This window comes from Drosophila grimshawi, unplaced genomic scaffold, assembly GCF_018153295.1.
Source record: "Drosophila grimshawi isolate 15287-2541.00 unplaced genomic scaffold, ASM1815329v1 contig_78, whole genome shotgun sequence".
In the NCBI taxonomy this organism is placed as follows: domain Eukaryota; kingdom Metazoa; phylum Arthropoda; class Insecta; order Diptera; family Drosophilidae; genus Drosophila; species Drosophila grimshawi.
The window spans coordinates 300577-362719 of record NW_025063616.1 but is presented as its reverse complement, the minus strand read 5'-3'; the positions used below and the strand labels follow the sequence as shown (position 1 = coordinate 362719).

At 35.5% G+C, this 62143-nt stretch overlaps 7 protein-coding genes across 8 annotated transcripts; 6 read left to right on the top strand and 1 right to left on the bottom strand.

Moving 5' to 3' along the window:
* The first annotated feature begins 14871 nt into the window (after positions 1-14871).
* On the top strand, positions 14872-15954 carry LOC6558335 (trypsin 3A1). The gene is made up of 4 exons (XM_001985628.1): positions 14872-14941; positions 15012-15359; positions 15430-15728; positions 15799-15954. Exons 1-4 carry the CDS (start codon positions 14872-14874, stop codon positions 15952-15954), a joined length of 873 nt encoding a protein of 290 aa, XP_001985664.1.
* A 1121-nt stretch (positions 15955-17075) lies between these two features.
* On the top strand, positions 17076-18351 carry LOC6557937. The gene is made up of 2 exons (XM_001985627.3): positions 17076-17116; positions 17181-18351. The coding sequence occupies exons 1-2, from the start codon at positions 17094-17096 to the stop codon at positions 18205-18207; spliced, it is 1050 nt and encodes a 349-aa protein (XP_001985663.2). The 5' UTR covers positions 17076-17093; the 3' UTR covers positions 18208-18351.
* A 630-nt stretch (positions 18352-18981) lies between these two features.
* Positions 18982-20189, top strand: LOC6558238 (dysbindin protein homolog). Its single transcript, XM_001985626.3, has 2 exons — positions 18982-19870; positions 19937-20189. The coding sequence occupies exons 1-2, from the start codon at positions 19084-19086 to the stop codon at positions 20035-20037; spliced, it is 888 nt and encodes a 295-aa protein (XP_001985662.1). The 5' UTR covers positions 18982-19083; the 3' UTR covers positions 20038-20189.
* Positions 20190-21084: 895 nt separating this feature from the next.
* Positions 21085-29777, top strand: LOC6558318 (DCN1-like protein 4). Of its 2 annotated transcripts, XM_001985624.3 has the most exons (7): positions 21085-21117; positions 22064-22103; positions 22166-22368; positions 28622-28713; positions 28800-29053; positions 29124-29331; positions 29389-29777. In XM_001985624.3, the coding sequence occupies exons 3-7, from the start codon at positions 22262-22264 to the stop codon at positions 29466-29468; spliced, it is 741 nt and encodes a 246-aa protein (XP_001985660.1). In that variant the 5' UTR covers positions 21085-21117; positions 22064-22103; positions 22166-22261; the 3' UTR covers positions 29469-29777. The 2 variants fall into 2 exon arrangements, with proteins under 2 accessions (XP_001985660.1, XP_032596206.1); XM_032740315.2 differs by lacking the exons at positions 21085-21117; positions 22064-22103; positions 22166-22368 and adding an exon at positions 28529-28551.
* On the bottom strand, positions 24348-26691 carry LOC6558888 (lysosome-associated membrane glycoprotein 5). Its single transcript, XM_001985625.2, has 5 exons — positions 26493-26691; positions 26253-26335; positions 25928-26176; positions 25401-25810; positions 24348-25179 (listed from the first exon to the last, which is right to left on the bottom strand). Exons 1-5 carry the CDS (start codon positions 26581-26583, stop codon positions 25137-25139), a joined length of 876 nt encoding a protein of 291 aa, XP_001985661.1. The 5' UTR covers positions 26584-26691; the 3' UTR covers positions 24348-25136.
* A 1651-nt stretch (positions 29778-31428) lies between the features above and the next one.
* On the top strand, positions 31429-34244 carry LOC6558478 (serine/threonine-protein kinase polo). The gene is made up of 5 exons (XM_001985623.2): positions 31429-31774; positions 32194-32418; positions 32537-33316; positions 33374-33802; positions 33869-34244. The coding sequence occupies exons 1-5, from the start codon at positions 31676-31678 to the stop codon at positions 34061-34063; spliced, it is 1728 nt and encodes a 575-aa protein (XP_001985659.1). The 5' UTR covers positions 31429-31675; the 3' UTR covers positions 34064-34244.
* A 459-nt stretch (positions 34245-34703) lies between these two features.
* Positions 34704-37093, top strand: LOC6558106 (alpha-soluble NSF attachment protein). The gene is made up of 5 exons (XM_001985622.2): positions 34704-34802; positions 34933-35122; positions 35754-36069; positions 36134-36454; positions 36512-37093. The coding sequence occupies exons 2-5, from the start codon at positions 35031-35033 to the stop codon at positions 36659-36661; spliced, it is 879 nt and encodes a 292-aa protein (XP_001985658.1). The 5' UTR covers positions 34704-34802; positions 34933-35030; the 3' UTR covers positions 36662-37093.
* Positions 37094-62143: the final 25050 nt, after the last annotated feature.

Genomic DNA, 62143 nt, shown 5'->3' with positions numbered 1-62143 from the left:
CATGCCGACCTTTTTTTAGTCGCTTCGCAATACGTGTGCTTTTGTGCTTTTTTAAGGCCCGATGTAAAATCATTCATAAAAATGATTAACAGTGGGAAGTGACGTAACATGATGTGAGGTATTTTGTCGACGTGTGGGTTGGGCGATTTTGTGATAGGTGTAAATATTTTTCGCACACAAAGCGGCAAGTGGGAGAATACCATTTGTATGAGACTCGAAACTTTACAATATTATTATTAGTAATAATATTTTTTCTAAATATTTTTCTAAGATGTTGATTAAATTTGGTAGTTGACCAATGCAGTAAAACAACATATTATTTAATAATTTCTTAATTTTAAGTCATATTGCCAAATGAGAATGCAATTTCAATTTGTCTCATTTAAAAATACTCCAATTGTTTCAAAATTCGCTAATTTCTAGTTAGTCGTATTTTATTGTGATCCGATAATAGCGTCTCCACTTTATATAAAGTTATTTATAAATAAATATGTATGTCACATTTCACGAAATCAGGTTTTAATCTTTGAATAGTTTACATAAGAGCAGCGTACAGACAAGATTGCCATTTCAAAATACATTTGTACATACATATACACATACATGTATTTTTTACGGGGTCGCAAATGTCAAATTTGGTGCCTTATTCGCAGTTCGCTACAAAATGTGCTCATTGGATTTGAGCAGAAATTTAACAATGTCGGACTACCGTGTACAATAGTTGTATAACAAAGATAAGATATCTATGATATCACAACTCCGTTCATTATTGTTATACTGCGTTCAGTTTTTTTTTTTCAGTTAGCTCTCCGTCAAGTCTATAGTGGCATCCTATGTGTTTCAAGCGCTCATTTAAATAATTTTTCCACACTGTACTATGCTTCGTTGAGTTGATTTTTTTCACGAACCCATAACAACTTTGTTACTCAATCAGCTATAGTCAAGTTTATAATGGCGCCCTCTATGTTTCGTATACTTGGTTCTGTTTTCCAGACTGTAGATGGGGTAAGCTCAAGTTGTATGATTAAAATATTGTCATAAAATAAACTAATGCTAACATCTAAATGTCTATAATTCAACATAAGAAATTGATAAATTAGATTTACCGTTGTAGTGAGACTTTTATTAGAGATATTTGCCAAAAATAATTTGAAAAAAAGCCAAAAAGGCAAATCAATTTTGTTTTGTGTTGGCAATTAGAATACGTATTCAAAAATTAGCAATACACCTTAGTTGAAATTTTCACATTTGTTGTTTTTTTGAATTAAATTAATTGCAAATTAAAATTACTCTCTGCGACTTTGCTTATCTGATTTGAAGATGATCTTAAATATGAGAAGCTTGTTCCTTAGTTTCAGCTTAGATTAGATTAGACGCTGTTGGAGAGGACTTTTCCGGCAATGTTTCACCAGAGAGCTACTCGCCGAAAACTTCAATATGTTCTTCCATCACTTTTGAGGCATCGTTGGGGCATCTGGAGATGGCAAGGAAATTATTTCATCCTCATAAACTGTAGCATAAAGGGATTCTTTATCTATCAGTGTGTGTACAGAGTATAACAAATTAACCCTAGTACACTACCTGAGGAACTCCAGCCAAATCGGAGTGTTCATCGCCACATCGACCATAGAAAATTCACGTTTCCAGGTATAAAATGATCTCAATACTAACTTGCATAAGAATCTTGGATTGGAAATTCAATTTTGAAACGCGCATCGCGGAAATACCTTTCCTGTTTCGGGTTTAATGTTATTACCACTTTCTGCAATGTCATTATCATCATCATCATTTCATGATCACGAACAATAACGTTGCCGTTAACATCCATTCCAGTTTTGTATACCTAAGCTGAAGAGAGTATGATAAAGTCCTGCAAATGTGACCAACAGGCGACAGAGGGAAATATTTCGATTAAGCCATGTCTCCATCTGTGTCGATCTCAAAGATTATAAAAGCTAGTGTAACTAAATTGAGAACCCAGAACGAGACTAGATGAATTTATTGTTTGTTTGCAGTTCGCTGTTCCACTTAGGCTTATGTGGTTTAATGATAGAGCGTATCTACTAGTCGAGCGCTCTCGACTATCTGTTTTGTAGAAACTCGCAAGCCAGAATTCAACCCTACAAACAAATAATAAAAAACCGCTGCAGTTGCGCGCTGCTGTCGGGCGACGACGATGATGATGATGATGATGATGCAAGAGTAGAGAGAGAGAAGCGGAGCAGCCTGCGCGACTGCCTCATTGTTCTGAAAAGCTGACGCTTCGTCGATTGGGCAAGGAGGATAACGAACTCTCGGCCAGGAGCAGTCAGTCAACCCATTCCATTTCCCCCGATTTCCATTCCCTTTCGCATTCGCATTCGCATTCCATTCATTCAGGGCATGCAATCAGTCGCAGTTGCAGTCGCAGTCGCAGTCGACTTCATCGTCGACCTCTTCGCCGCCTCGTCTATCCTTTTCACGGCATTGAATTTCCCCCTTTTTCGATATTGCGCTTTGTTTTTGTTTCGCCCGCCTCACTCAATGCAGGGATTTTGCAGCGTTCAGCTTTACCCTAAACGCATGTACCAATAGGGTATGTTCGACTAGAGCGAGAGTCAGAAACAAGTATTCTTATATTCAAATTGCATAAATATAAAAAAGCATACTCTATTAAAATCATGTTTTCAGTCTGAAAAGTTCTCGATGTCGTCTGAATCAAAGTGTTCATTTTTGCGTAAATTTCTATGCGGAAATTTGTTTACAGGATACCCTAAAGTCGAATCATAACTTGAATATATTACATTTGCTTTGTTTGATGTTTTTTGACGTACAGCTGCTTTGGTTTTACGCATTGTCGTGATTTCTGTTCTTGTAAGTTGATCGCCTCTTGATGATGCAGGCAAATCCTTTTAAGATTCTAAAATCCTTTAAATCGAAGGTTTGGTATAGGTGTTGATTGGTTCTTCGGTAGCTCTTCTGCGGGCAAGTCAAAAATCAAAAGTACGTAAATAGCTATCTACAGTTTCAGTTTCAATTTCAGATATTCAGCTCTGCTACTATCTGATGGTTGTACGCTTGTCCTGAGCTGTTTTCGCACATCGATCCGAGTCTGGAAATGTGCACAAGCCGTAAGTAATTGCTGGGATATGCGTGCAAACATTTTAGGTTTTTGCCCAAAAAATCGTAACCTTTTTTTGTGATTGCTATTGTTGCTGTGCTCATCGAACTTACCCCTCGTGTTTGTAATTAAAAAAATTTCGGGTTCAATGTGCAAAGGGATAGCCCTTCTAGATGAGGAGCGTGATTCCTCATATTCCTGTTGATGTGTATACGCCAAGAGAAATTTTAATATATTTGCTTGTGTTCACAAGTGTTAGTAGAAATTCTGATAATATATTATGTTGGGTGTTGTTATATTATTTCGAAGATCGAACAACATTGCGAACTTAGAATATTTATTCTATTAGTGGTTGTTATTTCACTCTTGAGATACTTCTATTGTCGACTCTAAGTTGACAATAAGGGAGAACAAAGTTGCCCCTATTTCCTTTTAGATTCATGTAAACAATGCGCAAAGGACTTTTTTCTTTTCCTTGATATCTTACCTGGCTTGAGTATCTCATACAACAGTTCATTCACCTTAGAAAATGACAATAATAATAATAAGATGTCAAAGCGATGTTAATACGAATCTGAATTGTAATATGAAGGAAATTTAATGAGCTCAAAATTAGTTTACTCTTATAATCAAATGGAAATAATATTGAAGTTAAAACAACAATATTCTAAGGATTAATAATTTACAAAGAGAACATGTTTTGTTAACCTCCCGGCTGTCAAAAGGTAAGCTTTCTTATCTTCTTCCTAATAATATAACATAATATAATTTTTATTCATTTCAATATAAGCTATAGTTAATTTCTAATTCATTCTAGTATATTTATACAATCTTATTGGATTGGATTGTAATTAAAAAAAAATTAATACACATTAAAAAAAGCCAAGAGTTTTATTTCAGAAACTTCAATAGCAGATATGCAAAAAAAAGAATTGAAAAAGAATAAAAACCGGAATGAAGTAAAACAGAAACATCAGCCAAATGCGCGCCAAATAAAAAACTCAGAAGGAAACAAAAGGCGCAGACGACGAAGAGATGGAAAGAACAGAGCGGATTAATCTGCAAGATTCTCTAGGACTCCCAAGGAAATTCGAGTGTGTGTGCGAGTGTGTGTCTGTGTGTTTGTGGAAATGAGTCAAAAGGTGTGTCAATAAGGCGTCACGAAGAGAATCTCAGTCACAGGCTGGCGGATTATTGTGCAAGGACAACATCATGATCATTATGGGTTGATAATAATGACGATATCTCATTGTATACTATTCGCGTGTGTGTGCGTTTGTGTGTGTGTGTGTGCAATTTGCAGGCGCGCAAACACACACAATAGGGAGAGCAGGCCAAATTCGAAAACCTCGGAGAAGAAACGTCGCGCTGGGCTGACAACCCGTTTTTTAAGGTTCCCAAAGGGGATGATGTTCCTTTTTTTCCATAGTATAAAGCGAAATTCGTTTCACCCCTTTGTACAAATAAAAAAGAGGCGAGAGGCGATCGCTTCAAACTTTTATTTTTAGCGCGCGAGTTGCAGCATCGCATTTTTAAAAAAAAAATTCAAAGCATTCAGCGATTTTAGTCGTCAAAAGTGCGTGGCAGGACGAACACCGGGCTCCCAAGAAAAGTTAAAATGTTTTTAAAATGTGGAAAAGGCAACGTCCCTAACAAAACTTTATCTAACATTGACAATCAGCAAAAAATAAATAAATTACTGAATAAAAAATATAATAATACTATAAACAACTCCGTGGGTGTGCGCATATTTTTGGATTTTGCGCACTTCAAACTTTAAAGTCTAAAATGCCAAAGAGAGCGAGAGTAAAGTGTGAGCGAAAAATGTGAAAAAATGCCGACAAAAGCAAAATAACGCTGACAAAAAACGCATGAGCAAAAAAAAACATCTTAAACGCATTATTGTGTTTAAACATTAAAAATGTCGAACTTGCTTTAAAACATTAATTAAACATGAACTTAACTAAAGTTTACCAAACCATTCAAAAAAATAAAGCACCAAAATTTTAATTCTTTCAACAATTGGCGAGACACAAACATAACAAAATTGATGTGGTAAGCTTTGGTAAGCTTTTAGCAAACGGAAAACAAAAACATATTCTTAACAATTATCAAACACAATGAAATCAGCATAATTTCATTTTAAATAATTTGTAATTTTCTTTAGGTAAATGCGCAACATTTATCGTGAACATGTGTGTGTGTTTGTGACTTTTTAAAAATGGCCGCTGTATGTGTATGCATATGTATGTGTGTGGAGGACGGCAACGTGCTTTGTTGTCGTATTTGTTAAAAAGTTAACAGTTAATATAGCCATTCATTAATACCATTAAAAATATATGTATATATTAGTATGCATCAGATTTATTAAGCTTACGTGGGTTGTGGAACAATTTGATAGCAATGTGTTATAATCTGATAACCATTCAATTATAGCGACAGATTGAACGATTGACGAACTTAATGCAAAAACAAATAGCTACTTATCTGAATGGAAAAAAATATTAAATAAATATAATTTCGTACATTGAAGCTTTTGAGTGTGTAATAAGATGATCCCAGTCAAAATTATGCTCAATAGCGAAGAGGGGCTTTAAATGCTAATTGATCGCTTTTAATATAACTCAATTACTAACTGATCACTTTAATGGCAGCTGCACACTTAAATATCTTGTTTTCATTTGAATATTTTGAATAACATAATGCGATTTAGAATTCATTGAAGTCAGTCACATAAGCAAATAACATCCGTTTCAGTCAGTTAAAATTAATTAATTGATAATAAACTCTGTTAGTATATTTCTATCTATTTTTTTTAACACAAAAATAGCAAAAATGTCGAATCATATTTTACCAATTTTTTAATTAAAGGTTAGTATACTAAGGTTTAACCCTAAGTTTACTATTACACCTGGATTTCCACATCTATGTACAACATATTTTTACAGTCGGACGAACCGAATCGGCTATTGATGCTGCTCAAGAATATATATGTTAATGGAGTCGGATATGTTTTCTACTGCCTATTGCATACATGCATTTGAAATAATTCATTTTTGTCCATTTTGGGTAAGGATATTATAATCCTAAGAATATTAAGCCAAACAACAATCATCGTCATTCCAAAGTTAATTTTGTATAAAAACTTCCATGTAAATCTTGAAAATGTATTTCTCTCTTTACGGACATTTCTTGTGTACGTAATGAAAATACTTATACAATAAAATATTGTGATCAATTTATTTAAATTTGAATTGAGAGCATTCCATTATATTATATGTAGACCGTAATATATATATATATATATATATATATATATATATATATATATAGATTTGCGTACTATACCGATATTAATATTACTTATTATATCATATTATTCAGATATGAAATTAATACTCGCATATCGGTTACATATGTGATTTACTTGTTAAATCGGCCAACAATATAGTCAAGGTTTTATTAATATTTGCATAGACACATAGAGAGAGAGAGAGAGAGAGAGAGAGAGAGAGAGAGAGAGAGAGAGAGAGAGAGAGAGAGAGAGAGAGAGAGAGAAGGAAACTAATGAACAGACGTAGGTATAGCCATGTTGGCTATATTGACTGCGATATTGAGACTGATCAAAAATATATTTACATACTGTGCGAAATTGGAGATGTTTCCAATGCGTTACAGATCACATAATAAAATATTTTATATTATGAAATTTGTCTCCGGCAAAGCCAACAAAATTTCGATAATCTTTAAAAAAGAAAATAACACTGATTTTGACGAAGAAAAATAATTTTTCATTTGTACATGAGTATATATTTCGAGAATCTATTTTTTTAACAATCTTCACAAAAATGAATAAAATAAACATCAGTTAAAATAGACCCTTTATAATTCTGATAAATCTTCTACATTTTCTACGCATTATATACGCCATTTTAAAGCACAGTCACAGTTAGAGTAAAAAACTCGAACCACCCCTCGCTGGCAATATGATCACAGTAACAACTGACAACTGACCATATCATACCAACTAGCAACCCCTAACTCTAACAGGAAGGACTCGTGCCACCACCACTCACACGAAAAGGTCGAATGGTCAAGCGAAGTTTTTTCTTATGCAACGAACAGAGAGTAAATATAGCAATAACAATTTCCATGGATATAGCGCAGAGGGAGGCAGTGAGGGAGAGAGAAGAGTGAGAGAGGTCTAGAGCAGTACAGCAGGAATCGGGCATTGCAGGCCTTGTGCTGGTCAGTAAAGTGACCAATGGTTGGACTGTCAATTCCAAAATGGCAAATGGCAGGTAAGGCACTAGCAAAATGGTTTTCCTTAAGGACTCGATAACTAAATACCCTTGCAGATTAACAGATGAACAATATGCTAATTAATTGTTCTGTAATATAGCCTTTTCTGGGGTTTAAGCAATTGATTATGATTATGAGCAAGACGGTTTTCATCATCCAAATCAAATTGTTGAATAGATTCTGTTTTTATTGTATTTATCTGTATTTTATCCAATCGTTATTAATCTTTTTAGATGTGATAATAACTGCATAATTGTAACCAGAATCAAATAGTGATGTGGTTATATTCAAACCTCAGTTGATGTTGATATAAAATATGTTTGCTACAATTAATAATTTAAGGAAGCACCATCAATATTTACTTAATGGAAATGTATATGTATTTTTTTATAATATTTTCTTAATCCAATTCCTTTTTGATTTACCTTGAAATAGAAATAGTGTCAACTGTATGCATAAACATATTTTTACCTATTGAATTACCTATTTTTGTATCAAATACAGTGATTACAAATACATCGAAATTAATAATCAACAATACTCGCACAAGTTCAGAAATTAGTTTTGTATATATCATTGTGCCAATGCAAGTTAAACAGTTTTCTGATATCCTTTTTTTGTTCCCTTGCAGATGTCATATGATTTTAAACAAGATCAATTTACTATATTAGATTATCAGAAAGTGTTAAGCAGCTTGCACTGGAATAAATATCATACATCACTTTCATAGATTCTTTTAGTTTTTATCATATGATCGCCTTACGACCTACTTTTTGGAACAGCCAGTTAAGTGCTCCTGGGCATATGTGTCGTAAGTCTACTTATAAATTGCAAACTGTTAACGATATATTTTCAGAAATTAAAATCAAAGCCTCATACCAATGATTGAAGGGGAGGTACTCGGCACTCGGTCCACACGTGAACTTTTGACGCTGTGCCTAACAAACCCCTCAGCAACAAAGCATCAGCTGCAAAGCGTGGAAATGCATTTTCCATGTTAGCTGCTATTCAAATTGCTTAATTGCGTATTAAATATGCAGAAAAGTAGACAAAAAATGAGAAAAAGATACGAAAGCAGGCTTTTGTCGGATAACCAACCGTTGACCAAATTGTATCAAGTATATATGAAAATATATATAAATATATATGTCTGAGAGTGAGTGTGTGTGTGTGTGCCTATGAATATCAACAAGCTTTACCTGGCTTGACAGTTTCCTGGCAGCGGGCAGCCTCCAACTCTGCCACAGAGCACTCTACCCTTCAAAGTGACATCTGATTTGCCACACACGAATGCCTTAACGTTCCGATCCAAAAAACCAAAAGGTTAAATGTCAACAACAGGAAACAGTAAAATCTGTAGGCTGTCTCTTATTGTTTCTTTCTATGTTTACCCTGTAGTTATTTGTATCTTATGTAATCCAAGAGTAGGCACAATAACATTAATATTTTGTTGCAGATTAATTACGCAATATCTTTCTTTGTGTTAGCAAACGAAAAAATTAAATATTCTTGAATTTTGATCTAAGTTCAACACTGAAGTATGACAAAACACAAAGCACATTCAAATTAACATTAATATGAAAGTCGGATACTTTAGACTACAGTAAAGGGTATCTTGTAGTCATGCTACTCTTGAGTGGATCACTCATTTTTGTTTTAATTGACGAGCCGTGTTCAGGCTGTCAAAAGTGGTGAGGCAAGTATCACGTTAATAGAATTTCCATTTATGTCCATTAGCCACTGCAGTCCTCAATCGACATACCTATTTGCGGATGTCCTGAAATGAACCATGAAATGACATCATTTACATGATTTATTATTTCTTAAATAATTTTCAGAAAATTCAAAGGAAGCTTACACAAATGCATAAGACAACCCGAAAACCTGAAGCACACTTAACAAGTTGTATGCAACGTGTGCTGCACAATAGAAAACTTAGCACATAAAAAAGATAACAGAAATACTTCGTTGCAAATCAATTAGAAAATTTCCAAAGTTTTTCGCTAAATGTTCAAATGTTCAAATTGCAGTCGAAGTAGTGAAATTCAACCCACCGCAGGGCCAAACAAACATTACTAATGTCTGGGAGGTAACTGACTGACTGACTGGCTGTCAGTTGTATTGTGCTGTGACTTTTTAACCTAATGAATAATAAATTGGACCAATTGTCACGCAAAAACAACGCGCATGGATGCCGGCAAATTGAGGATAGAGCTGCGGGTAAAGTGTAAGGATAAGAGTTTTCCCAGCCAGCTCAATTCCTTACCTTTTTGGATTTGTTTGACTGCCAGGCAGCATATCCAAATTGTAGACACATTTTCAGACCTTTCTTGTACATTACTCTTGTTTTTCGCTGTATTGTATACCCTGTACACATTAAATTTGTGGAAAGGTACCATAAAACTCAACACATTAATGTAACACCTTGATTGGACGTTTAAACATAACCGAATAATATTCGAGAGATTTCGAGTCTATTTCAACTTTGCTGTTTTGAATCAAAAATGTTTTGGTACACACAAAAAAAATATCAAAACCTGATGCTATAATTAATGTGCTTTCATTGTAAATGTATTAAATTGAATACAGGGTTTCTTCGTGTCTATCACCTTCTACTTGTGGATTCCCTTTTTGTTTTGTTTTATTGCAAATGTCGCCTTCGATACATTTCGGCATTTGTTAAGTTGTGCCACGTCACTAGGGAAATTGCAGGCAAATGCTGTTACGGCAACATCATTAGCACTAGGTGCCACTAGCAGTTATTGTTATATATTGTTATTTCTGTGCATCCATAACATAAGTAATTAGCATATTGAAATGTAGTTTGGCACTCATCAATAATTTAAATATTTCACGCTTTACTTAGTCAGGTTGCATGTTGTGTAGTTTTTACACAATGTACTTCCTCCATTTATATCTATAAGTTTAATTATAAACTTCTTAAGCCGCGATGGGATTAAACTGAATCGCAGGCGGAGGAAACTTCTTAGTAGCGTGTCAACAGATTGTCAATCACAATTTGGCAAATAAAATGTTAATGTCAATCAAACATTTGGCTTGCATTTGATTGAAGTCTTGGGGACTGCGAGGTGAGTAGGTGAGGGGTTTAAGAAGCAAAAGCCGCTGTGAATGTCATCAAACTTAAAATACTTTATTAAGGATGGGTTTATAGGGTTTAAGTGTGACAATATTACAGTAACACAAATCGAATATTGATTTCATAAACTGGATTCGCATCTGGTGAACATATAATTTAAGAACAATATACAAATAAAACCGAGATATAGCTATTCCAGTTTGAAACTAGTCTTTCAGTATTAGAGCTGTCTGTCTATATTAAAGTTTAGGGATCGAGTTCAGCTAATATAATTGGACCTAAAGTAATTCTCTCCACAGTTCAACTGCTGCATCCGTATCAAATCACTTGATTATTTATCAATATATGTCGGTCAAATTTTGCTTACGGCTATCAGCTCAAGAAGACCATTAATATGTCAATTGGAATCATTAAAGCAATTAAAGAACTTTATAAATGCATTCAGGTAGATATATCACACTTTTGGGGGCGTTACAGACCTTAAAATAAAAATGAAAAATTACTCGACGCATTATACAAAACTTACATAATTTACGCCTGCGCAACTTTATCCAACTATCTCAAGCTGTGCAACATAAATGTTCGACGCTCATTGGTCGGTTTTTCTAGCCGCCAGCAGTCGAACAGCAGGCAGCAGCCGAGTCCACTAATATTACGTATACGCCGCAAGGGCAACGAAGTCAAAGCCAACGGCAGAGGGTTGTTGTTGCTGCTACGGTGTTGCCGAGCTGGCATTCGTATTGTAGTTGGGGCTCGTTCGCTGTGACAAGGACATTATGTGTTCTCACATTAGAAGGATCGGAGGACAACAGGATACAACGTTACAGCATTCGCATCACAAGTGCAGTTCGAGTGCAGCACTCACACCGTGCAGACGTTTGCTTTGCCAACAGAAACTCAGCAAACAGTTGCAAAAAGAAATATAATACAATGAACAATCAAGAGTTCAAGTGCTATAATTTATGGTTACTAGTGTGTTCTCCTGATGCCTGAAACAGCCAACTACTATGGACGCTCATATAATTTTGATTGTTGCTCAGAAAGCCTTTCACTTGACACTTGGCTTTCGAGTAATAATCGAAACCAAATAAGCGATCCTAACTACAATTACTCAAACATTAACCCACATGCTCAAGTAAGTAGCGGATAAATTGGTTTTAAACTCAATCCATCATTAATGTGGCACATTTCTGCACTATTTTGATTTTTAATTTAAGCTTTCACATTTATTTAGATAATATTCTGAAACCGAGATTATTTTCCAGAAGCAGCAATAATCCCTAAAACATTAGCTATATAGTCTACCATTTAATTAAAAATATAAATAAAATCTTTTTTAAGCTTTTTAAAGATTAAGAAGATTACATAATCTTGCAGATACGAGTCTTATTACTTAGTTCTTATTTTAATTAATTTAATAAGATAAACTAATGGATTTTTTGTTTTTGGGGGCGACAAGCTGTACCCAAGATGTAACGGTTAGTTTGTAATGCTAGGTGTCTGTCTAGCCAAATTCGTCCGTCACTATATCGATAACTTCCTCCGATTCCATAATATGAATAAGAATAAACAAAATACAAATTTAAATGTTTTTCAAAGAAGACTTCCATAAGACGAGTTAGGTTTTCGGATCAGCATTCAATCAAATTTGATAATTTGATATTAGACGTGGTTAAAATATCTAAAAAAAAAAATAGAGCTTATATTATATAAATTCTATTCAAATGTATTATATTTAATCTGAGAACATGCTTTCCATTGCATATCTGCTGCAAGCAAATTTTAAGTTTTATTTTAACGCTTGGTAAAAAATTGAGTGATTTTATATTTAATATCTAAGATCTCCAAGAATACTTGCTCATAAATATGACAAATACAATTATATTATGTCAAGGTGTATTAATAACCAATAGCTTAATCGGTAATCGACTATGAGCTATAATTTGTACAGTGTATAGGATATAAAATTATAATAATAATAACTATGCAAACTAGAGAAAGGATTTAGACAGGAATTTTGAGAGCCTCACAAAAAAAATAGGCAAAATTCCAGAGGAACCGAAAATTTACTACGATGTTCCGAAAATTACACCGAGTATCCAAAAATCTGCGATAAAATCCGTTTAAGAGGTTGCCTGATTTCCATTTTTAATTCATGAGCAAAATTTAAAAACTGCCTTTTCGTACACGTAAAAATAGTACCCGCAAACCACCCGCATCACGAACAGCTCCACAGACTTCCTCTAATGGAATTACTCACCGAAAACCTGTCGATGAACTTATTGCCGCAAAACAAAAGTGATTAAAAAATAAACGCGTCAAAGTCGTAAGGCAACCTTCACATTGAATGCGTCTAAGTGCCAAAATAAAGCTAAGGACAAAAAAAAAATTGAATGTTGCTGGCGGGTGTCAATGCACCCAAACTCGTTTGTGAGGGAACTTTTCAGGTTTTGTTATTGTCATTGTTACGTATTATTCATTTATTTGGGTTCGGCTGTCAATAGAGTAGAATATGAATTAGCATACGACGAGACAACAATACATAGAAACTGCCCCGATCAATGAACTTATATTACCGGATGGACTCATTTCTGGGTTTCATATTTATTTTCGTTTTCGTTTTCACTTGAACTGATTCTAAGATAGGTATCTCAATTTGCACGTTTGTCTAACCGGTTGAAATTAATTCGTGTTCGATTAATTTTATTCGTTAATATAATTACGTTTATCATTGAACTATAATTCAATTCCTGAATATATAATTATTCCGCGAATTATAAATGTATAATATTTTACAATTACAACATCTTATCGAATTGTTGCCAATGAGCTTCCCCACCTGCATTTATGATAGCACCTGTCATTGACTGGAGTCGACTTTGTAAGCATCAAAATAGTTTAATTTTAAGGTCAATGTTAATGTCAGAGTGTTCATCATTTCCACCATTACATTGGTAGCATTGTGTGGGGCCAACATTCAAATTTAATTATGTACGCACTCTGACTCTTCATTGTGAATAGCTGCATTCAAAATTTGCATAATATGGATGATTAGGCCAAGTCAAATATTTGATGGGAAATGACACTTAAGGTTATTTAATTCATTTAATTTTTGCATTTTAGTTCTAACTTAAAAATCACAAATTGTACAAATAATTGAAATTTCGTAATAGGAAGTTGACAAATCTCATATTTCTCTTTCGAAAGAATTATAAAACTCAGACACCAAAATAATGTATAGCTATGATATTTCAATCTAGTTGGTCATGGATTTTTTTAAATTTAAACAACAATTTCTTGTTCAAAAAATACTTAATTATTATTACAGAGTTTAATAATGCATAATGAATGCACATGCAACGCACTTGGTAAAAAAGTCTTGTTGATTCCATCAGATCCTTGCCTAGAGGAAAAGTTATGAATTGAAATTGAAAATGATTGCCTAAAAATTCAACTTTGCCTTATAGCTAAATGCAATAAGAGTTATTTTTTCAATTCAATATCAAATGACATTTATTTATTTAAAAATAAATGAAAAATGCTGAGGCGATACATATGCAAATAAATATAAATACACATTATAGGTCAGGGATGTCTCCTTGTTCAATGTTAAAGCAATAACTGATTTTTATTATATATGTGTCATAAGAAAAATGAAAATAAAATACATACATAAATATTTCATTGAATCTTTATTGAAAATGGGTACAGGGTACATAAACGCTAGTACGTGCTAATAATTATGGGCAATAAAATAAAATGATGAATAAGGATAATGAGCTGGATGCACCCATACGGCTGAAAGTAAATACAAATGATCATCTACAATATTAGCAAAACAAATTGTCAACAATTCAATGTCATGAACTTCAGGGGGCATAAAAAACGCAACACACACAAAAACATTTTGTTATTTGCTTTTGTTTACGTTTCCATTTCAGTTTCTGTTTCAGTTTCAGTTTCGGGGCATAGCAGTAGCTTTATTATGTACAGGAAGTGAAAGAGGGAGACGAACACAAACAGACGCGCCAATTGAAATGCCAAAAGCGAGTGCGCTATGGTCGTCTTACACACATTCACACATAAAACAAGCAAATACACACGGAGGTGCAGTGTCGTTGCCAGAAAGCTCGAAGCTTGGCAAGAACAGCCAACAACAGGTGTTAGCTGAGACTTCCGTTTGTTATCAAAAAGCTTTCGGAGCGATTTCCAATCCACATAGAACAGCAGCAGCAACAATTATGTCAGTGGCTCGGCGGCAGTCGCTGCGACCCATATATAAATTTATTGGCACACAGAATATTTGTGACAGTTCGTCGAATAGTTTCGCAACGGCAAACGCTTAACGGTTAATTGTTGTGACAATAACAAAATGTTGAGACTTCTTAGCAACGTTTTCACAGTTTTTCTCGCTTTGCAAAATGCGCAGGCGCAAATTGCTTGTAAGTGCTTCAAAAAATAATTAATTCGAATGCTTTTGCAATTATTCAAAATGATTTGTGTTCTATATAGTCACCGATCTGCCCTGCACGGCACGCCAGCCAAAGGTCGTTGGTGGCAGCGAGGCGGCACGCAATGAGTTGCCTCATATGGTGAGTCTAATGCGTCGAGGTGGACACTTTTGTGGCGGTACCATTATACATGAACGCTGGATACTCACCGCTGGTCACTGCACGTGCAATGGACTGCAAAAGTTCATGAAACCCGCCCAGATTCAAGGAGTTGTCGGCATGCATAGCATTAAGGAATACCAGGCTGGTCAAAATAGTCTTGCCGAGGGGCAGGACACCTTACGAGTGGATTTCAAGAGCATTGTGCCACATCCACAATATGACTGCCACAATGTGAAGCATGACATTGGTTAGTCTACCAAAATATATACACATATATCTATGTACAATTGTGTAATTGCAATTAATATCAACACCAGCGCTGCTGGAAGTGTTGCAGCCGATTGGCTTCACGGCGCACATTCAACCCAGCTGTGTCAGCTCGGAGAGAGAAGAAAGTCGTTCCTTGGAGCTGGAATATGGCACGGTCTTCGGCTGGGGCTGGACACAGGAGAATCAGTCAGAAGGCGATCGCTCCGATGTCCTGCGCAAGGCTACCATTCAAATATGGAACAACGATGAATGTGAGCGATCTTATCGAGCGCAGGGCAAGTCCAACACCATCGGTGACACCCAGCTGTGCGCCGGCTATGAGAATGGCCAAATTGACGCATGTTGGGTGAGCATGCAACAATTTGAAATGAGCACAACGGAGAGTTACTTTAATTCTCATTTTATGCTATTCACAGGCTGATTCCGGTGGCCCCCTGATGTCCAAGAAGCACTATCTACTGGGCGTCGTCTCCACGGGCATTGGCTGCGCTCGTCCAGGACTGCCAGGCATTTATACGCGGGTCAGCAAATACGTTAAATGGATCCAAAATGTATTAAGCAACAACAAGTAAAAGTCAATATTCCCTCAATGTGATCAAATGGTGATTAATCTGTGATATTAGAAATGTAAGCATACTTATGTATATAAGCTAAGCAACACATTATCCTGTTATTAATTTGCTACCAATGGTCGAGTGAATAAGTCATTACTCGCCATAATAATATGTAATATACAATTTGAAATCCGAATATACAGATTGTTATGCACAGCAGCAAGAGTATGTTTCTTGGAAGAGTGTTCTCAGAATGCAATATATATAATATACCTATATATTTAATATAAACAATACAATTTTAATGTTACTACATTACGCAAATATTTACATCATATAGACACTATTGCAACAGTTGGTATAGTTAAATTTATTGCATTTAAGAAATGATTTATTTAAATGCATTACTTATTTAAAAGGTATTTGAAAAAAGGATAATTAAGTTTAAATATCATCTGAAATTGTGATTGTGGGCAAGCATTAACAACATGACTAAGAGTTTTGGTTACCAGTTTAGTTCAGTCTTAATTTAAAATTATTTCAAAATTAAAATTAAGCGTTCACTCATAAGCTATTCAGTATTTTCCAATATTGAGACCTAAAAGCCAATGTCCTATTCGAACAAGTAATTGATTCAACAAAAAAAATTTTAATTTATTCCGATTGTGAAAAATAACGTTTTTTTTTATCATTTTCCATCCTATCGAATTCGTTATTATTTTTTAATTTTAAGTAGAATTAAAAAAATTATTTTTTCTCTTTTTTTGTATAAATAAATATAAATATTTACTTAAAATAATGACCTATTACTATCTAGATTTTTTTTACAAGTGGTGCGTCAAGCGGTAACGAAAATAAAGATTCGTCAAGAAGTGTTGTTATGACGTTACGAAAACAGCTACTTATTAACGAGTAATAGACATGCGCAATCGGACTTCTCTTAGTTATGATTTATGACATGTACAGCTAACTAAAGAAGATCCAAGTCCTTATCAATGAGAACGGTTACGAACAATTACTAACAGTGTTGGGAAACAGCAGACAAATCAGATCCGATACACAGACGTTGTACGATAGGGTCCCAGCATTGATAAAATTTAATTATCGATAGCACGTCCGATACTTTCTAATCTATAATGGCGTAAACAAAATGAAGTATGGACGAATCCGCACTTACAAGGTAAAAACAATATTAAATATTTGTTATTCATGAATTTAAAAATGTCGCTTACAATTGGGAGCAGCCAGGCAATTGCAGAGCTCATGCGTGAGCTACCAGGTCAAAACGGCATTGTTTCCTATGAACCACTTGAACGCAAAATAAATCCCTTAGGCAAACCAAATAAAAAGTTTCTTGGCCGAACAATAAACAGCGCACTTCGCCACAATAAACGGGAAATTGAGCGGACGCAGGCGAGTTGCAAGCAAAAGCTGCGGGAATTGGATGATCGGTACGAGAGGCGCAAGAGAAATGCTTTCTACACCCACAATGCGAGAAACAACGAATCAGCCAAAAGAAGAGGACACGCTAATCGCCGCTCCATAAAGCAATCGAAAAAGCAACACAGGAGCAGAAGCAGAAGTTCCAGCATCGAATCCCGAAGTCGTAGTCCAAGTCGATGTCGGACTCACAAACCAAAGCACAAGAAGAATAAACACAAAAGGAAAATTAAACGCCAATGCAAAAGTAGAAGCACCTGTAGCAGTGAGGAGGAGGATGTGAGATCCCCGCTAACAGTCGGGGATGAGTCAAAAGTGCCAACTTCTGCTTACTACATGCATTCAAATAATCTGGCGCTAGCCGTGGCCATGGCCTATGGGCAAGTGCTCCGTTCACATCAATCTCAAGTAAAGGAACCAACGTCACCCGCTTCGCCGTCAAGTGATATAATCAGGGAACTGATGTCAGACGATGAGACCAAGAAAGACCAAAACGACCTTCCAGAAACGCTATCCATTGCATCGTCATCAGGTGATGAGGTTCGCGACATTGTCACAATAGATCTCAGTTCCCAGGAGGAGCAATCTGTCGGCTGCTCCGAAACTGACTCGGAAACTAAAAGCAATGCGGCCAGCTGCATATCTCTGAAGGATAGCGTAAAAGATGATGACTTGGCATCCAACAGCGGTAGTGATATTGAACTAGTTGAGCAGGAATCAGATCAGCCAATAAAACAGCAGATACAGATTCGAGACCTGAGAGAGGAACTGGTGGATATTGCAGGGTCTAGCTCCGATTTTGTAAACACCGTGGATTTGACTGAGGATTAGCATATTTATTCTAAGCGAAAAGCGTCTATCGATGGTACAAAAATGTTGTGAACATAATTTATATTGTTGAATGCTAAACAGCTTATCTTAATAAAAAAAAAAATATATATTTAATATATTAAAGACAATATCTGCATTAACCAGGTAAAATGCATGCAGTATTTTCTAGCTCACCATTAACATCAAATTCGATAGCCATTCCCTCGTCGTCATGAGAGATTCTATATCATAGAATAAACAGATAAATAAATATGGGGTTTTAAGAATTTTGAGGTCAGAAGTAGGCAAGGCAGAATAAAAATGTTGGAAAAAGTTCCTAGTTCAAGTTTAGGAACTTAAGCTCTAAAATTGCGAAAGATTTTCGGCTTTTAAGATTTAAGGGCCAGAGACTTCAAGTTTGGATATAATTTTGTTAAACCCATTCACAAATCAAGCTTATTTAATTTTATCTGTAGCTCTGCCCGTTTCCACAACATACGCATATTGTCAAGATTACAAATATAATTTGTATTTCCCACCCTCCCAACATTTTTACAATTTTAAATTAAATTATTAAGAAGAACCACAACCATTAATTTAAGGCGCACAAGTTCGCTTAACTGCTTTTATTTTCTTTCTGTAATTGAATTAAATATATTATGAATTGATAGCAAAAACGAAGCACATTATAAAGTCTTGTAATCTTAAGTGAGGAAGAGTATAGAAATGATAAAAAGTCTCTTCTCTCTCGCTCTCATCAGCAAGCTGTCAAATATCAGCTGCCATTTTGAGACCAGCTGATTTTCTATTTACAACAGCAGAATTTCATACGAACAGCATTCAATTAGCAGCTTTTTTTTAAATCGTCGAAGAATATAATATTATTATAGGTGTATAATGCTTGGTAGTCTAAAGAAGAAGCTGAGCAATGCGATACAGGAGGGCATGGTTATCTCGGAGAGCTTGCAGCAACAGTATCGCCAACGTGTCAGTAGCAGCAGACGCGGTAGTAGCAGCCAAACAAGCAACGCAACAACACCAACTACTCCAATTGGGACACAGGATGCGTCTCGCTTGGGCTTGAATGAGAACTTTTCCTCGAGCCGGAGCAGTTCACATTTCCTTGGTGGCCAGTTGGCTGATGGCGTGCCCACACAGCTGAATGTGGCTGCTGGCTGCAATCTGCTGTCCAAATACGAGGATGACTGGCAGCAAATTCATGCCGCCAACAAGGCGAATGCGGAGCATGCCTCATCTGTGGCCGAACAAATCACAGCCGTGCTGCAGCGTGCCGGCGATCAGCGTGGTACAATCAATGAGGTCAATGCGTGTCTTGCAGGCCTGCCTGCATTGGTGACCAAGCTGAAAGAGAGCGTGGAAACTGTTCGATCTTTGGAGCAAATGGGCTCTCAGCTGGAATTGGAATTGGAGAAGCTGGAGAATCTGTGCGAGGAATGCGAGCTACAGGAATTTGTACTGGAGCAGCAGTTTCAGCTGTCCAGGCACAAACAAAAGAAGCTCGACGAACTGGAGCAATATCGGCAGCAGATTGCCGAGCAACATCAGCAAATGATTCGAGTCCATGAGCAGCAGTTGCGGCAGCTCCAAAAGGAACGACAAGCCGTATTTGATGATGCATTCCGTGGCGATCTCGAGGAGTACAAGCAACGCGGGCAACTAACAAGTATATCAATCTATTATCAATTAAACAAATCCAAAATTGTAATACTTATTATGTCCCCCTTTACAGAAATACTTACAAAAACAAACAACTTGGCTTTGGAAGAAGTCGTTTTGGAGCAGAACGATTCGGAGGCAAAAGACGCCCTGGAACAATTTCTGAATGGTTAGTGATAACATAGATCTTGAACATTGCCATTTGTGCCTTTTATTGCATTTGTGCAAAGATATTTACAAAATGAAATGTGCCTTTTGTTCAAAATTAGCCCAATATGTATTTTATTTTTTGATAAGACGTTAATAAATTTTACGAAACTGCGAAATTCATATTTTTTCGATTTACGCAGTATGAAATATGTACGTATGTATATACAATGTTTCTTGATTTCCTGGCAATCAGATAGCGAAGCGAAATCTTTATACCTAAAAAAGCAAGTAAGAACGCCAATCCGATGATTTTATATTCTTGAGGACCGGAGTCAAACGGTCGACTCCTAAATTTATGTACAGAGTTATATTATTATATCTTGGACATACATATGTATGTTGTTACCAATTTCTAGTCCTTCTGCTTACTCAATATACAGTGTCTCGCAGTTCAACTGGAACAGCGCCTAGCAAAAAATTTAATTGCCTGCCATAAGCTAATTATTCAATATTTTTCAAAAATTCCAAAGAACTATGGCAGGTACATATATTAACCACCTAACTGATTATATGACCACATCAGTAAGGTATATCTACTTTATATATTGTCATTTATGTCTACGCCTATGTCCATCCCACAACTTAAAACTCATCGCTTATGGGGTAGGTATGAGTTAAGGGGTACTGTGGTCCGATCTGGATGAACACACACAGATGGCTGTAGCGACTTGCGATATGTTTTATGACGTCGGAGACAAAATTATAATGTCATCAAAGAGGGTATAAATTACTTTAAAGTTTTCGATTGACAACAAATCTAAGTTTTAAGTCCTTTTAAAACTGAAACATGATGTTCAGTGAGCTGCAAATTATAATTGTCTGCCTATTTGATATTTTATTTTAATACCGAAAATTCATTTAAATTTAGTAATTTTACGATTAATTTCCTATCGAAAACCGCTGTGTCATATAGTTGTCAGACCAGGGCTACCAACACTAGAATGACGATGACAAACAGCGAAAACATCGCTGCATCAAAATATCGATAGCATTGACGCCAAGACCTGTCCTGCGAATTTATAAATTATATCAATAATATAAATGGTAAATATGAAATGTGAGTGTATATACCGTTTAAGCAATGCATGCAAACCTATAAGTGATTTCGAGCGTCTTCTTAACATATTTGCAAACCAAACAAGAGTCTTTTATTTAGCGACGTACGAAGCAAGCACGCGCAGGCTGCGGCCGTCTGCTGCTGCTGGCTGTCATATCAGCTGCTGCTGCTGCTGGCTGCTGGTTTAGTTGTAGTTGTGATGGCCCACCACGATACCGATAGCAAATCCAAGCCCAGTCCTTGTCCTTGTCCAATCCACTGCCGGTGTTTTCAGCATTGGTCATAAAACAATGCTCTGATACACATTCATATTTGCAATTATTCCGACTGCAAGCTGTAATTTCTTTTTGTACATGTGTACAAGCACGAATTATAAAATGCAATTACGCTCAAGCAATAATAACTCGAAGGTGTAGCTGCCTACATATATATTAATTTACAGATGTATGTAAAAACATATTTATTTGCATGTGTTCGATATTCTGCGCATAATGTGCAACTTCTCAGCTGTGAGCAGCGGATAGGTTGGGTGGCATGTGGATGGTTCGCCGGTATTAAACGCTTTTGACTAGTTAACTAGTTACGACTTTTATCATGCTAATTTGCTATAACATATAGCAACCAAGGAACAATTAGTCAGTTTTTCAATTTTTTAATACTTAAACTTTGGTATGCAAACGATATGCAATTTATGCAAACCCTAACAAAATTGTTATAAAAATAAAGTTGAAGGAATCTAGTTGACTGTGATAAATGTTATTGGCAATTAAAAAAAAAAAATTTTTAATTGGATGATCCTTACACGGATGTATATCCGTATCAGTGCTGTAGTTAGTGCATCTGTCAGACTGCCCTACCATATATCATATCATAGATGTGTATGAGTAATTTATAGGAACAGTTTTTCTCACCCACTAAATTTGTATATTACAGCTATGATGTTTCAATAACTACTTTGCGCTGACAGACAGTGGTAAGTGCATTTAATATATATATATATATATATTTTAAATTAAATTTAACTCTGTTCCACAGCTGCAAACTCGTGTAATAAAATTGTCTAGGAAAGAGCATTTTGTCGATTCTACTTTGGTAAAACAGGCCAGCTTTCGCAATCAGATCACAAAAGTCATGCCACGAGGTAAACGTCGAGCTCCAGAAATCGGCGACAATATGGATGGCCAATCAAAAAGAGCACGCACCAGCTACACAAACATTGCAACACAGCAAACCAGCAGGTGAGTTTCATATTTCGATTCTTTTCAATTAGTATATACTATTTTCTGGTACTACTACAACGAACATTCCCTGTATTAAGGAATCAGTGTTTTTCGTGTAAATTGATTTGATTTAAAAGCTTATTCAATACTAGTGATGATTCGCATCAATTTAGATTCATAGTCCAGCAAAGTAAACATCTGTATTACCTTTTGAGGGTATTATAGTATTTCTTGATCAGCATCAATAGCCGAGTCCGTCTGTCTTTTTCAATGCAATTTAGTCGCTTATGTCTAAAATTATCTTGATGAAATTTGAAGCATATTCGTCATATCGAACCGTATCTGAACACACTATATATACAAAGCGCACATAGGAACAATTACATTTTTTACTTACCTTTGCTGCATACTCGTAGTTATTTGATTCCTTTTAATCTGCTTTAATTTTTTTTTATTTCTCATATTTATGTGCACATACTTATATACCAAATTAAAAATAGCCAGGTATGCAATTTATCGCTCATGTTTATATACAAAACTCAAAGCTTATGTAGACAATAAATAATGACAGTAATTTTTTGAATTCCATTAAACCCTATGTCCCAATTTTTCAAATGTACTTCACGAACATCTTACATTTAATAAAATAGTTATGTTTTATCTTAAACACCATAAAAATATCAGAGTCGATCTAGATTCTTTACAGAAAGCCTTTCCATTGAGTAAGTTTCGAACCCCTTAAGCATAAATTGTCCCAATACCAAATTACACATATTTTAAAAGGCTTCACATTGAAATTCACACATTTGAATGCAATCTTTGCGCTTTGAAAATGGACAATCCAATTTTAAATTTTAAATATAAGATTGTTGTCCATTTCAATTTGGTAATCCGATTCGGAATCATTGAAACCTAATAATAGGCGTTGTAAAAATATTTTTTCGTAATACATGGTACTTTCAGCAATAAAAACACGACATGTGGGACTTTAGCTGAATATCTATGTATTATTTCAATTCCATTTTGAAACAGAAAAATAATGATGAGTCAATAAGAATAGTTATCCTTGGGCTGCATAAATAAAGTAGTATTCGATGACTACCATTAAAATCTCTTTGTAATAAAAGGATTATGTAGTTGGTTGTGTTTTAGCGCCTCTTGAAAGCATGTGCTCTTAATTTTCTACAACTTAAACTTGGTGTGCTCTCTTATGAACGCTCTACTTCTCTTACCATTTGTTACATTCGACGCCTCGTTGGACTGTTATATATGTAGAGCCAAAAGATTTTAGGAACTAGTGGATGATGCCTGTAATGATTTCATGGCAGCAGTTCAGGTTGGGTCTTTTCCACAGTTTCCAGAATGTGGACTTATGTGGACGATGACTGTCTAACTCTATCCTCTACTTTCTTGTCAGTTTTATGTCCGGTGTCTGGTTTCCTTTTGTTGGATTCCAGCCCACTTATTTGTATCTAATAGAAGTTTTCCCATGAATCTATGCTTATTATTAGGGCTTTCGCGTTAGTTTTCTTAAGAAACTGTCATACTACTTGATTCCATCACAGAGTAAAGAATATCCTATAGTTATACTTCAAAAAAAAAAATCATTCCAATCTTTGCTGTGTTAAATAATGGATAGAGATTATGTTGATGAGCTGTCTTTTTCTCCATCTGTCTGTATCAAGGCATCGAGTACCTATAATCTTTGAATAGGTTATTCAATCTCCTGTAGCCGAATATTAAATACCTTACCAGATGTGCAATATAATTTTCTTCTTAGGAGGAGATACATTCTTTTTCAAATTTTAGCTGATCGAGCATACTTCTAATTTGATATTTAAAGAAGATTATCATTAATCTACCTTCTAGACTGAAGATGATACATTGCCGATTTCTACTCCTTACCTGGAATGGGGAAATTTAAATCAATAAAAAAATTAAGTGCTGCATAAAATCTCAAAATCAGTTAAACGCATATCCTAGTAATGGGAAATCTGTTTGGATTAATATCTTGAATTCATTTATTAGCTTGAAGTAAATGTTTGTGTCCTCTTAAATTAGAAAAGGTGCATACAACATGAAATGATTATCGGTATCATGCGATTCGTTTAATAGTTTTAGAATAATTGTGAACCCACAAATTTACATTTGATACAATAGTTCTAATGTGTGTTAGATCTGGTTACAGCATATCTCTTAGTCGTGCAATTCCAAGTAATTGACTTTACTTATTTATATGTATTTATTATTATTTTTCCTTTCTATTTTACCACTTTATTATTTCATTAAAATTCAGTAAATATAATAAACAGAATTAAATTTGGATTATCAAGAAAGTTTCTGTAGTTTGTGTCTAATTAACACATCAAAATATTTCTGGATTTACATTACAAATACAAATGGAGATTTTGTAATAAACTGTTGGGGTAATTGTATAATTACATATTCATATATATGTATATTAATGTGTTTATAATAATATGTATCATAATTAGGTTTTTTGTTTTTATTTATATTAACAATATGGAAGACATTTGTAATTCTCATATATTTATATGCATTTCAACAATTAATGTTGTATAATACGAATTTGTGTTCATTTCTTAATAACAGTTATAGTTATATGTGTGTTGCCGATGCCCCACAATTTTTTTTTTGTATAGGTTTGAAAACATGATTACAATATTTGGGAACGTCAATACTGATATCTGATATGCAACAAAGAACGGTAGAAATATATGACTGCAAAGTAATTAAACGAAAGGTGCGGTACATCAATTCTCAGTCTACTCCATCGAACCGTACTGAACCTTCTTGATTTTAAAATACCTGCAAGAGATAGAATACGATTTAAGTACATCATATATAATATGTTGAGAGTGCCAGATTTGTAATTCACATGCTATCTGCAAACCAAAATGAATATGTATGCTCTCGAGTGGCATCCACAAATTACCCTAAAACGGATACTCTCGACTAAAAAATGTCTCGTGTTTCTTCGTATTTCATAATTTAAATGAGCTTAGTGGGTCGATAATTGCGTTACTTACCGCCAACCGCCATAGCCTGAAATGGTCAATAGCACCGCAATGGCCAACGCGGTGCCAACAGCCAATGGTGCGGTCTCATCGCGATAGGAACCGGTGGCACTACAGTGGAAGGATGGGCCCCACTTGCCTGTCTCCTTGAACATGAAGCTCTGCATGTGCAGGTCGCGCAAGTAGAGTCGTGCAATATGGCCGGATAGGTCGCCGGAGTCGTGGGGAGCATACAAAATGACAGTTTGCTCCTTGTCGCAGACATAGGACTTGCCCACCGGAGTTGGGAAATACATTGGCTGCTGTGCCGGTGACGTCAGTCTCACATTCAATTTGGGGCGATCGGGATGCTCGAATAGTGAGTTTGACGATGAATATGTCAGCTCGAAGAGATTGATATACCAGCCTTCACCGCCCGACGACTGTGTTTGCATAACGGATAACAGATAACCGAAATTAGTTGCAGTTAACCTCTGACCTTATTGCTGTGCCAGTTAACGCACACACAGCATACACACAAAGCTAGACAAGCAACATACCTTTTTGAAGGTCATTGACAGCGTAAAACCCTTGAAATCCATGGTCAATATCTCTACATTGGATTCGACGCACTCACCACTGAGCTGCGGATGGTCCGGCATATACAAATCGGCCTCAACATCCTCGTTGAGTTTGTTCCGATACCGTATGCTTATCAAGCCGTCCACCTGCATGAGTATGCATGTGATGTCATTGGTGGCATTTAGACGATAAATCGATGTGGTCGCATCATGGTTCATTGACGACGCCTGCAACAGAAACAACAATTCAGAGTAGAAGCCAATTAGATGGAAATACTTATGATTGGACAGAGCCAGAACTTACTGATGGCGATTTCGTAGTATATTTGGAAACTCTTGGCGTTTTCGTGGTAAACGCACTCAGCTGCAGTCCGTGAGCGCTATCCACTGCGGGCATATAATTCAGTTTCAGTTTCTATTTCCACTAACTGTGTCAGAACACAGGCTATTGATTTTTGTTTCCCCCGCCCCATGATTTTCCCTTGCCATTGGTTATGCCATCCTATTGTCCCATCATGGACAACGAGGTGCTTCAGATACTTACCGAGTAATGCAAGAAGCATGCAACATATTATGTTCAATGCGAATCTATTGCCTAACTTTAAATCACCGCTATTCCCAGTAAATTGTTGCATTTTTCTTCGGGCTATTATTCAATGCTCAGCACTCGAATGTATTTTTACGTACTAATCTCTACTTCGACGGCCACAATGACGTGTGTCTCGCTTTCAGTCCTGCGCACAACTGCGCTATGAACTCGTTGTTGCCTTAATGTCCCCTCCCTCCCTTCAAGTGTTTCGGCTCCCATTTCACTGTTCCCGATTCCCTACCTTTTTCTTGTTTCTTTTCTTTTGCATATTCCATTCAACTCTCGCTATCAGTTCACATTCTCGGGCGCAATCGCCTAAGCTCTCTTCAGAGTGTTTTTTCAAGTTTTCATTGCAGCAATACAGCCTCTGACCTGAACAGTCCTTGGCAGGAATTTTTATTTCTATGAAACTAATAAGACATTCTATTCGTAGTTTAACATTAACAAAAACTTAAAAATGTAACCCAAATGAAAAATATGTCTGCTATAAATTATTTTAATTATCTATTTAAATCGAATAAAAAATTGTTATTTTAAAGCAATATACATGTATAAATATAATTAAACATTTTTCTTTATAGTTATGGAATTTTTTATTTTGGTAAGGTAACTTTATCATTATTTATGTTTTGGTTGTGTGGTAGAAAAGGAATCGTTCAAAAAACGTGCAATCTCTTTTTGAATAACTTTCCACAATCTTCATGTTCGTTTATGCAACGTCAAATTTATAAAATCGCATATTCCAAATTTTAAGAGTTCAAAGATTTGATCCCGCTTACTTGTGAAAATCAAGAAAAAAGCGTAACTTAAAGCAAATATTTATAATTTTGAGTGTCCCAATTTTTCGATAAAAACAAATCGTTAGATTAATGGACTGCATAAAATATATACTCGCTATGTCTGCGTCAGACTAAGTGTTAAGGTTTTTTGGAACTAGGGGTTAAGGTTCTGGGAAATCGATATCACCTTGTTGTACCAGGATGTTTGAGTTAATAAAGCCTACATTCATGTATCCGTAATTTTTAAGCTAGGGTCACAAAATTTTGGTTGTAGATTGTTCGTAGGCTCCCTCGATGATTAAACAAATTTCCTGGCCTCCGAGATTCTAAGAGCTAGAGAATTTAAATTTGGAATATGAGGTAACGTACATCCCACGCAGATAAAGTTTATTTCATTTTATCGGTATATTCATACTTTTTCAAAATCAATAATCAATAGTATTAAAAACGAATTTGAAAAATGTGTCTTTCTAATCAGGTATAAATTGACTTGATATTTAATCAGGTATAAATTGTAAACATTTTGTTAAGATAATTTAAAAAACGTGGTGGAATCATTTTCTGTATGCATGTGTGTGAATCTATGTACGCATGCAGACAGACAATGCTTCCGCCACATGCATATGTAAGGAATTTATGCGCATTTGGTCTGACTTATGACAGGTAAATCCTTGAGACAGGGTATCTTCTAGTCGAGTGCCTTATTAGAGAGATTGCAGTTGTATGGGATTGCAGTTTGGAGCTAATATAGGCTGTCTTCTTCATTTTACACATCTCATTTACAAAATTCACAGTTGCTCTCGAATTGTGACTACAAGATTAAAAATATCACTCATTCAAATGCTGAAAACAAATGAATGAACAATTAAATATGAATATATACGGTTTAGAACACTATCGTCTAAATATTTGAATATTCGTTTTACTCATCACATTAAATATGCTTATTATATGGCACTATATATGCACTATTTTATGCAATTGAAATTGTTTTCCGCCCTGTACTATTTTGCCAGTGGTTCGGCTATATCTGTGAATGTCATTTCTCATATGCTCACTTTGAATTGTCTTGTGCTCTTGGCATTGGCATCCCCGTTAGGTTTACTTTTGCTATTTTTAGGTGGCAAACACTCAAAAACATTGAATAAGACGTCAACAGCGAGGCGAACGCCCAAGCAAAATAATTAATTAAATCGAATCACAAAATAATATTGGTTTTCTTTTAAAATGGATAAGTGTGTTTCTTACTTATAAAATGAATAAGCATTTCTTGAACAAAACAAATTCTTTCAACTATTTTCCCAGACGCCATATTAGAGCGGAAGATGGCTTCAACCAGAAGCGTTGTCTCACCTGGTTCCATGAATATACAACGCCAGACGAACCTGAAACGCTGGGTAAGTATAAAATATGATTCTGTTGAGAAGTATTTTATGAAATCTATTGAAACTATTGCCGAACTCACGCGATCCGATTATTATAGGGCCTGATGGCATGGAGAAATTCTGTGAAGACATTGGCGTTGAGCCCGAGAATATTGTGATGCTGGTGCTCGCCTACAAAATGGGCGCTACACAGATGGGCTTCTTCAGTCAGCAGGAATGGTTAAAGGGTCTCACGGATCTCGAATGTGATTCGACAGCGAAAATGGTTGTGAAACTGGACTATCTGCGCAGCATACTCAACGATTCCAACTCGTTCAAGAGTATATATCGATATGCCTACGACTTTGCCAAGGTGAGAGCTCATTTATTGAGCATACTCTTGCAATCTTTCAAATGATAATTTTGTTCATATCGGTTATTAGGACTCGGATCAGCGAAGCATGGATATTGTGACAGCAAAGGCGATGCTGCAGCTGCTCCTGGGCAAACACTGGCCACTGTATCCTCAATTTGCGCAATTCCTTGAGCAATCCAAGTACAAGGTTATCAATAAGGATCAATGGTGCAACATACTCGAGTTCTCCCGCACCATCTGCATTGATCTGTCAAACTACGATATTGATGGCGCATGTAAGTATCGCCTGATACAAATGCATACATATTGTATATAAATCGCATTGTTCTTAGGGCCCGTAATGCTGGATGAGTTTGTGGAGTGGCTGCGTTTGCAACGTGGCTTAGTCATTGTCAGTTCGGGATCCAGCTGAGAGTGTATGGATCGCATACTTCTAGTTAAACTTTAGAAATTCAGTAGTGTCCATGATGAGACCCTCGGAAGTTAGACACACATACATACACACACGCACCCACACACACACAAACAGACACACAACACACACTCAGAGCCCCCATTACATGCGCTTACTCAGAGACAGAAACATTCGTACACACACAGAGAGACACAAGGCACTTGAGACTGCGTAAAACTGGCAAAACAAACCAACTATAAAACTACACTATTGATATATAAATATATATTTAATGTAATAATTTAATTGTAAACAACATTTAAAACAAACCACATAAGGCGTTTTTAATTCTACTATTCACTAAAGAACAACTACAAATCTGAAAGGCATTAAGATTTTTAAGCCAAGCTACTGCAGTAAAGCAACAACTACAAACAACGAAATAAGTCATGGCAAGCAGGTATATTAGGGTCATGCAGAAGAAGCTTATCATATATGGAATTGCTTTACTTTTAAGCAACTCGATGAGACAGCTTGGTAATGGACGCTGCCTGCAAGATATAATAAAAATAATTCTGGTGGTTTAGCTTTTTGATATATATTTTGTGTATTTCTGATTGGTCAGAAAGCTAGCCACCGTTTATATAACTACACAAAATCATTGGCGTCAAGATACTCAGTGGACGTTTTTACTACTCCATATAAATAGATATACATTAATTGTTAGTAGTAATCAAATGCATCACCTTTGAATTCTTTTGCAGAATGTCTAACCAATTTAGTGCGGAGTTCGACACAATTTAGCGACAATAGTCTAAGTGTTGACTTCATCCGCCTGATTTGAGCCGCTGATGTCAGTTTCCTTGCCAGGAAATTTTTGGGGATCTGTTAAGTGAATCTGCATATGTAATGCAGGGAAATTTCTCCCTAAATATTCTATATATTATGTCTGAAAAAATACACACTTGTAAATTCAACTACTTTTGCATACAGTTTTAGAGCAAATCCATAATCAAGAAGAATGCCTCCCATCTGTTTTCATGCCTTTCATTACTGCGAAATCGGTTGTCTCAATGTAATCTCCTTGTTATACATGTATATTCAAATGTGATATTGACTGCAATGGTTTTTCAGGTTAATCATTAGGTTTGATTCAATATAAGAATGGTTTGATATCTTATGTAAATTGTGACATATTCGTTACAAAAATTAATAAAATGATTTTAATGCCTTATAAGATTTAGCGTGTTCAATTTTCTGAACATTTTTCCGTAGAGTTCAGTGTTGTTCAAGGAATTCGTTTATTTGCTTCTAAGTGAGACCATATGCTCCCAATTTAGAATATAGTATATTTGTTTGCAGAATATTGGAATATTAAAGCCCAATATTATTTGGTTATGCCTCTAGTTATTTCTACAAATCATTGTATATATTTTTTATAATTTCCAAAATAAAATTGAATTAAATACCAGAATTGTCAATTATCGATTAGAAATCGGATAAGTCTAGGGGGGTAAGGAGGTAATAAACGAAAAATTAAGATAATAGAAAGCAGGCTACATTTAAAAATAAATAATGTCCAATAGACAGATTTTTCCATCGCCAATGTCAGCATGCCAATCTTTTTTGGGTCAATAGCAATCATATAGCAATCAATGGACATGCCCAATTTAGCTTCCTGCTCAGCAATTTTTTTAGTTGTTAATGACTGTAGTGTAATCTTACTTTTCGGGCAAAGGGTTGGGCATATCTGGATTCTAATTCTTCCGGGTAATTGAAATAAAAAAAGGACACATCTGACCGATTAATGAGGAAAACGGCAACACTGTTGAATACATGTAGCATAGTATTCAAATTTCCAACGTCGGCACGATCGGTTTGTTAATATTTTCGAGCACTGTTTAAAGCAGGGCTGCTTAAAACGTATTATCGTTTTGTGATTGTAGTGACGCTGACGAACTACTCAAACAAGCATTCAAATTAAACAAACTGTTTCGGCGCGTTGTGCCTGTAATTTGTGCAGCTCGATTCTTGCGTGTTCTTTGTCAGCCAAATAATCGCTGGTGTCGTCGTTAACATTCTTTTTATGTATATTTGTAATCCCGTACTTGTTGTGTTTTTATTTAATCTAACCTCGTAATTGAAAGAGAGAAAGCAAAAACAGAGCAAAACATAGAAAAGAAATTGAAGTGGTCGTATCAAACTAGGAATCCCAAGCAAAGAAAATGGCCGCAAAACCCGAAGAAAAGAGCACAGATATTCCCGATCGTCTGTTTGACGCCAATCATCGCAAGACCTACAAACGTATGCGCTTTTTTGGCAAGGTAAGCGCTAAACGAGTGCTCCATGCTGTTTACCCATACGGAGAAAGAAATTGGGGAACATGCGCTGAGTTTTGCAGTTTCATGCAGCTGCCTTGCATCCTTTTCTTTTCCTTTGCGATCACATTCCTGTTGTTTTCGCGCAATGCAATTGTGTGTGCGTGTGTCTGACTCTGTGCTTGTGTAAGTGCATGCGCACTTTACCAAATAGTGTTGAGAAACACTTGAACCAGTTGGTTCTTTTGGCGCGTACTGCATACAAAAATGTACATAGTATGTAAACGCAATGAATTGTCCATACATACTACATACATATGTGCATAGCTATGTACACGCATTTAAATATACATACATATATACATACATATGTACATATATACATAAGTGTGTAATTTGGAATTTTCCATCAAATTATTTCGCAGGGTGGCTTTGCCAAATGCTACGAGATAATCGATGTGGATACAGACGATGTCTTCGCCGGTAAAATCGTGTCCAAGAAGCTGATGATAAAACACAACCAAAAAGAGAAGACTGCCCAGGAGATAACTATTCATCGCAGCCTAAATCATCCAAACATTGTCAAGTTCCACAGCTACTTTGAGGATGTGCAGAATATTTACATTGTGCTAGAGCTGTGTAAGAAACGCGTAAGTATTCAGAATGTCTTAATCAGTTAAATTTTGAATAATTTCATATATTGTATAAATTATATAATCTTAAGTGACTTGTATAACTAAACAATTTCTATACATTTCTGGTCTGCAGTCGATGATGGAGTTGCACAAGCGTCGGAAAAGTATTACAGAGTTCGAGACCCGCTATTACATATACCAGATAATACAGGGTGTGAAGTATCTGCATGACCATCGCATCATTCATCGAGATCTTAAGTTGGGCAACCTGTTTCTTAACGACATGTTGCACGTGAAAATCGGTGACTTTGGCCTGGCAACGCGTATCGAATACGACGGTGAACGCAAAAAGACGCTGTGCGGCACTCCCAACTATATAGCACCTGAGATTCTGACCAAGAAGGGTCACTCGTTTGAGGTCGACATTTGGTCGATTGGCTGCGTCATGTATACGCTGTTGGTGGGTCAGCCGCCGTTTGAGACGAAAACGCTGAAGGACACTTACTCGAAAATCAAAAAATGCGAGTACCGAGTGCCAAGCTACTTAAGAAAGCCGGCTGCGGATATGGTCATTGCCATGCTGCAACCGAACCCGGAGAGTCGGCCAACAATTGGACAGCTGCTGAATTTTGAGTTCCTCAAGGCGTCACAGGTGCCTATGTTCTTGCCTAGTTCTTGCCTAACGATGGCGCCGCGCATCGGCATCAACGATACCATCGAGGATCCCAATCAACGCAAGCCGTTGACGGAAATCAACGGTCTGAGGGATGATACCCGTTTGGAGTCTACCTTCCTGAAGAATAATTTGCATGATGCCATTACGGCGTCGGCACAAATGTGTCGCCACAACGAGGACTATCGTAGCGACATTGAAAGTCTGCATCAGCAGCTGACCACTCTTATCAATAATAAGGTCAGTATTGCTTTCTCTTTACAACCGAAAAGTAATGTAATATTTTTTAACTGGCAGCCTCGCTTATTGCAAGGCAATCTGGGTGACGAGAATACCGATCCAGCTGCCCAGCCGCTCTTCTGGATATCGAAGTGGGTCGACTACAGTGATAAATACGGCTTTGGCTATCAGCTGTGTGATGAGGGCATAGGAGTTATGTTCAATGACACCACAAAGCTAATACTACTGCCCAATCAAATCAATGTGCATTTCATCGATAAGGAGGGCAAAGAGACTTACATGACTACGACGGACTACTGCAAAACTCTCGATAAGAAGATGAAGCTACTGTCTTACTTTAAGCGCTATATGACTGAGCATCTGGTCAAGGCAGGAGCCAACAATGTCACCGTCGAAAGCGATCAGATTTCGCGTATGCCTCATCTGCACTCTTGGTTTCGCACAACTTGTGCGGTTGTCATGCACTTGACCAACGGTTCGGTTCAGGTACTTTCTAATTCTTTAGTTGAATTTATTTTGTATGTTCTATAATGTAATCTGTTTTTGCTTTAGCTTAACTTTTCGGATCATATGAAGATAATTTTATGTCCTCGCATGAGCGCCATTACCTACATGGATCACGAGAAAAACTTTCGAACATATCGATTTTCGACTATTGCTCAAAGTGGTGTCTCCAAGGATCTATATCAGAAGATACGCTATGCTCATGAGAAACTTAGAAAAATGCTCGAAAAGATGTTTGTTTGAGCAGCACAGTTAGAGCAGTAGTAAGATGTCCACAGCAGCCGGCTGACTTTGTTCTCCTTGCGCTTGGTATACTTTAACCGTCGAGCCAATGACGGAGCCCAGGGTACTTTTTTCTATACAAATTTATCTCTTTTCTCGAATTTCAAATTTTAGTTGCTGTTTAAATTAACTCGATTTTTAATGTTTAAGTTAAAGATTCCTTTTTGTTTCCGCTTAGATCTATTTTTGTTTATTAACATGTTAACTGCAAAAGATGGGCATCCAATCTTACACATTTATAAATAAGCTCGAATGTTTTAAAAGAAACAAATATAGACTTAATAAAGAAATAAATATACGTTATTCTAGATTAATCAACATTTATGGGCCTAAAAGATTTTATCGGACTCTTATTTCGCTCCCATTTTTTATTTATTACCATGTTAATTGTAAAAAATTGGATTGTACCCATTTTAAAATATGCTTAGATGTTTTTAAAAGAAATAAGTGTAGATCTTTTAAAGAAATATTCACTTTTAAATTAGTAAAATTGAGCTTTAAATGTTTTTATCGAACCGATGGCTATCGACATTTACTGCCAATCGAAATGTGGTTGGCATTCGATAAGCACACTGTTCTGCACAGCTGGTAGGCATGCGATAGTTCATACATATCTTAAATTTTGGTTAATAACATTTCATTTATAGCTGTTTTTGACTTGCATTAACTGTTCTTGCTGGCATGTAACGAAAGACAACCAGTGAGTCAATAGTTTTAAACATATGTTCATTGCTTAGTACATGTTTTGTGACATTTGGCGAAAATAAATTGATTCACTCTTGGAACTCTGGTCACACTGTTATGCGATTTCGTATTGATTTTATTTTCAGAAAAGTCGTAAATCCAAGTTGCGGAAAACATATAAAACCGACACAGAATCTCTATAATATTTGTTGCATTTAAATGCAATTTAGTGAACTACAAAAAAATGGGCGACAATGAGCAAAAGGCCCTCCAGCTTATGGCTGAGGCGGAGAAGAAGCTGACACAACAAAAAGGTTTTCTCGGCTCACTTTTTGGGTGAGTAATGTGTAATGTGTACTAACAATGCTTTTCTTTTTGTTCATAATTTTCCTTTTTAACAATATTTATATCAGCTTTAGATACCATTATCAAAAAGATAATGTCTTTATATACTTTGCTTGTACATGTGCGTAATATCTACTAATCTAATATATATTAAGCTTAAGCGTATGTGTGTATGTATGTACATATGTCATCATATGTGGATGATACGTATCAATGCAAATGTATATTTTATTTATGTGAGCTGCTGCGAATTTTGTCACCAAATCACATCTGCTAAGCATTTAAATATAAATAAAAAATGTAACAAACAACTCCGAACCGACAAGGAATTTTTAGCCTGGCTTGTGCTCGTCATACCTCCGTACAATATATGTACGCCCATTAGTATTTTTAGTGTAATATTAAATGCTGACTTATAAATATATGTTATAAACACTATGAAATCGAAATAACTACCATTAGACCATTGAGTTAGATTGAAGCAATCGGTGCACGACTGACCCAAGACAAATTGAATTGGGTTTTGTTATTACAATAAATATTTTGCTTAATAAATTGGACAAGGACTTCAGTAAGAATGTCTAACTATATCGCATGTTCTCTGTACTTTATATTCTCCTAGCGGTAGCAACAAGATCGAAGATGCCATCGAGTGTTATCAGCGGGCTGGTAATATGTTCAAAATGTCGAAGAACTGGACTAAGGCCGGCGAATGCTTCTGTGAGGCTGCCACATTGCATGCGCGTGCTGGCAGCCGCCATGATGCTGGGACCTGCTATGTGGATGCTTCCAACTGCTACAAGAAGGTGGACGTTGAAAACGCCGTCAACTGTCTGATGAAGTCCATTGACATATACACCGATATGGGTCGCTTCTCGATGGCAGCCAAGCATCATCAAAGCATTGCTGAAATGTATGAGACCGACCCGGCTACACTGGTAAGAGCAACTAGACGATTATATTGTTATTCATATTTAACATTTTTGTTCTCGTCGTATACAGGCCAAATCAATTCAACACTATGAGCAGGCGGCTGACTATTTCAAGGGCGAGGAGTCGGTCAGTTCCGCCAATAAATGCATGCTAAAAGTTGCCCAGTATGCCGCCCAGCTGGAAGATTATGAAAAAGCAATATCGATCTACGAGCAGGTCGCTGCCTCGTCGCTCGAGAGTTCGCTGCTCAAATACAGCGCAAAGGAGTACTTCTTTCGTGCCGCTCTCTGTCACCTTAGTGTTGATTTGTTGAATGCGCAACACGCGATTGAGAAGTATGCGCAACAGTATCCGGCATTCCAGGACTCACGGGAATTTAAGCTCATCAAGGTACATGCCACTTGTAACTAACTAATTTAAATAGTTGACTAAGTCTCTGTTTTGCAGGTGTTGTGCGAGCATCTTGAGGAGCAGAACATTGAGGGGTTTACAGAGGCTGTAAAGGATTATGACAGCATCTCGCGTTTGGATCAGTGGTACACAACAATCTTGCTAAGAATTAAAAAAGCTGCCGATGAAGATCCCGACTTGCGATAAGAATGCAAATCTATTAACACATATAAATACATACCTATTAATCTTATAAACAAATAAAAAAGGAAATTTGATGTATCTACATATACATTTAAATGCATATATATTTAAAGAACAAAAATTTATCTAACTAAAATCAATTCTATATGCTAATGAACACTAAAAGAAATAATTAAACATTCAATATGCACCATTTGAAACTGAAACTATTATAAAAGAATTTTCCATCCAAAACTTTCATCATCCGCAACTATTCTTGCAATATTAGAAATGTATCAAAATGTTATGGTACTTAAACAATTTTGTTTCATATAAATGTGGTAGAAAGTGTAACGATAATTTTCTTAACATGAATTTAATTTTTATTTTAGATTAGCCTCAATGATATTATAAATACAAATGATTCAATATGTGTTAATCGAGAAGTTAAAAGTATCTGTATGTTGATGTGGTGTTTTTAGCTTTACATTGTTTTTCTTTAATTTAGTAATGAGTTAGCTAAAATATCGACGGACAGCAAAAATACATCTAGCATACTTATCGCAAAACTCAAAAAGACATATAATGGAATGAAACAAGAATATAAATAAAAAATGCTGTTTTAAATAAAAAAGGAAACATTCAATTCATAAGTAGTTTTTCAAATACACCCAAAATGATAAGCATCTATAAAAGGGAAGTAAAGAATTGCTAGTAAAATTGATACATGTTAAATAAAGAATATACGACGAATTAATAAATTAACATATTTTGAGGGTCGCAGTTAAATTCTATCTATTTGAAATAATTGATAAATTCCAAATTTATGAAAACTAACAACTGAATTGAATTGAAAAAATAACAATTAAAATCTGTTTTAGATGGGTATAGCACCCAGCAGATAATTGCGGCATTTCACATTTAACATTTGCTAATTAAAACTATCTAACAAAAAGTTAGTAATATAAATATTAAAAAAAAAGTTTTGTTGCTATATAATATGAGCTGTTTGAATACAATCTTAATTAGAAGCATTAAATACGGATATACATACATAAAGCCGATTACCCAATGTTATAAAAATAAAATTATATTAAAGATGATTTGAAAGTCAAAAGCTTGAATGAGTTCTTTTTATTCGCATATATGATACATAAATAAAGAATGCTCCTTGAAAATCTCGTCTGCAGTGCTGGGAGACACGGTAATTTTGCTAGCATTTTAAATCAGTTTATAATGAACGCACATATGTATATATGCATTAAATACAATTACACAGCCCCTCTGGTTAAATATTAGTCATATTTAATATTTTAAATTTATAATTGGCCTTATTGCTGTAAATTTTCTTATGAAAATACACATAATTTTCAACTTCAAAAATGCTTTCTTCAGACGAATATTAATATCCTTGCAGAGCAGTTGCGTGCATTGAAATTAGCATTTTTTCCAAATATAAAAACCCAAGATTATAGAGCATTATAGAGTCTTTCTCAATGAATTCTTATCGAAACCTGATATTTATTAATGATCTACATAAATTGAAATAAAAAGCATTCCATACAATACACTATTATATTAGATTATTTATTTTGAGCCTTAAGAACTATTTTAAAGTGAAACTGTTGAAATAACAAAAAAGTTGTATTCAGTTGTTTCTTATCTCGCCGAAATATATAATACAGGCCGGTTTAGAGTTATTTCCAATTTATTCTGCACACTTATTGATCGAAATAAACTCAACAGAGGATTTAAAGTAGAGACACAAACCTTTATAAATTTAAATGATTATTCTCTCACTAACACGACTGAGCTATCAAATATTTCAATATAAATTATGGATCAAATGATAAATATATAAGAATTTAATAAATATAATGCAATGGGAGCGATAGTTATGAAAAACTAATCAAGGGGTTCCAGACATTGACAAGATTTTTAGTAAATTCCTAGTTTCCGAAGTTTTCATTTCTCTGATCGAACTTCACTTAACGAAAAACCTTTAGTCTTTACGCAAATCTTATAATAAAATAAATGAAATTCTTATCCGGTAGATGGCGCTTCGCACTAAATGCTTGGAAACATTTTTATAAAAATAGAAAATTGCGCTCGTACATGGAGACTGTTTTAGAGTAGTTAATATTAAATTAGTAACATGAAACTAAAGTGGTTAAAATTCTATTTCAAATCAGTTTTCATCTGTTATTATACTGGGATAGTCGGTTGATGTTTAAGCTATATTTTTAGTCGACGAGTCTTGAGTCGATACTCAGTTAAATAATTATTCTAGACAGATCAGACAATAAACCCAGGATCACGGCTGAAAAATCATATTATTGTATGTAATTTTTGCTATGTTAAGGCCTATAATGTACCCTGTACCAATTATAAATTGGTAAAGGACTATCACGAATATTTGCAAACCAATCAGAAACAAGTAATACACAAACAATCTCAGAGACCGGAATACCTATAGACTTCAAATTTTAAATATAACTTTTCGTAAACCCTGCGCAGATCTTACATATGTTCATAACTTGAGGTTTTCTTCAAAGTGCATCTGTGAAATAACCATTGACATGGAGGTATGTAACTACGTGTTCGTGTCTAGTTGACATCCCATTAGAAAAGCAGCGGCTTCGAAGCCTATGCCTATGTATTATCTGATTAGTGCTGTGAGTTAATAGAATCGTAGAATGATCATGGGGCAAGAGCAGAGAAATGGCACTGCCTTAAAGGAACAAATAAAAACCGCATTTGTATATATTAATTTATATGTGCATTTCCATAACCAGTAAAACAATGAATATAATTTTTCCTCCAATCCCTGATAACGAATTTTTCACCGATATCTATGAAGATGAGCTTGAGTCTTATTTATCTAAGCTGATAATATTATTCATAAAATGTATTGCCTATGTAAAGTTACGATAAAGGAGTGTGCTGTTATATACAAATAAAATATAGGAAACCTTTAGCCATTTGATTCAGAAAATAAGACGAGAAATAAGAATTTGGATTGTCTTTATTTGCCTTTGGGCAATCGACATAAAGACAATTAAGAGCTTTCTTTATCACTTTCTATTTCACTCAAATTGCAAATGTAAAGTAAACCATAATTAAAACATTTGTCGGCTGTAAACGTGGGTAACCAGAGCAAATTGTGAATTACACGCTCGCTTAACCACTGGCCACCCCAGCTTAGAATTGGGCTACATGCAAACCACCGAGTGGTTGCTACATGAAATTGTAATTACAATTTCCTGACGCTCCGGCGAAATAAGAGTATGGATGGTGCCCGCCTCCGCATTTTTGTTAACATGCGCGTGCTAAAAAACGCTCTCGACGGTGTTGCCTATCAGTGTCACTAAGTGAGGGCTACGTGACAATTTCTTGTTACGCGAATCGCCCCATCGCCAACATTCGGCAACACCCCCCGGACAGCGTAAGAAGCAAATCGCCCTTCGTGGTCGTTTTTTATTTCAACCCAAAATCGTACCAACATGCGGTAACCCATAATTTACGCTAAGGGAGTTATCAATATGATTACCATTAAAACTTCCACTCGATATGCATGTACCCTAGAAGAGGTAAAAAATGAGTATAATAATAAAGTCATGTAGGTTGATCATTGGGCCGCCTAGTCATACGGCGAGAGTTAGTTATATACGGCGAGAGTTTTTTACACCTTTATACAGGGCATCTCAAAGTCGACTATGCTCTTAAACGTACATATTTATGTACATATTACTTAAAATGAATATGTGGTAGAGTTACTTTATCTTACTAGCTTTTTTTCTTTATATTTGCGAAGTTCTTCATGTGTGTAGTCGGCATCAAAATAAAAATTATTATTGCAGTTGATAGCAAATACGAACAATAATAATTTTGTCAGATCAAAGCCAAATATTGTGACATCGATTGTGGCATTAACATGTTAATGTTCAAATTGCAATCCTTAATTTACCATGCTTTTGAATTTTAAAACCCTCAATGGGCCTTCTACATTCTTTTTTTTTTGTGACAAATACAAATTAGCTATTTGCCAAATAAAGCGTAGTGAAGGGACAACAAAACACTTTTAAATTTGAACACAAATTGTTAGATCAAAAAACAAAAATTGAAAATTACCATCTGTCAAAATTCACGTCTTTCACGCAGTCTGTCAGTGTTGGCCTAGAACTCTTCTCCGCACAGGCTAATCCAGTGAGTAACAATGTCGAATATTTGAGTTGGACGGAGATAATTGTGTACACATACGATACTTATGATTGTGTTTGTCTGTAATTTTCCTGGTGCACTTGTCAAGTGTTGGCATACCGACTGAACTAAGGCTCTCATTAAAAAATACCCCTTCATTCCAAAATACACTGCACTCTTCACGTTGCGTGAACTGTAACCACGAAAACAGGGTGGCACAGCTAAGTAATTGTAAATGGTAATTTTAATGGTTACCTTTGGCCTTAAAAAGCACACTAACGAAAGGGGTGTTATTGGTATTTCAAGCGCTTTATACCCCCAATTAGCTCTGAGATATATCTGTTATTTGGGTAAAACCGTTTGGCTTACGCTACTTTGTGATTCGTTCATCTTTATTTTAAATTCAGTCAATTCTTTGATGCCCACAACACATTTACAATTCAATTTTATTCTCATTGAAATTTATGCGCAAATCGATGCCTATGAATCTTTGCCACGCAAACAATGTTGGCTTATTTGATTTATTGAATGGATTTTTTGTATTTAAATAATCGACTGTCTTTTTGATAACCCAAGAAGATAATTCTTCGGCATAAGAAAACTTATTAAACAAAAAATACACAAACTACTAAGAGTTAATTTAGGCTGAAAAGGAAAGGAAAGGAAAGGAAAGGAAAGGTCAATCCGAAATCGAGGCTAAACGAATATAGGTTCCTATTCCGATTCTGGTAAGTAAATTCCAGTATTTTTTACGGTATTCGGAAAAATAATTAAGATCGTTCCAGTTGGGCTGAGAAATACTTTGAGGAATACGATACGATACGAGAGTCATACCAGCTGGAAACAGGTAATAATTATGGTTATACTTGGAAAGTATATGCAATAGTTAGAAAATAAAACATGTAGGAAGTATGAGTACACATAGCTTGCCCACATATATTCATACCCAAATAAATGGATGGCCGCAGTGATGATTCGATACTATATTTTGGATCCGATACGGTTATTTCTGCATTTCCATCGATCAGCATTCGGGCTGTTAATTGGAAATTAACGTGAGTCAAGCCCAATTGCACTTTAAATTGTACAATAATTGAATATTATGTTTATAAATAAAAATAAATATTTAATCGCCTTGCGGATTTCTTGATTTTGGGTATGCACAAAAAAATGATCGTTTTTGTAAACCATGTAGCTGCAAAAATGTGAAAAGCCGTCGATTTAGAAGACTAAAAATATTATAAAAAACAAGGGAGAACGTTGCAGTCGGGCGTAACCGACTGCGAAATACTTTGATACCATACGTAATAAACGCTGAGACAGGTAGCTAAGAACAAGGTTGGTGTAGCCAAGAAATACTGTACAAGTTTGCTTTTCAAATTGCTGTAGATATAAGCTAGTAACGTTCTTTCGAAGTCTGGTAACTGTAGGGTGATATGGGATTTTGAAAATTGTGTAGCTCTTAAATTGCCGGAGATATAGGCTTTTATCGTTTTTAGGGGCGGGAGTGGGAGTGGTCCAACCTTTGTATTTCCGGATTTTTGAAGGGTTTTACTAGCAATATACCTCTCAAATTTGTTGACTCTAGCTTTAAAATTGTTTGCGAAATATTGTCTTATCGATTTGGACAAATAGGTGTATCGGTTTAGGGAGGTGTAGTGGGCGTGGCCATCCAATTTATTATCGATCTCTTAAGGGACTTGGTGACTCTAGCTTACAAATTGTGGAAGATATGTGTATTTCAGTCTAGGGTCGAAGAGTCTGAGGGCGACGGGTGTGGGCGTGGTCCAAGAATGTATGTGCCGATCCTTGCAGGAGCGACCTGCAACTTACCTTCCAAGTACCTTTGGTAACTCTATCTTTAGAATTGTGGGAGATATGCGGACTTACGAATTTACACTTTCTGAAATATCGGCATTGGCGATTATGGGCGCAGGATATTGGTTCTTAAAGGCTGCTACCAATAATATAACTTTTGACGGCTCTAATTCAAAAGCTGAGGAAGATACATTAATTAAACATTTTTAGGGTCTGGAAGCAGCGGAGGTGGGCGTGGCATATGCCGATATTTGAAGGACATCGCCAAGAACCAACCAACCAAATTTGGTGACTGTAGCCTTAAAATTGTGGGAGATATGTGGCCTTATCGATTTGCGAATATCGATTTTATCGATTTCCTTGCCCCCTGGTGGACGTATCACTCCAATTTTTAAACTTTGTCTGACGCGTGCCCAGTATATGTTTGAAGTTGTGAGATCCACATGGTATCACAACAGGCCGAAAATAGCCTAAGTATGTCGACCTTGGCATCCGTTAAGCCTAACCTAACCTATATGTTCCAAGTTTCAAGTCCCTATCTCTAAGGGTAATAATTAAATAATTTGCCCTGTTACCAAGACAATATAGTTATCCACACCCAAGCTATCCAATTGTATTCATTTTAAATGTTAACTATACAAATTAATATATTTTCGTATAATGCAGTTTAATTTTAATTAACAAGCCTAAATGAATTTAAATCTTTCTTTAGTTATTTTACGTCCTTTCGGAAAATATTTGCACCACTAAATGCTCAGGATTAGTGCAAGTGTAATTTTCTCTTATTCTGTCTTTAATTTCGTTGAGTGCGATTTCTTAAAGATCACGCAACAATTGAAATTCGATGTAAAAATGTTGTAAGGTCTATGAGACGAATTGGATCATTTGTATTGTATTATACTTACATATTATTATATAATTAGGTAGGAAGGCTATATAAAAAAGTATTTGTATATATTTGCAACTATGAATAGATCTTCTGTACATATTTATTCAAGAACTTAAATGTATTTGTGCAAAAGATCTATCTTATTATATAAAATTGGCTGTGCCCAGCGAAAATGCACTTGCCATAGAGTTTTGTTGTGGGATTAGACCAATAATAATGAACCACACAGCTCAAGCGTTTGTCCGCTATTGGTTTTCCCATGACATAGCAATATTTACTCGAGTGCGTAATCCTCCTCTCCTCCTCCAGCGCGGCTTGCATCGCTGTAATTGTATGGACGGTAAAAGAGCAATTGTTGCTGGGCATGAAATTCAAATACAAATAAAGTGAACAATATCCATTCATGAACCTGTCAATCTTCAATTGAATTGTGATTGTGTGAATATAAAACTGGAATGTTCGCATATCCATGTGTTGATTTAACCGCTTAATACAGAGCCGCGAATTGGCGCCATCTGTTCACTTGCAATTGTTACTTACAGCTCATCTGTATATGTACATATGTATGTATACATCATATACACTTGCATATTTGTGCACTTATCCACATATATATAAGAGTACATATTCTCATTTAATCCACTGACTTGTAAGTCTTTTGGGGGTATATTATGACTGGCATCGTAAAGTTGCGCTAAAATGTACTCTGTACACATATATACACATTCTCTTATATCCATTTCCATAAGTTAGTCTATATAAACTGTATACAGGGTATCTCCCACTCTCCATTAGAGCACTCCAAAATAATAATAATTACTGTTTTCGCTATTTTTCATGAGAGCATAAAAAATATTATTTGCACAGGTATAATTTTATTTGTATTTTCTTACAAACTTGTATTAGTAAAAATGATTTAACAATATTTTAGTAATGATATGAATGATAATTAACCTCCCACTCACGATTAAAATACTCTAAACATAAGAAAAATTACCGTTTTACCATTTTTGTTACTAATTCAATTGCGATCTAAAAATGATTTATTAATATCTTAGTACTAATATGAATAATCATTAATTTGAGACTGTACTACTTATTTGATGGTTTCAATTTCGCTCACATCTTACATAACAAAGTTGAGAGAAAATATGTCTATGCATATTATATATCAATGGGAAAGCTATCCTGCAAAACTATACTTTTATTATTATCGGAAACCGATTTCTTTCGTTATTTGCAAAACGGTGGGAGTGGGTGGGTCGAAAAAAATTAAATAAACATGATATGCGTATACCAAGAACTCATGAAGTTCCTGACACCTATATATTCTGAGATCCGTTTGCTTATATAGACAGGCAGACGGATATGGCTAGATCGATTCGGCTGTTGATCCAAATTATATAATAAAATGATCCGCACCAGCTCAAAACTGGTGAAAGATGTTTTACTAATTGATAACAAAGCGAAACAATTATTAGTAATATCTACTTTACTATAAGGCACTAGGAAAGTGAGCAATGCAGTCTAGTTTAATTGGAAAAAAATCTGTAATCACGAGTGCGTGTGCCAATAATTTGAAGTTTTTGGATGCGAACAAGAAATGCAATAGTGTCTTCAAAATCACTTTAACTGCTCAACGGCTGGTAATCGCAGCATAATCTTCAAAATTTGCATGCCCTCCGCTTGAGAGAAGGCACTTGAGATCCTTATCGCACAAATTATTCTCGTCACGTCTAACGTTTATAAAGTATCGTACAAAGTGCCCGCCAATTTGACTGCTTTCCATCGTCCCTTATTCAGTCCACCAGGCACAAAAATATGCCTCTTCGCCTCGCCCTTCGCCTCTATCACTTATTTATGTACATTAGACCGAGCTGAATGACCTGCACCAAATTGCTCAAGGCAGTTGGAGAGCGACGACGCGTCGCGACGCGAGACTCGTTGTGGGTGTTTTGGCAGACAGACTGCTCGATGGCGATGGCGATGGCTTGTCCTGAAACTCGGACGCTCTGCAGTAATTAGAGGGAGTAGAAGCTTTGATATCTCCAAGTAGAAACTACGCGGCTTGGTCATCATTCTTCGTAGGAGCCCATTTGCAAACGGCTGCACACTCTTTCGGGATCGATCTGATTGCCCCGCGGCATCGAGCATTAAATGAGAATGTGAAGGTATGAGCATCGGGTTTGGCACGGGCTTATGCACATATATTTTTCAGAGCATGATTGCACCAGAGGTCTCTGCTGACGATGGCGGTGGCGGGAGCCACTGACGATAGGATTTGGTTATGCAAAAATGTTTAGAGTTTTCTTAACGTAGTCTATCTGCTGCCTGATGCTTAATTCGCTTGTGGAAATGTGTTTACTTCACATAAGTACATAGATTCTGTTTCAAATAAGAAAATAAATAACATCTTTGTTGGGCACGCCGAAAATTACACACCCTTGCCGTTTGGAGTCCCCCTGCTCACATCTACCTATACATTTCATTAGAAAATTAAAAAATACATGTAAGCTTGTAACAAGTGAGCTTAATCGGGGATTCTTACAAAAAAGTCTCTGGATCCAACCGATATCAAAATTGATGCTGATCAAGAATTTGCATGTCTCCTTCAATGCCACACACTTTTTGACACAGCTATATTTTTCTCGGCACAAATTAAGAAACATATGTAAATACTTTACATACTTATGTGCAGTGCACGAGAGTAAAAATGTTTGAACACTTATTAAGGGGCACAACACGTGCCATAAACGGCTAGATAGAAGAGACTACTCCTCAATAGCCCAGGACGTACAAATAACAAAAATGTGCATTCGGAGCAGACAGCCGAGCACGGCAAAGGCTGCCGACTGGTTGCAAGAAGCAGGAATCAAGCAGGCAAAGCAGCAGCATGCAACTCCATTGCTTATGTCTGTTGGTTCGCAGGCACAGCTATCAATAAGCCTTCTTCCCTCTTTGCGTTAAGCAAGGCTACGCAGGAACGGTGATGCCCCAATCTGGTTGCCTTTTCCCTGTTTCCCTTGTTGCCTGCTTACCTGATGCCTGTGTGTGCTGCAGCGGTTGCAGATTTGAGCGCGATGACAACACTGCAAATGCCGAGAAGAATATGAAGGTAGTAGGGACGGCAAAAAAAAAAAACTACATAAGCAAGACAAGTCGAAAATGAACGGACAACATTGGACCACTTTTCTTTGGCGATGTTTATTTACTCTATATGAGCGGACGAATATAAGTAACATAACATGTGTATTATGTTCATTATTTTAATCACATTTTATAAATATTTACATAAATAAGCGATTTCGCTTTATACAGATTTTAAAATAAATATCTTCTTTTTCGTATAGACGATCGGAAAGATACAAAGCGCAACACAATAGCATGCTACCCAATTTGGTGTAGGTGTAACACATATGAATATAAAGCAAATGTTATGCGAGCAAAATGCAAAGTCAAACGAACAAAATCCTATAATTAAACAATTATTGCAACTCCCACTTTTTGCTTGGGGCCACTAGCCGGATCTGGACCCTTGCGCTATGTGCACTACTCCTCCTTTTTGAGATCATGACGGTCGTAGCACATTGCACACAACTCGATGCGGGCCAAAGGAGTAAAATAGGAGGAGCGACAGCAAGTACTTCTGCTAGCATGTTGCAGATGTGGCACACATTTCAGGCAGAAGCTCGTGCTCCACCTCTGCCTGAAATTCAGACACTGCGCTGGCCAAACTTTGAATTTAGACTGCAACTTCAAAGAATTAAGAAGTGTTTTAGAAAAGAGAATGCCCGACGAAGAGACTCTACTTACCATATATACAATAAGATTTAATGGAGAAGCAGACACATTTTTAAAAGTATCATAGTTTGTTAAATATCTTCTGAGCTTATTGTCACAATATATAAATATATGTGTATATACAGGTGTACGAACATTTTATAACATGTAAGAATGAACTTGAATTCGAGGGAATAAAATGATATATTCGGAATATCCCTTTTCTCAAAACAAAAGTTCTAACATTTGTGACTTGTATGAAAGAAGGGACAGAGTGGGAATAATAATACTTATTTAAGCATGCTAAGAACCGATGTAAAAACCAAAAAATAAACCCCGACGAGTAGAAGTAATAAATTGTTGAAGAACAGCCGATCTCACCCCCAAATCTATGTATATGTATATCACGGTGTGCACATCACAAGGCGACCTGCTCCTGTAGAATGCGGGGCCCAGCTCGTTTATCTCTCCGACCGCCAGCTTGTCTCTGCTCGAACAGCTCGAACCGCTCTTACCGCTCGACCGCAAGAAGCAAGCGTACGATAATTAACACACAAGAGCGGGGCGTGATGAGGAGCGGTCCGGTGAGCCAAACAAATTATTAAAAATGAATTAGTGGAAATATGTATAAATATGTATGTATATGAATTTTAAAATTCCATACACATAAATGCCTCTTTTGAGTTCGACTTGGACTAAAACGCACGTGCGCTCAACTGATTGCCTCCATACCTGTCGTATTTTCAGGCACTGATGATGCCTCTGGCTTTGCCTGTGAGGCCTCTGCCTCTGCTCCAGCCTCTGTCTCTGCAATTGAACACGAATGAATCGTTAGGTTTGATTTTGTAAAAATATAAAAACTCATTAAATACTAATCTATTCTCAATTTCTTTGTATGGGTCACCATACTCGTACCTATAATGAAGCTGATTGCTGTTGCTGTTGCTGTTGCTCTTGCTGGACGCAAATGCAACACAATTATGAATCAGATCATTTGTCATGGTAGATGTAGTAAGTATACTTTCATATAATTATGTCTAAACACACAAATTGATGAATATTTACATAAATCAATACTGTCCCATTTATAAAAGTTTTTGGAAAAATTAGTTGTTTATCAAACAAAGCAATAACGTCATTGGCTTTAAATAATTTTCATTTTTTGTTTGTGCATTTGGAATACGACAGATAAAAATATAATTTATTTTTCTATCAATAGACCTAATAATAAAAAGATTTTTATCATCAGATACGCAGATAAAAGAATATAATGGTGTTATGCAAATGTCCGTTATGCTGTCAGTCCGACTATTCTTCTATGAACGCAACTTTTTTGGAAACTCTTGAAGCTTGAGACTTAAAACTTTGAATATTCTGGTTCATGTCAAATTGAGGAGTAATCCCTGCTGTGCGCTGAAAGTCGAGATACCTGGAGTCGATCACTTTAGAAAGTAGATTGCTGTTAACGTCTTTCGAAGATTGAATCTAAAATCCCATTGTCGCTCATATAAGTCGGATAATTTTCGAGATAAAGTCACCAAATATTGGTCACAACTACAATTTGTAAATGATGTTAACAAGCATGAGAGGTAGATAAGTTGAAAACTCTCCCAATGTTAAGTTTCCCGGCTACGGCACACCCGTTCCTTGCAAATCGCGAGAAACTATATCTATTACCTATATCCAAATATTCTTGACCAGCATCAAAAACCGATTCGATATAGCCAATGGCTTCAAATTCTTCTCGAATACAATACGCAAATCAAGGGTATTTAGTTCTTATAACTTCCGTCTAGGAATATAGTTAATTGAAAATGTATCTAGATAGTTTATGATCTCGCCATATGTATTTTCCATGCTCTGATCTGTATTTTCAAAAATAAATAAGACAATCTAAATAGCGCTGTTTCTTTTTGTGCGTTTAGTTATTTTTTTTGTTCATATATACATATAAATAAAGTAACTACAAACCTATTTTGGGTAAGGATATCTCGCACTTTTGCTTATTTTACTTTACGGTGGTGGAATGGAATTGAAACAATTGGTATTTCTGAAGTGTATAATTATGTAAATATCATTAATTGTTTATATTTAATCATATATGCTTAGGCAATCTGTGAAAAGCAATACTTTTATTTATATTTATTTATTTATTTACCAATAGAAGTTTGACATCTATATTCATATCTAATATATTTATTAACATTTTCATCGGGTTTGTTTATTATTTAACTTTGTCTATTTTAATTAAAGTTTTTTTGTGTTAAAACAATTATTTTTTTAAAACGGTTCTACTTAATTCAATATTGCATCCACGATCATTTAATTTAGGATACTTATTTACACAGTCAACTTTCAAAAGCTTAAACAGTTTAAATCTATGCTTTAAGGTCATACTTCGTACTTAACAATATTTGTATGTTGGCGAACTTATACTAAACTAACGGTTTTGCCAAAATTGCAGAGGAAACGAGCGAATAGAAGATTCAAATTTAACAGAGCATTAAAGAAAAGAGAAAACCTGCAAAGCAAGAGAGCGCAAAGAGAGCACAGCTGATTGGTTGCGTGTAGGGTGGGTAAATATACATAATGTAGATGTAGTGCGGAGTACATAATACTGTTAGCATCCCCAACAGCAATATGTATTGGGGCGACTAAGGCGCGTCTGAAAATTTGAGCGTTGGGCCTTATTTTGCTGGTGGTACTCAGGATATGATTGTACATTCGTAAAGCGTGATTCACCTAGGATTGCATTCAATCCTCATGTGCATCAGCCTATAAAAAATATGATTTGCATGCACGTATATACATGCATACAGCCCAGACTTAGTATTTTCCAGCTGAGATATTTAGCATACATCATACATTACATGGATACATTACATTAAAGTACGCATAAATGTAAACCTGCAGCACATATTCTATGAAATATACTATGTCCGTACATAAATGTTTGAACATATTCTTTCATATTATGTATGTACATACATATATACATACAGATTGCCCAGACGTTTCAGTAAGGGCTGTGCAGAAGATATGGTTTATTTCCTCGGGTGATACTGGCGTGCAGAAGATTGAATCCACCACAAACATACAAATATATATACCTGTATATAGGCAGAAATCTCTCTCAGTGGGTGTGTGTGTGAGGAAAACGCGGGGGAGCATATACACCTATATATATATATACATATATATCCGTATACAGAGTATATGTAAGCATACACACATACACGTAAAGGAAGCATATGTATCGGAGAGGCATGTTTGAAGAGCCGCGTTATCTTGGACGAAATGGAAACGGACTGTGACCAACAGAAGCTGCATGCCGTACACCTCCGGGTAGTACATAGCCAAGGGCTGAGTCCTGGTAGCAGTCGTACAGCGTAAAGCACCAAGCACGTAAGCTGGGCAAATCCTTTGACCGAAAACCACAAAGGAGATACGGAAGTTGAAGTTGATTCAGTCGGCAAGCACGTAGCTGCCGCCGTCGCTATACTTTTACATCAGAAGCTGTGGCACAGTGGTGCATTAGTGTCATTGTATTGTAGTGTAGGAGTTTAGAACGGAAATTGACTAACCGGAAGCCAAGTAGAAGTTCACAGTCCGAGCTCGTTTCAGTGCCAAAAGAAACCATACGCCAAAGTTTGTTAATTTTTGCAAAACAGTGTTAGAAAAATATCCGTCGGCAACACAGAATCTGTGATTTCTTATCAAACGGTGCGAACGGTGGACCTATTTATTTAATTTACATAATTTTGCATTTGCTGAACATACCCGACGAAGTATCATTCTGGATTTCACAAGCAATTTTCGACGGAAGGTGACAGTCTCCGTAAAGTGTATGTCAATTGGAAAATTATTTTAGCAACTTTTCTATCATTTCCGTAGGAGTTGGACATGTCATTTCTGGCTACTTTGGATGCCAATGCCTGGCAGGTAAATATGTCAAAATTACTTTCACGATTTGCACATTTATTGGTACGTAGTTTCCTTCCTAATATAGCAAACATATTTCTTATTCACACATACTTTGATTTCTCGTCAATCGTTGAAAATGATAAGTGAATATTTAAATATTTATTATTGATAATGAAAAAGAATAATAATATTCAGCACGTCAAAGGCCGAAAACCAAATGATTCTTTTAATTTTTATGGGAGCTGAATAATCTAGTATACCTATGTGGGCAATTTTTGGCCAATATATTATGAATTAAACTCAGAAATGAAAAGTTTGGTTGGATCCGTCGGAGTGTAAAGTATATATCGACTCGGCTTGACACACTCTTTATTCATTCTTACTTAATGATCTCAAACTTTTTAAACTGTCACTTGCAAAAGCCCACATTCCACAGTCAGTTAGTTACTTCTAATATTTGATAATTATCACAACATTATACATCGCATACATATTACTAAAGAGGAACAACTTGTAATTTGCCAGTACACTTGCTAAATTTAGTGATTTGTTTTACTTTGATGTCATAAATAAATAACGGTTTCGACAAAAATATATTTATTTTTTAAATATTCTCAACTAAAAATATATACCAAATGAAAACCCTAAAGGATGGGATTCAGTAATCATTCTGTTAGCAAATATTTCATTAAAGAATCTACAATTATTCTATGCTTCTTAACGATCTCAAAAGTTTAACTTGTGGATCTTTATGACTTTAACCGAAATGGCTATAATTTGTACTTGTTAAGTATGAGTATATTGGAATAAATTTGTTTTGATATAAATAGGACAATGTTACATATACATCAAAATATTTTTGTATTTAATGTAATGTATAAAACTTCTTTATAAAACTATATAAAACTGTTAATAATATTAAAATGTTATCTAGTTTTAATCCGATCGCCACAACAAAAAAATTTAGGCTTTACATTAAACAAATAGTTAACCGACTTTTGGCCCGGGTAATGTCTGGTAATTTAAACAGGTAAATGTCCATAGACAATTTTACATGCATTCATTCTATGCATGAGTCCTTCCCTAAATGACTTTCAGAGCATTCACTTTGTCTTAAAAGTAATTACAGGCTCAGATGCTTCAATGCTTTCCAAGTCAAATTAACCATTAAAAACTCAATTGTCTGTCGTCTCTCTGATAAACTTGCATGTAATTTCGTTATTTCGGTTAAGTTGTTCAGTAAATTGACAAAATCATCCCCTATGATGTTTATGGAAAAATAAATATTGAACGTCCTTACGTAGGCAAAGCGCAAGACAAAAAATATTTTTAAAAACCATTCAAAAATGATACATTGATCTACAATGCCCCTAAGTTAATATACCTGAAAGCCTTGCGAAGTTTTATTGTGCATACTCTTGTTTCATTTATTAAATGTACCAATCTAACTGAAACATTTATATGTTTTGCTACTCGTTTTTATATAATATAATAATAAATTATTTTTATAAAATATAATATAAATTTGTTTTTATAAATAATAATACCGTGATTACTGTAAATTTACTGTGCGTCTTTTTTTACATTGAAATTCCAATTGATAGGCCTTACACAGTCAAATGTAAGCTGAACTTAAAGGGTAAAAAAGATATTGTGTGTTGTTATTCACAAATTCAATTCCCGGCCTACAACATTTTTGCAATTAAATATTAATATAGATACACTCTCACAAATGCACTCATATAATAATACGATTAATATGGAAATCCCTTTTTGATGGATGTTTCTTACAGTTCGTTATTAATATGTCAAAGTATATTTTCTATCAGTTCTATCAGTCGATATTCGCGAATTTGGGGAAGTTACCGATTAAATAAAGCAAACTTGTTCATACAAACAGAGTGGCTGCACTTACATAGTTGTTGATACATATATACTTCTTGGAGTCGTATATGCTTCCTTATGCCTGTTATATAATTTTATACAACTTCATTTCTTATCCATTTTAATGGTCCCGGGTATAAATAGGAATTGGCGATGTCGATTGGCAAACAAAGCAGGACCATAGTTGAAAAAAATGTTCACTTGATACTTGAAACTTGGAAGACACAGTGTAAAAATTTGAGTGCTACGTCCACTAGAAGGCAAGGAAATCGATAAGATCGATAATCACAAACCCATAAAGATAGAGTCACCAAACGTGGAAGGTAAATTGCTGGTAACTTTCTTCAAAGAGCAGCTTATATATTTTCAGACCACGCCAACCAGCCGCCTCCAGAAACTTCGGCCCTAGACATCTGAAATGCGCATATCTTCCACAATTTGTAACTAATCATCAAATTAAGAAAGTATGTTACTGGTAACTCCACTAAGATAAGATCGAAAATAAAAAATGGAATGGCGACGCTCACTCCGCCTCCCCAAACCAATATACCTTTTAATGTAAATCGATAAAACCATATATCGCACACATTTCGAAAGCTAGAGTCTCCACATTTAAAAACCCATTGCTTGTTAAAAAAAACTGGAAAAAATGTGTACCACGCCCACTGTCGCCCACAAAAATGGCAAAAGCTTATATCTCAAGCAATTTAATGGTTAGCAATGTTTTTTGGCCACGTCCACTCCCGCCTCCAAAATTCCCAAAAATCAATATGTCTAGTACTTTGAAGAAAGATTACTAGGATCATATCTCTATAACTTTTTTAAGCCATGCCCACTCCAGCACTCAAAATTCACTAAGCCCACATCTCTAATAATTTAAGAGTTACAGTTACCAGGCTTGGAAGGAAGGTTACTAGCAAGCTCTTCCAACACGTTTTCAGCTATGTCCATTCACGCCCCCAAAATTCAAAAAAGTCTGAATCTACCGCAATTTTAAAAGTAAAGGTTGGGCGGTAGATTCTTAAAAATCTGCTTCAAAGATCAGAATTTCTTGGTTAACGCTATCCTGCTCTGTGACACCTGTTATCAGATAGTATTACTTATGGTGTCAGATTCGCCCGACTGCAACGTTCTTTGGTGTTGAAATTCATAATAACAGCTGCTTTAATGAAATATTGTTGGCAGAATTTTGGTAAAGATCAGACAACTTTATAGTAGGACAAATTTTATAAATGTGCCTGCTAGAGTATTAAGCTTAGACACCCCGGAGATTGCTATGTTTTCTTGTTTGAGATGCATGCACAAGGACGTATGTATGTATGTAAGTGATTATTCCTTGGTTCAACCACTGTCACTGGCAGTCACTTCTTGTTATTTGTTTTGGTGGAGGTAGCTTGTGCGGTCGAGTTTTATTTGCCCAGACCTGTCGACCAAATGAAGCATTTAATACATCAAACACTCTTTAATGGGGGTGACAAATCCACAGCAGTTGGTGAAGCTGATTACTCTATAAGTATATCGGACCAAGATTCAGATGCAAAGAGTCGTCAACGTCAAGCCTTTGCATTAAAAACATCAGTATGAAAGTCGGGTATTTCTTAATCAGTGACTCATTTTTTTTACTTATCATGACCCATAAAGACGGGTAAATTGAAGGTTGTTGTAAATGATGTTTTACAAAATATTAAGTATAAAAGATGAAGGAATCTGCCACCTAAAAATATATATTTTAACGGATTGATTTATGTAAAATAAAATAATCGTGTGTTCAAAATTATAAGTCTCTAGCCCTTATAGTCTCATGTGATATATACAGACAGAGGGTATCTCCAAGTCAAGAAGATTTTGACTAGAAAACTCTTACTCTGATTTGAATTTTCTTCACCACATACAAAAAAAATATGTATAACGATAAATTTCTTAAATAATTGGCAAAACAACAAACGTGTCAATTGAGTAATAGTATCCCGTGGTCACACATTGATGCAGAGAACCACGTAGTTGTATTCAGATTTATTCATTTAAATTCGGCCTCCCTCTTATATATGCTATAAATAGTAAGATATCGCGGTCACAGTTATTTTTACCGCATTGGTTCGGCCTTTTATTTGTTTCTTTAACATTGATTAGTCCCTGCTTATTTTTGTCGTCGGTCGTCAAGAATAAAACAGAACCGAAAGAGAAGATTAATCTACTACTAATCAGGGATAATAAACAAGACTCCTCAGGTTTGACCTAAAAAGCTATTGAATTATTTAATAATTTAATTCATTTAAATTGAAATAAATTTCCTTAATTGGAGAACGCTCAGTTAAAATCAGAATTTACAATAGTGCTCATCCAATATTTATATTATAATATTTAATTATTTCCTCATATTTTGGAAAAAAAATCAATAAAAATGTTGTGTTGAGTGTTGATTATTATATTATGAGGTTGAAGAGTAGGTACTCTAAAGAGTCCCTCAATGCTAAGACTTGAGCATGTCTTCTTAATGCTCTGTTGTTGTCCATTTGTTGTAAGTCGGCTTTGATGGCCGACTATCTGCTAATTTCCGGCACCCAAGGCATTCCAAGCTCAGTGTTGACAAGCCAAAAATACTTTTACATATGGCCTTTACATCATTATTAGTTCTTTGTTTTTAAAATTTTGAATTCTATTATAGTTTTAGGTTCTAAAATTATTGGTGAAGCTTAGACCTGGTACTGGATGTGATAAAAAAATAGATTATTGTACAACTTAAGTTTTGGGGTGATTCGTCTTAGCCAGAATTTGAGAGCGCCATGCCTCAAACAAAGGTATTTCACAATTCCGTGCAACAGTAGTGGACAATTATATCAAAGTGTTTTACGGGCGACACTAAAATCCAAATCTGAAGATATATATTTGCTGAGGCAGCTGTAAGATTTCTTTAAGAGGCAATAAGGCCGTCTTGTCTGCCTATGCCACAATAATGCGCAATTAATGGATTTGCATTATCTCATATTTCTACATATAAAATGCATTTTCAAGCCAGTCATCTTTTACGAAGTCCACTTTCATCTGATATTGCTAAATATTTCGAGCAAACTTTTTCGATGCACTTCTCCATAAAATCTCAGAAAAGATTGACAAATTTAAGAAACATCGAATAAGAACAAGTCTATCTGTTACAATTAGAACGCCATTGCTTTAGAATCATTGAAAAATTACTCATATGCATTTTGTTAGTTAAATTGGTTCAAATTGTTTGTTTAAATAAATATATGCATACAAAGTCAAATGATTTTGTTGTTTAGGGATATATATATGTATTATGTATGTGTGTGCATTAGTCCACTTTGTCATGGTGTTGAAATCGGTACTTTTTGAATAGATAAGGTAAATGAGTGACAATAATCCATCGAAACGAATTACAATACCAACAACTAGTCTAATTACCCACATTGATATGAATAATATATTTGAATGCCAATTATATGCATGATGAGATTTGGGAGATAATTGCGATATATTATATTTCAGGACTGGTGCTTTGCATTCAGCGTTTATAATCCTTATCCGCATTATCCAATGTTCTGGGTAGGCTAATAATTCGATATGTTAATATTAAATACGTCAGTGGGCAAAAAGTGCAGATCATGTGGCACTTTGTCTGTAGAAGCGTGGAATAGTATGACCAAAATCAAGTCCCCCGCAGAAAAAAATACAGCGCCCTCAAGTATAAACGGGCGGCACGTGACCTTATTTATGCGCTTTAAGACATGACGAAACACTCTGCGGCACACTACAATACAAAACAACACAACACAACACAACAGAACACAGCACAGCATAGCACACCATAAGCCAATACATACCACAATGTGTGTGTTTTGCTTAGTTTATTCACATTGAGAGCGTTTCATCCCCGTTCCAAGTAGGTATTAACCATCCGATAATTTGTCCTGCTGCCACCAGCCTGCTGTCTGCCTTTTGATAACTGAGCGTTAAGTGAGACTTTGTGTGGAGTATATGGATTTTGGCTGAAGTGATTAGTGAGCACTTCATGCTAAAAAGTGAAAAGCCAAGTAGTGCGAGTGGCAGCGAACGTCGCTTCGACGGCACGCATATGTTTTTCCTCGCGCTGCTCTTGCCGACAGAGCGCCGTCGTCTTCTTTGTTACTTTACGGTTGTAGGTCGCACTCACCTGAGTGGGCGAATAGGAAAATCAACAGCAACAGCAACAGCAAACCATTATTGAGGGCTCTGCAATTGCCTAGGGCTTGTGTAGAGAACCCAATACGTAAGCGACGAGTATAACGGATACATTACGAAGGTCGGTCACGTGACCTGAAAGCAGTCATTTTAATTAAATTTATAAAAAAACAGTGCTGCGAAGTGGATAAGCATGCGCATGTGTCTTTTGCCAGCATTCAGACCATTATATCTTAGGAGGACCAAATGCTAATATCATACATGTATTGCTTATCAAAACATGTCGAAGTCTCCCGAGTGGGTAATACCCTGTTTTCAGTGAGCAAACATTCCAGAATACATATAAGATATATACGTGTATATTCATGAACATACATATTAATAGGTAAAATTTCATTTATTACAGCACAACACTAATATTATTCTCTTTTTTTTTTAAACAGAGTATAAGCAGAGCATATACACAAGAACAACAAGAGTCTGTTCCATTTAGGGAGACAATTTTTCTCTCAGCTGCGAGTTAGCCCGGGTTATCAAGCACTCAACACTGACGCATCAAGTTTAGTAAATAATTGATGTGCTCCTTGCTGTTATTTTAATGTAAATTCAAGAAGATTTAGATATGATTTTAGAATTAATTACCTGTATTTCAATTTGTTTCAAAAATTACACTTGTACACAATAAAACATCGTTCAGCAAAAAAAATAAAAAATCGTAGCCAGTTGTAGCGAATGTTCTAACAAACAGTTTATATATATAGATATGGTAAATATACACATTTAATATTAATTTTGACTTCTTAATACATAAACAGGTATTCGTTCGCTTTCTTTCATGTGCATGCTTTTTGATGGCAAGTATTTTGTGCAATTCATAACAGGCATAACAAGGCACCAACGGCGCCGTGATTTAAACTTATTATGTGATTTATATTAATGGCGGCATATCATGTTTCACGCGTAGTCAGTGTCCGTTTGTCCGTTTGCCCGTTTGCCCGTTTGCAAAACAAATTTGTCAGTGGGGGTCGGCACGCGCTCACTTTCCAATGAAGTTATCAGCAACGACAGTTCGGCGTGCGGAATAGCGCGTACTTCTTGCAAAACGCAAAACGCAAACCCAAAAGCAAAAGTAAACTGCTGCTTTCAGTTTGGTGCCCACTGCGAGCCTTCAATTTGTTCCAGCATTCTCGTACTTCCCATACACACACATGCCTTCGAATACTATGATGCATATATACATAAATATATGTATGTATTCAGCTGAGTTGTGCTTAATCGATTTATATACACTTTTAGCATTTATACGTGCATTTGTGCATACCTGCAGATCATTAGGTTGAATAAACGTTTAAGACGGCAAACGAAGTTTAAAATAAATACGCGACTATAAGTAACATAGTAAACAAAGTAAAGCATTAAAGTAAAAATTCAAAATTAATCATCTACTTAAATAATTCAGCTATCCTTACTTCACAGATTCTACAAAATTAAACCAATTGACAAAAAAATAAAAATAAATAAATAACTAAAAATAACGAGAAACTATGGGTTACATTTTAATGAAAAAAATTTGGCAGGGCATAGCAGCGTAATATAGTATGAAGACTGCAGAAGTTGTTAACAAATTCGAATTTACATATTTAAAAAACGAGTTAGTCCTTTGTGACAAATAATTTTTTGTATTTTTAGTCCATCTCTTAAGCAATTCGAGAAAAACAGAACTGCAGGAAAGTAAATGTTAGATCGGAATCCCTGACCTCTTTACAGCCATGGGGTAAAACATTGTGTTCTCATACATAGTCAAATATATGCACCTACAAACGTACTACGCAACTGTTAAGCATCTGTTACGGTTTCGTGGCATTTCAATTTTTACGCACTTCTGAGACAATCTTGATGCAGAAACGCAACCGCAGGCGCTGTTTGTATTCATACCCTCAACCCACTGAAATGGGAAAAATGGGTATACTGACGATGTGTAAAGGTCTGTAACAGCTTACCGATCTCAGAGTCTATAATTCTTATGTATCCGATGCAAATTTATGAGTTTATTTTATTTTATCGATAAATTTCGCTTATCCATTCATATCTTCTTCCGATTGCAATTTGAGTATGAGTATTTATTCTTGAGTATGAATTTATATTGGAGATTCGTCAACATCGCATAAGAAACACATAGTTACCATAGTTACCAATAGCGTACTTTTAAATTCAACAAACTACTGATAAAATACTATTAGGTTACATTTGAAATTTTGAGAATGGAACATGGGCGTGCCCGGACATTGTTTGAACGAATCTTTCGAAGAGATTATTAGAATCTACCTTCCAAAAGTGATAACACATGCTATTATGGCTTTTGTGATTTTTATTATAATTATAATTATAAATTATGGAATATAAATGTTGGTTTAATCAGTTGGCACTTATCGATTTTATACATTTCTCAATAACACGTTCGGCGAATCGTGCGAGTTAAAATAATTGGGTTTCCTTTGAGTGTATAAAGTCATTTACAGGGCAGGTACCTACTAGTTGATCTCTCTTAATTAGACCATTTTAACTTGTTTGGCTATGTAGGACTCGTGAAACACTTTTAGTGTTTTTAGGTAAAATGTTGTGAGAGTTTGATTGAATATAACTTTAAGTTAAATAGTAAAGTTATTATTAGAGATGATATGTTTATTGTAGTAGTTCAATATTGATAATTTTTAACTAGGCTAATATTTCTACATAAGCAAAAAAATGTTCATACATAATACATATAGTATATTATTTCTAACCCCTGATTTGTGTCCATAGCATAATAATTTCGAGAATATGTTGAAGGAAATTAAATTTAAAAAAAAAAAAACGGATTTTGACATACAAACACACTTGGATGACAATCGGATGCTAAATAGATAGAGGATAGTTCACTAAAAATTAAAAAAAAACTATTAAAGAAGTTGTGTTTTTGTATAAACATATGCATATATTTAAGGCAAATACAATTGGATAAGTTAATATATTTTAGATTAATGGCGACAGATGCAGTTGTACTTTTTAGAATTTAATATTTATGGTATATTTATATGCAAGGAAGTAGTACACATTTTGTTGGGTTGACCTGTTTTAGGTTTTTGGTTGCAAAATATGCAAAATATGAGGTCGCTTACCTGCAGCTTTGTTATATGTGCTGTACGGTCTTTGCAAAATATTCATCAACCGATCAAAACCAGTTATTTGTTGTTGTAAAATTAAACCATAAATTTCTAATGATGATATTGATCCAAGCATAAATCATTCAGTATTCGAAACAACGCATATTATACGAAATTTAAATGATCGACATGGGATGAGAGACGTCCACTACGTTGAAGTAAATGATTGTACATAATTTTGCATCATATATGATTTATGCGAATTCTTCTTAGTTCAATTACTAACCATACAAAGTATACTATGTGGATGGATATATGAACTTTGTATATTTATCCTGTGTTCTTAGTACCAGCGGTTCAAAGCAAAAAAAATGTTGGTTGTTTTTGTTTAATTCAAACAATAAAAGTGTTTATGGGAGAAGTATAGAATGGAATGTCTAATGCATATACATATATCGTATTCTTTTTATATGATATTGTAATAAGTACAACCACCAAATTAATATTGTAATATCGAAACCTCTGGTCGTTGATCTGAGGGACTTAATTACAACAAAAATGTTTTTTGTACCTGAGATCCATTGTGTCAGTTTTTGAAATAATGCTACTTTAGTGTTTAATTTTAAAAGACTTTCCGAAAGCTGTCATAAAAGTTTCGAATCTTAAATGTGAGTAGAACATTTAAACCACGCTTATAATTAGTGAGCCTTTAATGATTTCATTGTCCAGTTTATATTCCTTAACGACCTCACAGGCATGTTTGACTTCGCATTTCGTATGTGTGGCTTTTAATTTTCGGGATCATCATCTGCCAATCTGGAACACAGACACCGCTCGCGCTGCGCCAACTGCAGAGCGTGCGCCACCGACGCGAAGCGACGCGAGACGAGAAGCGATGAGACGTGAAACGATACGCGAGAGGAGACGAGACCGACACAGTTACGATACGCTCGTTTTAATAATGGCAATTTCATTGGACTCCAACGCATTGATAATTTTCTCACATAGAAATTTTGTATCGGTTAAGAGAGGCGCCTCACGCAATTCAGCATTCAAGTTTAATAACCTTATGAACAGGCCGGGAGGGATCAGAGGCATAATCACAGCAGTCGTATTGCGAATACTTGCGGATAGAAAAGGTCTGTAGTAGATATCCCAGATGGTTAGCATGAGTATAATTTATATAGTAATAAATGTATCTCAACTACACTGTATACTATACATAAGTGCATATATACATTTGAAACAATCAAATTTACGTACATATAAATGTATATATTATAAATACTTAACGATGGCGCGTTTTTGTGAAAATTTATTTCTAACGGATAGCTTCAGTATTTCAGCACTTCGTACATCATAGGTGCATTGGGCATTTAAAGAACATACATCATGTACGCCGATGTACGCTTACTGCCAAGGGCGATGTTCCAATTAGTTACAACGACATCCTTTTGGAAAAAATTAAGTCGCCGACATCACAAAAAGAGCAATTAGCACAAGGCGGCTTGCACAAACAACAAGTAAGACAACTCGAGCGGCGAGTGGTCGATTAGATGAAATTCAGTACTCAGTTTTTATCAAAGGAACGATCTGTTGTTAATTATGATTTTGGGAGAAAAACTTGTTTTTTTTTCTGGTGTGACCAAACACGCCAATTACAATTAGTCATTCAATCAATTCTTTGGTAAC

Excerpts from the sequence above, each read along its gene's own strand:
- LOC6558335 (XM_001985628.1), top strand. The coding sequence starts at position 14,872 with ATGTTGAGACTTCTTAGCAACGTTTTCACAGTTTTTCTCGCTTTGCAA. Across the intron at positions 14,942-15,011 it reads TGCGCAGGCGCAAATTGCTT|TCACCGATCTGCCCTGCACG; the intron begins GTAAGTGCTTCA and ends TGTTCTATATAG. Across the intron at positions 15,729-15,798 it reads GCCAAATTGACGCATGTTGG|GCTGATTCCGGTGGCCCCCT; the intron begins GTGAGCATGCAA and ends TGCTATTCACAG.
- LOC6557937 (XM_001985627.3), top strand. The coding sequence starts at position 17,094 with ATGGACGAATCCGCACTTACAAG. Across the intron at positions 17,117-17,180 it reads GACGAATCCGCACTTACAAG|CCAGGCAATTGCAGAGCTCA; the intron begins GTAAAAACAATA and ends AATTGGGAGCAG.
- LOC6558238 (XM_001985626.3), top strand. The coding sequence starts at position 19,084 with ATGCTTGGTAGTCTAAAGAAGAAGCTGAGCAATGCGATACAGGAGGGC. Across the intron at positions 19,871-19,936 it reads GCAACGCGGGCAACTAACAA|AAATACTTACAAAAACAAAC; the intron begins GTATATCAATCT and ends CCCCCTTTACAG.
- LOC6558318 (XM_001985624.3), top strand. The coding sequence starts at position 22,262 with ATGCCACGAGGTAAACGTCGAGCTCCAGAAATCGGCGACAATATGGAT. Across the intron at positions 29,054-29,123 it reads ATGCCTACGACTTTGCCAAG|GACTCGGATCAGCGAAGCAT; the intron begins GTGAGAGCTCAT and ends ATCGGTTATTAG. Across the intron at positions 29,332-29,388 it reads CTACGATATTGATGGCGCAT|GGCCCGTAATGCTGGATGAG; the intron begins GTAAGTATCGCC and ends CATTGTTCTTAG.
- LOC6558888 (XM_001985625.2), bottom strand. The coding sequence starts at position 26,583 with ATGCAACAATTTACTGGGAATAGCGGTGATTTAAAGTTAGGCAATAGA. Across the intron at positions 26,336-26,492 it reads CATGCTTCTTGCATTACTCG|TGGATAGCGCTCACGGACTG; the intron begins GTAAGTATCTGA and ends ATATGCCCGCAG. Across the intron at positions 25,180-25,400 it reads TCAGGCTATGGCGGTTGGCG|GTATTTTAAAATCAAGAAGG; the intron begins GTAAGTAACGCA and ends TATCTCTTGCAG.
- LOC6558478 (XM_001985623.2), top strand. The coding sequence starts at position 31,676 with ATGGCCGCAAAACCCGAAGAAAAGAGCACAGATATTCCCGATCGTCTG. Across the intron at positions 32,419-32,536 it reads TAGAGCTGTGTAAGAAACGC|TCGATGATGGAGTTGCACAA; the intron begins GTAAGTATTCAG and ends TCTGGTCTGCAG. Across the intron at positions 33,317-33,373 it reads CCACTCTTATCAATAATAAG|CCTCGCTTATTGCAAGGCAA; the intron begins GTCAGTATTGCT and ends TTTAACTGGCAG.
- LOC6558106 (XM_001985622.2), top strand. The coding sequence starts at position 35,031 with ATGGGCGACAATGAGCAAAAGGCCCTCCAGCTTATGGCTGAGGCGGAG. Across the intron at positions 35,123-35,753 it reads TTTCTCGGCTCACTTTTTGG|CGGTAGCAACAAGATCGAAG; the intron begins GTGAGTAATGTG and ends ATATTCTCCTAG. Across the intron at positions 36,455-36,511 it reads GGGAATTTAAGCTCATCAAG|GTGTTGTGCGAGCATCTTGA; the intron begins GTACATGCCACT and ends TCTGTTTTGCAG.